Source organism: Lytechinus pictus, chromosome 16, assembly GCF_037042905.1.
Source record: "Lytechinus pictus isolate F3 Inbred chromosome 16, Lp3.0, whole genome shotgun sequence".
Lineage (NCBI taxonomy): Eukaryota > Metazoa > Echinodermata > Echinoidea > Temnopleuroida > Toxopneustidae > Lytechinus > Lytechinus pictus.
Genome location: NC_087260.1, coordinates 7322316 through 7394404, shown reverse-complemented (window position 1 = coordinate 7394404; position 72089 = coordinate 7322316). Strand labels below are relative to the sequence as shown.

The following is a 72089-nucleotide window of genomic DNA, read 5'->3' as shown; positions in this document are numbered from 1 at the left end:
TAGCCCAATCATCTACAAGCTGGCTTTCGTTGGGGCCCTTCGTAAACAAACACAAATATAAAACATGGTGACATATTCAAATATAAACAAAAATAGAGCATAGATACTAATATTGAAAAAATTAAATAATGAAATAATCATTCAATTCAATTCTTTATTCCATATAATCATAATTAACTATGGAAAATCATAATTAACTATGGAAGATCATAATTAACTATGGAAAATAACAAAATGAATAAACTATGATACTGTACAATTGTTACCTACAAGTAAACGAAAATTATATATATATAAATGAAAAGAGATAAGATATGTACAAAATGAGGAGAAAGAATAGAAAAGACATCACCATTAGTACCTATTACATATCAAATGGGTTTTTTTTTCCGATTTTGCCATTTCCCGTTTAAACTGTACTGTAATGTCTTCTATGAATCGGAGGTGTTCGGTGAATTCATTCCAATAAAATGGGCCTGTGACAAAAAAAAACGATTTCTGGTAAAAGGTTGTACGAGCATATGGCACCCTGATTATCATCTTATTTGTGCCCCCATTTTTTCGAGAGGATACTTCTTCTATATAAATAAACTTATCACAAAGCACCTCATATAAGTTATAGTGAATCGAAAGACCCTGCCATTTTGACGCCTAACAGAAAATAATTTCACATTTTATCCTTTTCCCGTTCACTTTCATTTCCAAGTTCAAGTTCAAGTTTATTTTCCATTTCCATTAACAACATTATAAGCAAATACAAATCAAACATACATAGATATAAACAAATACAAATTATCGGTCGTGGATAAGTGTTCCAAGCTCGCCCCCCCCCCCACCGCCGCCATATCTAGGCCAGTGTTTCTGATATACACATTAATCTCCAAGAATAATATAAGACTTTACATTGAAATTTAATATTGCAGCGAGAACTTCTCTCTAAAGTCTGGCTTTAATGTTCAAATAGGAATTTCAAGAAGATTCACTGAAAAAAAATGCATATCAATCAATATTTTGTACATTTGAAGTTAAGAATAAGACTGTATAAATATGATAAAAATTAAAAGAAATAATAATAATAATAATGGCTACTAACATGTAACCCACAAGTCCATCTTTCGGTGCTCATGGCGCTTCAAGAGAAATAAACACACACACACGAACAGTAATAGAAAACGAATAGAAATCATGATCGTATACAGTTAGGCCATTATGTTTTTATGAGGACATATAGAGTGTTGTACAGGCCTAGGACAGATTCGTGCGACAAAATCCGTACAATGACATTCCCGGCTGGATAGGATTCCAACCCGACATTCCCCAATGAAGGATAACATTCTCCATGTTTACAGGGCTCGTAACATAAGGACCAGTCCTAGAGGCAACCAGACACTGACCAAATGACTTAGTAGATGAAGAAAGTAATTCCAAACACAACTGTGATGAGATTGACCTCATTTAACTGAAGATTTCCATTTCCAGTCATTCCCATTCCTGAACCAGTAGTGGGCCTCACATCTCCTGTATTTGTCGAGTCGTTCAATACTTGATGAATGATGCTGTTATCTCTCACCCTTGGATGACACACGACAGACAAGTTGGAATAGTCATCCTGGTCGCCACTGTTGGTGAACTCAATGTGGACGATGATGTCGATGTCGAGAGTATCCTGGTCAGTGACGGCGTGGCATGTTAGTGTAACATCGATCTCTTCGTCATCATTGAAACGTACTGTGTCTAATCTGATACACTCTAATCCATCTACATCTTGTTCAAGAACGGTCGTCAAATAACCCACTGACAGATTAGTATTTATAGATTGGACAACACCAGATATTTCAGTGGACCAGTAGATCTTTGGAAACGGGTAGGATGCGACTGGACACTGCACGAAAACTTCGGAGATGTTCGATATCACACAACTTTCTTCTAGATCCGATAAAACCAATGGGCAAGAAAAATCGTCTTTCAGTAAGTCCGATAATTGTTTGCCAGCATGATTCTCTGGTGCAAAACATGTAGAGTTTGTAAAGCTAAGACTGTCTTCTACGTTGACTAGCCACCGTTGGCGGCAATCACAGACTAGTCTGTTGTCTCCTGCACTAACGGATGTCTTGAAAGCTGGTTGGTCAGATGATGACGTTGGGATTAATCCTTTATCAAGGTACGATAGTCTGTTTTCATCAAATAATAGATATGAAAGATACATCAGGATCGTAAAACCATTTCCGCACTTCCAGGCAGAGAACTGCCAAAGATGGTTACCTTTCAAGTTTAAGATTCTCAGACGGTGCGAAACATCATTGACACCGCAACTTGAGAGAAACCTGATGCGATTGTTGGACAGGTCGAGGACTTCCAAATTGGGATAAAATTGGGTCAAGTCCTTCAGACTAAATTCTTCCAAGAGATTTTCTTGAACACTCAGGTAGACCATCGATGTAGAAAAAAATCTCGGGAGTTTTACGAGACCAGAGTTTTGATAATAAAGTGTTTCCATACGGGTAATGTACAGTCTGTTCTTGTAATTACCGTTTAAATTGTTTAAGATTGAAACGTTTGTAAGTAATCCCATTCGAATGCTTTGAGAGAGTAAAGCTTCTAACCAAGATGTAGTGATCAGGACGTTTTTAATTTGGAATGAAGTCAAGTGTGTTGATAGACAGTTTTCTGGCTCATCCTGAAGAATCCCTCCTCTGATCTCAATATCTTGCAAACGATTGCCGCAAAAGACGCGTCCAGAGACATTCATCAGATATCCACCAGACACAACAAGTGATTGAACGTTCGACAAAGCATCAAGAATCCTAGTAGATAGGATTTCAGTATGCCTTGATCCAAGTGAAATATCCTCTAAAGTAATATCCCTAGTTGTGTTCGTGTCATAGTATGAAATACGGTTTTCATCAAAGAAGAATTGCACTAGGTTATTGAATGTAGTTGTAAGGGTGTCGAGTTCAAAGTTACTTATTTGGTTATTCGACAGATCCAGAGTCTTAAGATTCGGGAAATTATTTGATATATGATAAGGAATGCTTTCAAGGCAGCTCCCACTGAGTAACAGAACCTTGATCAGGGGGAACAATCCATGCACTACTGGAAAATCCCGGAGGTTAGTGTTTTTGAGAGAAAGCCATAAGAGATTGGGAAGGGACTGGAATAGGTTGGGTGAAATAAATTTTAGTGGATTGTTATCCAGAAACAGTGTGGACAAACTTGGAAGAAAAGAAATACCCTCTAATTCGGATATGAGATTCTCACTCAAATTGAGAAAGGAAAGAGATCGCATTCCTCTGAAAGAGTTGACATCGATTGCTGCTATTTCAGTATTCTGAAGTTGAAGAACCACCAGTCCAATGACATATTCAACATCACTGGTTGATCTTAGAGGGTTGTATCCTAAGTTGATGTATTTTAATCCAAGTATGCTAGAAAATGGATGGCCTGAAATAGTGACAATATTGTTCTTCGAGAGATCTATTGAAAGAAGACTTGGACCAAGAAACTGTCCTGATATCGAAACTATTTCATTGCCTTCTAAAGAAATGACTTCCAAACTTGGCAAATTCTTAAAATCTTCAGATGACACTGTAGTAATTTTATTGTTATGCAAATGAGCATTGGTAAGATTACCTAGTCCGGAAATAAGCGGAATAGACGTCATCAGGTTATTGTACGCCAATAGGTAGGTCAGTGTAGATATCATGGTTAAATTGAAGATACGACGTATCGAACAAGAGTTGACGTTTAATACAGAAAGGCTCATGTGTTTTGTCATAGCTACAATGTCCATATTCCCCTCAGGAATCAAAAGATACCGCAAACGCGGTAACTGTGAAAATATCTTTTCCAATCCATCGGCATCATCTTGATGACTTTCTGCTGTCATGGTCAGTAGCGTGAGGCTTTCCAGAAAAGGAAATTCACGCAGTTTAGTGGCTTTGCGCTGATGTGATACATCGAGGATATCTAATGAAGAAATACCACTGATATTACCCAGTTCAGACAAACGATTAGTTCTAAGATGCAGAACTCTAAGAGCATGGTGGAAAGTTTCTTTGGAGATTTCACTGATCCTGTTGTTATTGAGGATGACAGTTTTCAAAGCAGGCAGCACGAAAGAGCCGCTCGATACCTGCGTGATCCAGTTACCTTCTAGATCTATTTTACGCAAATGTAGGAGACCTGCAAGGGAATACTTGTTGATAGATGTTATCCTATTGAAATTCAGATGTAGATATTCGAGCTCCCTTGGAAACTGGTTTTCTTCAATAAATGTGATTTTATTATGACCCAGCTTAAGTGCTTTCAGTTTTGGAGCATTTCTCTTAAGGTTACCACCAATGTTTCGAATATTGTTGGAGACCAGACGGACTTCTAGGAGTGAGGTGTGATTGTGAAACCAGGGGATCTCTGTAAGAAGATTGATGGACAGACGAAGATCCTTTACCCGTCTCAGGATCACAAAAAGTTCATCATCGATCGACTTAAGATCGTTTTCCATCAAACCTAGAAAGACGATCCCTGTTCGGTTCTTGAAAAGATCAGGAACTAGTTTCAAAGTCTGTTGATCAATCCCAAAACCTTGGAGAGTAGCATCGTCAAAATTGTGGTACGGTTGAGGTTTCACTCGGAACACCCCCGGTGAGCACGACACGCTTTGTACAGAACTAACGCATGAGCAATAACTACATATGTCAATTGAAGAAGAAGTAGCAAAGAGTAGCAAGCCGATCAGTGTAAACAAAGCTAAGATTGATCTTCTTGGATGTCCCATCCGTCGTGCTGCCATCTTCAGCTGTCCTGCAAAATACAATCAAACAATAAAAACAGAAAAGGGTGTATAATGATAATTATGGTGGGCATGCAGGGCCCCGTTGCATAAACGTTGCTATTATAGTAACTATGCCATGCGGTGGTCACTTGCAGGAATAAAGTGTGTCCCCTCCTTTCGTACTGATGGGCTAACGCCCGCTCAGGAGTGAGTCCGGGCTTTGGATGTGGTTTGAAGGCGCCTTCACGCCGGCTTCAGCCTTGCAATTTATGTGAATCACCCCTCTAACACTATGCCGTCTGAGATATTAAAGGGATGGTCCGGGCTGAAAATATTCATATCTAAATAAATTGAGTAAAATTCACAAAGCAAAATGCTGAAAATTTTATCAAAATCGGATAACAAATAACAAAGTTATTGAATTTTAAAGTTTATCAATATTTTGTGAAAACAGTTTTCTGCACATCGTCATGAAAATTCATTAGGTGGGCTGATGATGTCACATCTCCACATTCCCTTTTCCTATGTTATGACATGAAATCATAAATGTTTCATTTTTTCGTACATGTGTAAATGATGTGTCTCCATTATGATGAATAAGTTGTGGCAATAAATAACTAATGCACTTAATCAGTTGTCAATCCAATTGTTTTACTTCTTGGTAGAAAAACTTTGAATAAACCTAATTTCATATAATAAAATACAAAGGAACAAGTGGGGATATGGCATCATCAGCCCACCTAATGAATATTCATAAAAACGTGCCTAAAATTGTTTCACCGGAATAATGCAATTCTTTAAAATTCAATAACTTTGTTATTTGTTATCCGATTTTGATCAAATTTTCAGCATTTTGCTCTGTGAATTTTACTCTATTTATTGAGATAGAAATATCTCCAGCCTGGACCATCCCTTTAAGACAGGAGCCAATGTCGCAGAAGTATATGTCGTATCAAGTTTAAGTTCAAGTTCAAGTTTATTTATTTAAAACCAAAAACATCACATCATAATCAAAGTAGATATACATACAACGCAAATGAGGACATAAACAGATTATAGCATAGACGAATTGGTTTAAGGACCCCTTTTTAAAGCAAAGCTTGTGAGTGGGGCCCTGGAATACTTATGATTATTAACATAAAATATAGGATATACTAATCTATAAAAAAAAAGATTTAATATATATATATATATATATATATATATATATATATATATATATATGTTTAAGATGCTAAACTAGAATAGAAAACTATTATAAACACAAATATACACACACTCACAACCACACCCCCATCCACCTACACATGCACATACCAAACATAAATGAGTAGGTCATCAACACTTGAATGCAAAAAAGTACTAAAATACATATTGAAGGAAAATAATAAATATCGCTTGTGTGGATCAGGGGATCTCCTTTATCACTGGGGCCCCGTCTTACAAAGAGTTACGATTGATCCGATCTATCTCAAGTTTATGGAAATCCATCAAAGTCATCATTTTTCTTTTGGAAATTTGCTCAATGTCCTTTGAAAACAAAGAGAAGTATACTGAATTGTCAAGAAAACAGTGAATGTATGAATATTCGTCATTTCTAGACAATATTTTGAACATACATGTATTTCGCGCATACATTCGTAATTCCAAAGCTTCGTTATTCCGAAGGTTCGGATATTCCGAAGGTTCGTTAGTCCGAAGGTTCATATTTCCGAAGGTTCGTATTTCCGACGGTTCGTTAGTCCGAAAACGAAATGAGGTTCGTAATTCCGAAGGTTCGTTAGTCCGAAAACGAAATGATTAACGAACCTTATTTCGTTTTCGGACTAACGAACCTTCGGAACAACGAACCTTATTTCGTTTTCGGATTAACGAACCTTCGGAACAACGAACCTTATTTCGTTTTCGGATTAACGAACCTTCGGAACAACGAACCTTATTTCGTTTTCGGATTATCGAACCTTCGGAATAAAGAACCTTTGGAATAACGCCACAAATGTTCGGATTAACGAACCCTATTACGTTTTCGGATTAACGAACATCGAGGTATAGGCAATTTACGTGTTTCGGAATTACAAACCTTCGGAATAAAGAACCTTCGGAATTACGAAGTGTAACCGTATATTCGTCATTTCTAGACAATATTTTGAACATACATGTATTTCAGATGGTGACGTTGCTGACTTTCTGACTTTCCACGGGTTCAACTGATGGGATCAATCGCAACTCTTTGTAAGACGGGCCCCAGATCATCAAACACTGAGGTGGTGATTATTGGTTCATGAATAATAATAACAACAATAATAATAATAATAATAATAATGATAATAGGAATTTATACAGTACGTGCGTATACAAAAAAAGTTTACACTTTGAAAAAGCCCTGGGAATTAAAAAATATACAAAATATGAGTAATTTTTTTTCACACATAAACTTGGGTTTGGGTCTCATCTATCCAATGAAAGTAAAAGTTTTGACAGAATGTTACACTTGAGTGAGCACTGTCCATTTTTGTAAAGCTCGCAGAAATCTGTTTGCGCAGAAATGCTCGTTTTCACGCTGTGTCAAGGGGAAAGGGCGAAATCAAACTTTCCCTGCGAAACATTTCTCAGATATTTCCCTTGCACTTTTAGTCAACTGAAATAAAACGGATATATTCAAGCATTTTGTAACAATTTTGCCACCCAAATTGAAATTCCAACACTTAGTAAGCACAACCTTTACCATTCTTGTGCCATCTGGATCTGAGGACATAACTGAATCTGAACAAAAGTTTAAATCAGACATCTCCAGCATTTTTCACTAAGTTTTATCATTTAAAGTGGGTTTACATTTCATTTTTCATTTAATACTTGTTTCTCCACACTTTTTCCGAGCTTGACAATGATTAACAAACTGAAAATCAAGCCTCAGCCATTTCATGTAAATCACAGCTCAGTGTAAAGCAATTATCGTCACGATGGCTTCGGTGTGTGGGGGAGTGGGGTGGAGCGCAATGCACTCTTTGAATTGTTCTGGGCAAGGAAACATGTTAAAAAAGGTAAAATATATCTTCAAATAATTTTTACCAGCTAAATTCCACGTGTTCTTCATGATTAAGATCTACTTTTATTTGCATAACTATTTCAAAGTTCTGCGCAAATCATTTTTCACTAACTTTTCAAAAGTAAGTAGTGCTCACTCAAGCGGAAATATTTTTCGACAGTTATATCATTTGCTTAAATGGATATCTGTACCAATGTTAAAAGTGTAAACTTTTTTTTGATACGTACTGCATAGCGCCATCTATCTAGAAACATTCTATTCCGAGGCGCGATAGTGTCATTTTTATTATTAGCCCGGCTTTAGCTCGAGCGCCTTTCAGCGCTCATGCATTCGAGGAATTAATCCTGCCGGGTACCCATTCACCTTACCTGGGTTGAGTGCAGCACAATGTGGATAAATTTCTTGCTGAAGAAAATTACGCCATGGCTGGTATTCGAACCCACGACCCTCTGTTTCAAAGTCAGAAGACCAATCCACTGGGCTACAACGCTTTAATGTGGTTATCGCAGGGCCAAGTTGCATAAAAGTTACCATTATGGTAACTTTGCCATACAATGGTAACTTGCATGGAATCCTTGACTCTGATTGGCTGTTGATCATCGTTACCATGGTAGTTACCATTGGATGGCAAAGTTACCACAATGGTAACTTTTATGCAACGGGGCCCAGGTTAGATAATAATTTTATGAACGGATGAGAAATATTATACTTACCAAATAATTAAACTCTTGGTTCGAACACAGTGTACCTGTTAGGTAGTTAGGAAATGAGCAATTTTCTGCTTTTAATCTGAAATTTCGAATATTTCAAATACCAGGATCTCTATGCGATGAGTTTTTGTGAGGAGACAATGATTACAAGTGTGAGCAATCAATGAAGAAGCGCAGGTTTATTGTGTGATTATCCTCCCGATGGAACTGATGAGATTACAGTCTGAGAGTACATCAAGCAGACGGGGGCTCGGGGAAGGGAGGCGCCACAAGGGGGCAGAGGCAACCACCCCCCTATGATTATCTAAGTAGTGAAATAAACAGGAAAGATGATAAAAGGGAGGGATGAAATATGAAAAAAAAAGAAGGAAGGAGAGTATAAATAGGAGATGCATGGGTGGTGTCACTCTATGATATCCATGTGATTCAATTAATAAATTATGACGTCACATTTAGATCGTCCTGCCCTCGGTGTTATATTATCCTGCCGCCTTCCATGGACTTATAGGGTGTCAATTCCCTTGCGCGCGCACACACACAAAACAAACAATCCCAGCCTGAGTATTAACTCTGCGAAACGAGAATGTATTGTAAGATGATAGGGAATCATGACCAGTGCAAAAAAATAAAAAATATTCCACGCAAAGAAGACAATTAGCACCTACTGATTAAAAAAAACCGTTAAAGTTTGTGCGCTTCGGGGGAACCCACTCTAGTATATCAAGTTATGTCATTATTCTAAGAATCAATCAGTTCTACAGAAAGGCTAGCAAAATGTGTTTCGAAACATTCCATGCATATCATGTAATTTGATTATGGATCAAAATTATTTTAATCAAAACATCTGATATTGTAAGATGGGAATTAATGTATTCAGCAATAGCTCTTTTGCTATATGTTAACATTAATTTTGTGTCCGTGGGTGGCACATTAACAGTATCAAACGATGGGATACTGCCCATATGCCCTTTCAAGATTGGGGGGGGGGGGGGAGAAGGGACAAGAGAACAAGATGATGATAAAGAAGAAACGTAAATGAAAATGGGGGAGGTACAGAGGTGCTTTTTCTTTTGTTTGGTTGTGCACGTACATTGTTAGAAAATTTCTACTTAAAAAAACAAAAATTCCTGCAGTCTCGGGAACACCTGTAATCTTACTGCACGGTGTAATATTACATGCATTTGTGTAAAATTACAGAAAATAGATATTTGGTGTTTGTAACCTTCCAAATTTGTTGTAATACAACTGTTTTCCCCCTTTTTAAAACAGACCTGTTCTGTAAAATTATATAAAAATTGTATAAAATCTTTCCTGTTTTAACAATATACAGAATGATTTGGTTACTTCTTTCTGTAAAATCTGTTTTTTTATTTTTCTTCTGTAAAATCTTCTGTTTTTTCTAACAGTGTATAGCTATGATTATAATTCAATCTCATTGTTTTACCCCCCCCCATTACATGGTCTATAAATGAAAGTAATGATTACCGTCATTAATAATAATAATAATATTCAGTTATTTTATAGCGCATAACACATAGCAACGCATGTCCCTATGCACTTGGATGAAATTAAGGAAAGAAATTAGAAAGTAAGTAAAGAGTGTTGGGCACTGATTTCATTACAAGTTAAACAGATACTATTTTAGGGAAGTCTTAAACTTATCTAAATCATGTATATTTCTCATATAATTAGGAAGTGCATTCCATGAGACGGAAGAGGCATGTGCAAATGAGCGCTCACCATATGTTTTGATAACAATGGGAGGAATAGCAAACAGCCGCTTTGTGCTTGATCTTTAGAGTACGAGGAGTCTGATGTAAAGTTAATAGTTCGATTAAATATGATGGAGCTATCTCATGGAAGCATTATATGCAAAAACTAATAATTTGAAAGAAATACGAGAATGAACAGGAAGCCAATGTAAGTTTCGTAGTACAGGGGTGATTGATTCATATTTTCGAGTTTGAGTAACTAATCTTCCCCCTTCTAGTACTGCGATCGACCAATGCTCGCATCTTTAAGTATCCTATAATAATCGAAACCAATTTGCTAATTTTTAGGAAAAATCTATTAAATAATCAATTCTTAAAATAATGACATTTGATATGCCAGATTTGGTAACTCTTGCCATTGGTACATGGGCGGAAATCCCAGGGGGGACAGGGGGGGGGGGGGGGCGTGTCCCCCTACCAAAAATAGTAGGGGGGACACAATGTCAAAATAATGTCCCCCTACTATTGTTGTCTTTTATGATGGAGAAAAATACATCACTTCACATTCGAAATAATACATGTATTTTGGAATAAAAAAACTTTTTTTTTTTGCTTGTCAAATTTCGTTTGAGTTAAAATTACCTTACATTTACATTTTGGGTGATAACCTTCTTTTTTTTTTTTTTTTTTTTTTGGGGGGGGGGGCTTATCAAATTTTCCAGGCCCTGGGGACCGTTTCATCAACATTTTTGTCCGACAAGTTGTCAGATCTGACATCTTTCCCAGACTCTGATTGGCTGTGAGGCACTGTTACTATGGTAACTGTCGGATAAAATGGTACTTGTCGGATAAAACGTCTGACAAGTCCTTTCATGAAATGCTCCCCTGGTCCCCCCCCCCCCTACCTTTGGTGACAGATTTCCGCCCATGCATTGGTATAATGTACATTGTAGGTCAATGGAGGCCGACCAGTCACAATTATTGAAAGTCGTCAGAACAAGAATTGTGTCATATAATGGTGGGTGCAGGGAGGTGGTTCTCCCGAAAAGCACGAGCTTTATATTCATATATATTCATTTGCAAGGGTTATTTTATCATCTAAACCTCCCTTCTCAGTTCGGTGATCCGGCCCTCACGGAAACAGAGGCGTCGATCCTGTGGGGGGGGGGGGGGGCGATCGCCTCACCAATGAAAATATTGGGGGCAAACATATCGTTTTGCCCCCCCCCCCATTAATTCCGCATGAGTAAAAACAAAATAAGATTGTAATGTTACACAGAAATCAGCAAGCGAGACTGAAATACACAACTCGTTTTTTTAAATTTAAAATCGTGATCAAAATGTCCGCTTTTCAGATTGGAATATGAAAAATTTCAGCCCGCGCTTCGCGCTCGCATCATTTCTGTAGCAAAAACCCATACTTTTCATGATTAAATAGGTGAATAGAATGTCCCGTTTTCAGTTCTAAACCTCAAAAGAACTCCCGCTTCGATTTGCAATAATCTTTTGTTGGATATATATATATTGTTCTTTATTAAAAGTCCATTAAACTGTCAATTTTTTCAGATCGAAATATCAAAATTTTCAGCTCGCGCTTCGCACTCGCATCTATTGTTCTTTTAAATACCCATCTTAATCATTGGTACCAAAAATGCTTAGAATATCAAGCTTTCAGGTCAGAATATAAAGAAATTTCAGCTCGCTCTCGGCATCCTCCTCATGAGTTACTACAAACAGTCCTAAACAGTTACCTTTTTCCTGTTTTCAGGTCAGTATTCTAAAAAATTTCAGCTCGCGCTTCGCGCTCGCATTAATTTGTTGATGAGATATGTGTCTCTTTCTCATGAGTCATATTACACACACACACACACATATATATATATATAGAGAGAGAGAGAGAGAGAGAGAGGCCTATGTGTGTGGGTGACACTAGCGTACCTAGGGGGGGGGCAGACTGCCCCCCTGACGAGTCACAACTGATCCAGGGGACGTTCTCCCCCACCCCCTTTTGAGAAGCGAAATTAATAATTTGTAATGTAAATATGCAAAGAAAACCGACGTGTGCCCCCTCTTTTGAACTTGAAGACGTTTCTTTTTTTTTTTTTGCTTGTCAATTTTTTTTCTGGTACGAAATGTCCTTTATTTGCGGTTGAAGACCTTTTTTTTTGCTTGTCAAATTTTTTTCTGGTACGAAATCTTTTATTTGTGGATGAAGACCTTTTTTTTTTGCTTGTCAAATTTTTTCGCGGACGAAATATCCTCCAAAAAATTTGCCCCCCTTTTGGAAAAACCTGGGTACGCCGCTGGTGGGTGAGTTTGTCTGCAAAATGGATCGACGCCCCTGCACGGAAAGTATTTATAAAAATTATTTATTCCCCCACCCCAAATTTAAAGAAACACCTGAAGTTTTATTTGTTTAATACATAATGTCTGTTTTGTATAACGAAATGAGGTAGGCTCACTGTCAAGACGTGGCGTCATATTCGTTTGTAGCAACCCTAATACGGTGAATATTCCGCTAATCGTCAAATGTCAATGTATCATCAGACAAAATGTCAAATTGCTAAGCTTTAAATAAAACCAGCTGCCAAAGTATAGATACTTTTCAACTAATTTTCTTACACAAGTTCGTAACAATTATTCTAAACAATTATGTTGAACAATTCTAGAATGCATGCACTAAAAAAACTCATCCGGGGTGAGATTGTGAAGGAAACTTTGTTGGTAGCACCATGGACCTATAGAGATGGATATTCAACGCTATCATTTCTTTAATGGGATTTAAAATAATAGACAATCATTCACAGTAATTGTCTCTATCTTGAAATATGTATACATTTTCCCAAATAAAACATGAACTAAGAAATTGTAGAAATTGTCAATGGGCTTACAAGAACAGCACAAGTCCCAGATGTGATAAAATAACAAATAATATTCTTAATCAAGAGAGTTATAAACAGAATTTGCATCCCACTCTGTTCTATCTTCTTGTCACAGGAATCTTCCCAGATCAACTTAAAGTAGCGAAGGTTATACCTGTATTTAAGAATGATATGACAGCTATTGCTCGCAATGAAAAATCAGTTTGGTAGATTAAAAAAGCTATTTCCAGACTTTGAAAAAAAAATTCTGGACTAAGAATTAATAACGACAAAACTAAAATAATATAAACTCAGTTTCATGTCAATATTTGGATTTATGATTTCCCCTTTGGCAAAAATAGTTGATTTTCTTTAAGTTTTGGGGGTATTTTCCACCCTTGATGAACATAAGAAAGAATATCTAAATTATAAAGAAATCTTATACAAAATTAAAACACTCTTGAACTTTTGGAAGCAAAGTGATATAACACTCATGGGAAAGATTCAATTATTGAAAGTGCACATCTATTCTAAAGTCCTTTATCTTGTATCTGTAAGTCTGTAAAGAGATGATATTTTATTTGCTATAATGTATTATATTTTGTATATGAGTTGAAAACGTCATAAAATAAAAACATCTTAATCCAAAAAAATCGTTCGTCACTTGTTTGTCTATGAAAATGTATTTTGATACCCCCGACGAAAAAGAAGAACACGTAAAAGAAAAGATGATACACTATCTATCCGATGATGAACACACACACGTTCTCTTTCTCTCTCTTCCTCTTTTTTTTTCCTTTCCCATCTCTTCCGTGCTAATTTATGGTTAGTCAGAATTCATTGTTTTTATGTTATTTGGCCGCATGTATTTTCAATTTTGGTTTATCATGATGGGGATGAATGTCATAATTTAATACATGCGCCCCAACATGATAAACAACCTTTCTATGTGTTTTGATATTTCTTATGAGGTAGAATTTGTGTAAATTGAATTGTTTTTTGTTTGATGTCATTGTATTTTTATGTAAATGATTGTAAATGGTAATGCAATTCGGCTTTTCAGCCGCTATAGACACCCTTGTTGAATAAATAAAAATATCTCTCTGATTGAGAATTTTGTATCTTATCCCTCTTTCTTTATACAGGCTGAAAGAAATATTTATATTGATCCGCTTTGAATAAACTGGAAATGAAAAGGCACGTAGCTTCTTATGATTCGTAGATTAGTAATAATGTACATAGGATCACATTCCTTAAGCGGTATCACGTTTATTATTCATGAAACAAGAGGCGAGGATCTTTAAAAAAAACATGATCAGGGATTAAAGAATACAACTTGCAAGCACGCATGATAGACATTATTTCGTTATGTGGGATAATGAATGCATACTAGGATATGCTGTAAGTGCCACGAAAGTAATCATTTTCTATGGAATGCATTGATCAATGCAATGAAAATGACTTTCTGCCAAAAAACTCTAGGATCAGCTTTTCGTTCGATGATTCTTTTCGAAAATAATCATCTTATATAGATTTATCAATGTTAGATTGATGTTGCTTTTCAATCTCCATTTCTAAAATCATTTCATTCTAATCCACACCCACTACATTAAAGTTAAGATGGGAATATAAAGTCATGATGAACATAAATTATGTTGTGTGAGAGCAGACAATAAGGAAAAAAAAGAATGGGGCAAGTTTGCAGGTATAAAGTTTGGATATGAGGATAAACTAAGAGCATGCATGTAATGATCAGACTGGAAATTCGGTAGGAATTATATAGACCAACATAGACGGCGCTATTGGAAGGGGGCAGGTGTGCGACCCCCCCTCTCCCCATACACACACATGGTTATTCATGTAGGGAAAGAAGGGAAGGGACAGGGAAAATGAAAAAGGGGAGGAAGAAAACAAAATAGTATCACAGATGATAATAAAGATATGTTTACAGTATATATTGCATAATATATCCATTTTTTTTTGTTTGGGGGGGGGGGGGTGTGAGGCGCTCCTATACAACCCCGGCTTAGATTGGCTACCGGTTGCTCAAAGTTGCTCACAACTTTTTGAGGAATTACTTCCTGCCGGTACCCAATTTACCTCACCTGGGTTGAGTGCAGCACATTGCTGAAGGAAATAACGCAATGGCTGAAATTCGAACCCACGGCCCCGTGTTTCAAAGTCCGCAGACTAACCATTTGGCGACAATTCTCAACACACAAAGAGATTTTTTTTAATTCGTTACCACTCCAGATATTCAATTGACAAATGCTTATGCAGCCTTTACACCGTCTCGCCCAGTCTCCGGAATTTGAAACAGAGGGTCGCGAGTTCGAATCCCAGCCATGGCATAGACTTTTTTTTTCACAGAAAAAAAAAAGAATGTGCTGCACTCAACCAAGGCCAAGTGAGGAAAATGGGTACCTATAAGCAAGTATTATTATTATTTTTATTACTATTATTATTATTATTATCATTATTGAATTATTATTATTATCGAAATACCCTAGCGCTGCCACGACGAACAAGTACCCCATTTCAGGCATATTACAGATATTCACACCTCCCTTAAGAAAATATATTAATCCAAGATAAAATAAATTTAGGTTTTCATTACAGGATCCCGAAATAATAATTAATTTTAGTTTACACTTTCCTCAGTCCCACTGACGTTTTCTAGTTCCGTTTAATATACACGCAAAGGGATCTACGTTGCAGCGACTTATATTTCTCTTGCTATATAAATAGCGTTTAATGGCCTTGTTTGTACGGTGAGATGTTTGATCCAATTCATTACGTTGGTTAACATACGAACTAACCTATGAAATGCTGTTTTAAAGGTCAGATCTACCCTAGCACAAAAACCGCCCCGATTTTGAATAAATATACACAAATTAAACATGCATAACCCCAAATATTCATAAAAATGGGATTATATAGCAACGAAAAGATTAGTAAAGGACATGATTTTATGCACATAAATGCTCAACAAGGGAGATATGGAAATAAGATAGTTGATGATCTCGTACATTCGATTTTTTTTTATGTCATTTTTTTTACTTGGCAGATTTGAAAATAACGAAGCGCGTCATGAAACTGCCATGCCGTTCGATAAAGTTATTCCCTTTAAATTGCCTACTAAAGTTACTCATTGATTTTTGTGTAAAATGAGAGAGATCTCCATGGGGTTAGGAATGGTGGACATGTACATGTATTTTTCATGAAGTTTAGCTATAGGTGTGAATTATTTGACAATTCTTTTTAGATTCAGGAGAGAAGGAAACAATCGATGGTTCAATGGACACAACAGTTATTCTCTATTTTATTTGACAAACCATGTCTCCTACCCTCCATCTATTTCTCCCTCTCTCTCCTTTCTTTCCACTCTTCCACTTCCTTCCTTCCACTTCCTTCCTTCCACCCTTCCTTCCTCCCTCCCTCCCCCTCCCTCCCTTCCTTCCACTTCCTTCCACTCTCCTCTCTTCTCTTTCACCCTCTTCCTCATTTCTTCACTCTCCCTCTCTTCTCTTCAAACCCTCAATCATCTCCCCCTCTCTTGGTTTTTGCTATTCCAATGTCCCTTTGTAGGACCCCGGGCCCAGCAGGCAAGTGACGAACATAGAATGATGGTGACCAAAATACACCGTCATACGAAGAGTTTTGTTCCAAAAGGAGCTAAATCCACTTAAATTGGTATTTTTCTGTAAATCAAGGTTTTTTATTCACCACTTCCCCTTAGCCACTGCTGTTTTATTTTGATATATATGATAGTACTCATCATCTTAGATTAATTAAATCATGATTTCAAAAATCTAGCATTCATTATCGATTTTTAAAGAATTGTTTAAATGTAATTTTTCATGGATTTAGCTCCTTTTGGAACAAAACCTTAGTAAAATGTCAATTTTTGCCAATTTAAACATGTTCGGTATTGGAAATTGAACACGAAACACATAAATATGGCTAGCAGAATACATTTCACATCTTTTTTTATGTTTATCCATTGAAAATTACAGAAAGAAAAAAATGATTTTTTTTTCATCTTTTCTAAGGACGGCAACTTTTTGATATCTAATTCCAAAAGGAGCTAAATCAAAAAATATTCATAAAAATGGTAAAATTCTGTAATTTTCAGCAAAATTTGCACTGATGGTGTAAACTTGTATCCACAAAATTAACCTAAAGAATTTGAATGCATAACTTTATGTAAAATAGGGAAAATAACAAATTTTAAATAAACATATAGTGGATTTAGCTCCTTTTGGAACAAAACTCAAATTTGCAATCAATTTTTACCAACCTTTCCATTTTTTTTCAAATGTGATATGTTGCATTTGATTCCCACATCTAAAATACATATATTTGTATAATAAAAAAAATAAAAAAAATCAATTTTGGTCAAAAGTGGATTTAGCTTCTTTTGGATTCAAGCATTCAAGGGGGAAAGGGGGGGCAGAATGTTAATTCTAGACCAAATTCTTTGATTGGGGTATCGAATTAAGAACCAGATATTAAACTTTTGAAACATGTGATTTTCATTTTTAAATTTAGAAACAGCCCACCAAGTGACTTTTTAATATCATTTCTTGAAATTGTTTTACTCATTCATGCATGACTGATGAATCTTGTAAGTGTTACCAGATCAAAGAGCAGACTCTAAACTTTAAAGTGATACTGATAGGTCATCTGTCTATTGTTTTTGTGGGACACACTGTGTCATTACTTAGATGAGCTAGATAGCTCATCAGTTGAGGCCAGAAGTTTACATACACCAAGGAAATTCAGCTGACACTTGCCAAACATCATGAAATGTACCGTTGCTTATAAAATATATGTGTTATCATGACAAATTTGATATTAAACAAATGAGTATGTCATGCCCCTTCATCACATTGCTTTGTCTCCAGGAGCTGAACAATATTTAGGTGTCATTTTTCCCCCAAAATCTTCATATTTTAGACAAACTAAAAATAAAAATTGGCAAAAACATTTCATATTTGCGCTAGTTACTTCTTGACACAAACATTTCAGATTACACTTTTTTGTTCAGTGGTGACATATGATAGAAAATGTTAAATAAATAATAGATTTGACATTTATATCTTTCTATGAAACGATATTTGAAAATATAATAACAATAGAATACATTTGGCACGAATATATATATTTTTTCTTCAAAATAAATTCCATAAATCTCAACAGCATCCCAATCAAATGAAAGAGGTTAATACGCTCTTTCATTTGATACCAAATTTGTCATGGTAGTATTTATATTTTTGAAGATATAGTAAATTTACAATGTTTGGCAAGTGAACAAATTTCACTGAATTCCATAGGTGTAAGTAAACTTTTGGCCTCAACTGTATATTTGATAATTACTTAGATGAGCTAAATCTAAGTAATGATCAAATATAGTAATGATGTAAGTAAAGATGATTGTGAACCCCTATTTTTCTGTAATCATCATTATGGCTCATTGGCATGTCTCTTTCTCAAACCCTAAGCAGCCAGCCTTTTTAACTTTCCAATATTTCTCTTAACTTCATTCCACATTTGCTTGTTTGTTATGTCATTGCTTCATTTGTTTAATTTTATTGTTAAACAATGAAAAATAAAATTTATCCATCATTTAGGCATTCACACAGCGGAAACAACAAAAACGATAAATTACACAAAAAATGCTATGTTGACCTTTTGACATTTATAATTTTATAAATAAATATGTACAGTCATTTCTGCTTCCTTATATAAAGAACTGAAACGTATAACAAATATCAAAATACATCTGACACAAACCTGCTGCATTTGTAACATATACACCACCATACTACATCTTCAGATTGTTAGAAAAAAAATATGTCTGGATATCTGAAAAGTGCCACATGCCACACGGCCAAGCTGTGAACCAATTTTCAAAAGAATTGCAACGTTTCTTGAAATAGAGTGACATTTGTAATCGAGATATTTCAAATTTCTCCCCCCCCAAAAAAGAAGCAAAACTGGCCTGGAATTCCTGTGACAACAGCCTATTTGTGTGATTGTCTATGTATAGAATAATACAATATTAATTCACAATCTATATACCAACTTAACCTTAAACTAGATATTGACAAATATATGGACATTACTGGAACAATGTGAACTGCCGGTTCCCTTTTAATTCCCCTGGGTGGAGTGCAGCAAAATCAGATGGATGGATGGGGTTCAAACCCACGACCCTATGAATGAAAGGCAAGAGTCGGAACCCCTAAACCACAAATCTCCCATAAAAAACATTGCAACTTCTTTTGATATCAGGACACGTCAGTGTTATATAGAGCAGGCTTCATTTAATATGATTATAATATAATCAATACGCACATAAACAATCTAGTACCAGACATCATAATAATAACTGCCTTTTAAGAATAGTGCTGTTGACATGATAACATCCATGAGTGTAGTTGAATGAAGTAAACAAAAAAATATATGTGCATAATTTAACTTTGCATGGATACATTCAATGAAACCAATCCGACTTGAAAAAAATAATTACAAACATTTTTCTTGTGAATTTTAATGAATGTCAAAAGCGATTTCTACCTAATTACATAATACTGGTGATTCGAACAACTTCAATGCAAAATGGTACAACACAATATTCATCAGTGGTAGAGTTGGAATGATAATTCAGTACAATTTCATGATTTCAAAAAGGAGTCACACCTTTTTCCCGGGGGAGGGGGGGGGGGGTACCTAAAGCTTACTAGAAATTTATAGAGTTGATCGCTTAAAACCTGGATACACAAATGCCCGAGATGTTAAAATTTGAATTAAAAAGAGAATAAAACCCTTAAAACAAGTTAGCTTGTAAGAAAAACATCTATGAATAAGACCAATAAAATACCAAATGGATAAACAATGATAAAGTTATGAGCATTTGAATGTGGATATCATTACTAAGACTAAGGCGATCCTCTCATTGGTAATGTGACGAAGATTTTAATCACAATGGATGGTCCTTTTAGAGCAGGTTGAATGAACCCAAAACACATCACATGGGACCCTGCTTGTCAAAACAATGACATCAAACCAATGAAGTGAATAAATAAACACATTTTTATCCTGTTTGTGCATATAGAACCAACGGAAGAAAACTATAAAAATACCATTTTATCATCGTAAAACCTACTTAAGCAGTACAATGGTTTATAATTTCACTTTAGTGTACATATTCTCATAACGAACAAAAGAAGGTTGCAACATTATGAATATACTGCAACTGATAACTGTTTAATCTTATGTTTCCGAGGCGCATATCATACATCTGTTCACAGAGTAACGTACATGTATGAATATATGAATGAATAGAGTATGAGGTGCTAATATATGACCTCATATACATGTATTGTGTGACATCTGGCATAAAAAGCATGACCTCATTTCAAATATCTATATTCCAGATACAACCCAAAAATATATTTTCTCCGCAAATATATCTTAATGTGAGCATTATTAATCAATATGATTATAGATGCACATTTCACATTTTCAACTCAGTTCATGTAATTAATCATCGTTGAAACAAACTTTTGGCTTACCATATTCCATTTGTTGATAAAATTGTGCATAACTTTGTGAATATCTTTATAAAACCTTCCTGTATGCACAAAATGGAAGGGTGTTTTGTTAAGATGGATGCTAAGAGCATAAAGTCCACTAAAACTGGAGATGTTTTTTTAAAAAGTCTTTTGACTTTTACCAATTTTAGTGGCCCTGGAACAATCTGGGACCCGTTTCATAATACTTGTTATAACAACAAATTTTGCAACAACAGTTTAAAGCTCTTGAAATCCTTCAATTTGAATGGCTAATAGAAATTGTGAATTCATTATCATAACAAGTCTTTATGAAATGGATCCTAATCTGGCAAGGTTTAGAGGGATAAATCATTAACAGGCAAAGCCCCCCCCCCCTCCCCCTTCCAATCTTAGTCTGATCCGGGGCATGTTTCATAAAACCTATGATAATCATATCTTTGCCGTTATGGAAACTACCAATGGAATACTTGATTTTGATTGGCTGTTGAGCCCTGTTATCATGTTAATTGCAACAATATGTCAAAGTTACCATTATTGCAGGTGCTTCATGAAACCAACCACAGAATATTCCGGTGCCACTGGTAATGTTGTAACATAAATAAGGGAGAATGAGTGCTGATTCAAAAATAAACCGAGAGATTTTATGACAATAATAATAATAGCCGATTTTTATAAAGCGCTTTTCCCAGAATGGCTCAATGAAATGACAATTGAATGTATCATTCATGATGTACATTTCATATTAAATAAAAGTTGTTGTTTTAAACAAAATAAAAGGAAACAACAGAACATAAGAACATGTAGGGGTGTTGCGGCTTATTGGATAAGTCTCCGGACTTTGAACTCCAGGGTCCAGGGTTCAAATCCCACCGCAGCACTCGCATACTTTTGCAAGGCATTTATCTACATTTGCCACTCTCCACCCAGGTGTAGTAAAATGGTACCCGGTAGAAGGGAATTCATTGAATGCTTGAGCATCCGATCAGGATAACCGTGCTAAAGCCGGGGTAATAGTATGCAGCGCTTAAAGACAAATGTCATTTGTATTGAGTGCTATATAAACGTCGCATATTATTATAAGAGAGTAGTGACCAGGGGCCCCTTTCACAAAACTTGTAACAATAACAAATTTGCAATAACAGTTTAAAGCTACTGAAATCCTCCCATTTGATTGGCTGATGGCAAATTTGTTTTAAAAAATTTGTATGGTTATTAGAACAAGTCTTTATGAAACGGAGGCCAATTTCATAGAGACTTACAATAACGGTAGCTTGGACATTCTGCAAAATGCCATAGAATCAAAGGTTGTCATATTAATAACAATAATGAAACAAGGTTACCAATATTGTAATTCTTTAAGATACCGGTGGGTGTTTCATAAAGCTGTTCGTAGGTTAAGAGCGACTTTAAGAATGACTGGTGATCTTTCCTTGTTGTAAATGGTATATTCATTGGGGATGGTTTAGCGCATAAGAAAGGATCACCAGGCATTCTTAAAGTTACTCTTAACTTACGAACAGCTTTATGAAACGGCCCCCTGGGCCCCGTCTTACAAAGAGTTGCAATTGATCCGATTAATCGCAACTATGGACGGCCAGCAACATCAACATGTTTTATTCATGTTTGTTCAAAATGTTTTCTAGCTATGATGATTATTCATGCATAAATTATTTTCTTAAAAAATCACTGTGCTTCTCTTTGTTTACAAAGGATATTGTGCGAATTTCCTGTAGAAAAATTTATGACATTGATGGACTTCCATAGAGTTACGATTGATTGGATCAATTGTAAGTCTTTGTAAGATGGGCCCCTGACAAGGCTGGAGGGGACAAATCACCATCAACGAACCATTATTAGGACAGAGGTCTCTTGCATGACGACTTACAATGATGATAACTACCATGGCAAGCTCGATTCTGATTGGCTGCAGAACCCTGTTAGTATTTGTGAAACATGCCCCAGGACTGGGTTGAGAGGCCTTGCTTCTATTGATTCACTCAGAAGAAAAGAAAAAGAAAAAGAAATCTGGGGCCCGTCTTACAAAGACTTGCGATTGATCCGATCAATCGCAACTATGGAAAGCCAGCAAAGTCAACATGTAAAATGCATGTTTACTCAATTTTTTTTCTAGATATGAATGTATATCCATAAATTCATTGATTTCTTGACAGTTTGATGTGTTCTCCTTTGTTTACAAATACATTTTGCACATTTCCTGTAGAAAAAATTATGACACTGATGGATTTCCATAGAGTTACGATTAATTGGATCAATCGTAACTCTTTGTAAGACGGGGCGCTGGCCCTACTTCTAATTCATTTTATAGAAAGCAATACTCTGTGACATGATCTAAAGGCATTATGGTGATAAATGAAATCAAAATGGACGATTTGAATTGTCTTAAGACACTTGCAAATTAAAAAAATGACCCACATGTTTTATACATTCAATACTATATGTGTGAAATCAGTAGAAAACACATCTTCTCTTGAACAAAGAGTTTGACTATAGCTTGCACATATATGTATATCTAAAATCTGTAACCATCAAAATATCTTCCAATAAAATATGTCTTTTTAAAATACATTCAACATCATACATGATCAAACATTTGTGTATAAAATGCAAGGAATGAGACGTGATAAAATTATGACTTTGTAAAACAAAATAAACTACGAAGAAATTGCAGCCAAAATGATTGAAGCATATACATCTATGCCATGAATGCCTTATAAAGCACTATAAAAAGCACAGATATTGTACCAACTTTAAAAACAAACACAAAAAAGAATAAAAATAGAATTGGTAAATGGCATGTTTCCAGCCTGCAAAAACTGCTTCTAAATTCAAATCTTATGAAAATTATCTTCTGATTGAGCTACCTGTCAGCTTAAGAAATAAAGTGTTAAAAAATACCTAAATGCGTAACCACTATTTCTTCTTCGCCATGGAAACCTTCAGAAGTTACACTACCTCAATGCAAAAAAAAAAAAATCAAGCCTATCATGCATGAAGTTGAAATAAACAGAACATTCTCTCTCTTGGACTTGTTTTCCATAAAATATCAAGAAATCATGCATACATTCTTCATGAGTTCTCAATGAATAAACATGGTAAAAAATATTATTTCACATGATGGGTTAGTTATCAAAAAACAGATGAAAACAGTGAACAGTCATCACCATAAACTTGTATCACAATAGGTTCATTATTACAATTTCTTATCATAATTTATACATGATATGTATATTATAAACATGAATTCTCTCTCTCTCTCTATATATATACAGCGATAATACATACTCATTTCTTACATTGTAAGTATGGAACAGTAAACATGAGCTTAAGCGTAATTGGCAAATGATTAAACATTGTGAAATTTATAATACCCATTCAACAATGAGATGATGATGATAACGATGAGGATGATACATTATTATAATAATCACAATTTATTGAAAAAACATAACTCAATCAATGATTGCATATAATAATTCTAAAATATACAAGTGATTGTTGAATAGTAAATACCTGTATGTCAAAATGAATGATTGCAATTAAATAATTAAAAAAAAAAAATACATCAATTTCTACGAATTAATTATTATGCTCAGTCGCCAATTAAATCAGCTAGGACAATAGTTGTGTCTTGTTTTTACTGTTGAAATTCATTATTGTCAGATCTTATTTCAATTGAATGAACGCTAACGTTATCAATTTGCATCTGAAAAATTATTATTAACATTAACCATTAAGTGTGGGATTTCAACCTGTGTCATTGCGTCAGTGCAAACCTAGAGCTCTCAAATGTTGCCTCTACTACTACGCCACTAGCACTTGATGGTAAAATTATATACATGTACCGCCGCTTCGCTCTACAATTTTTAATACAGTATCCTAGTCTGGAATCTTGCCAAATAGAGGTATATTTTAGGTACATTCACTAATATTACATATCCCAAAATGGGAAATATGATTGGCCTACATCAACATTAAATCACAGTGACTGAGGAGGATGGCAAAAATAAAAGATTAAGGATACTGACTGATGATGATGATAATATAGATACCCAAGTTTTCCTTTTTCTAAAATGCTGATTCTTTAGTGTTCCAAATAATATCACATTCTGTGTTCTTAGGTGACATGTACAAAACATAAACACTTGTAAATAGTGAAAATTTCAATGAAAATAAAACTCGCCAAGCACATTTAACACTGTGAAACAGATTGGCTGGGCAGTGTTTTCCAGTGAAACAGTTTATCTCTTTGCATTAAGCTTTGATTTTCACTGTATTTTTCATAGTGCACATTTTTGGGGGGGCCTGAAACAATATCTTTTCTGTGAAATTCTATGTATAGTGCGTTATTTCAAAATTTGTCCGTGACCATATTGCGGAAAGCTGGGATTCTAGAATATTGACAGTGATGAAAATGATGAAGATTTGCTGAGCAGAAAATCACACACACGCACAATTACAAAGATTACACAAATAAAAAAGAGGTGGCAAATTACATTCTATGACATAGTATTTGTTGTGGTGTGGTACAAATGTGAATAATACAAATTAAATAGATAGAATAATAATATGGAATAAAACATATATAGATCGACTAGAGCTAAAGTGGTTTTTTTTTTACGTCTCCCCCTAACCTACCCCCCCCTAAAAAAAAAAAAAACTAAACTAGATTTATTCTTGACAGTACTGTTGAAATGTCTGCCCCTGCCATTTCCAGATATATAACATATAACAACAAGGACCCCGTTCTCACTACGGTTTCTGAAACTAGTTTACTGGAAACCAGTTCAGGAAACCAGTTTGGAAGATCGCTTTGCTAGCGTTCCCATTTGATCACACGAAAGTGGTTTTCAAAATCACTTCAAGGAAAGCGATCTTGTTGCAATGGAAACGCTCTCAGTGGGGTGACACGTTTCGCACGAAATTCGAAACCACAGCGTAGGCATTCTACATACAGTTCGTGGAGTAGCACGCTCAAAATGTGCGAAGAACGGTTGTGTCCTCACTTACGCTAAAACCAGTTTAACAAGGCAGAGCGATGTTGAAAACTACATCGCGAGGTGGTTTTCTGAACCGGTTTGGAAGATCGCCTCCAAGATTGCTTCGACCGATCTCATTACACGTTAAACTAGTTTCCACTAAACTATAGTAGCTTTAGGAAGGCAGCGAGAACGGTGTCAAGCAGAACCTAATCAGATTGTCAATCTCATGTGCATTCATGAACTAAAATAGCTTTCTAATTTACAAGAAAACATCCTGCTGAAAACTGAAGACTGACGTGGGACGAGAGAGACTCATATAACCCATAATGCAACATTCATTCTGAGCAGTGTAGTATTATAATATAAACCCATTTGAATGATAAGACAGTCATTACTAACATAATGTCAACAAGTAACAAAACAAGTACTACATGTATTCCTCTAAAAACATTTAGTTCCTCTTTACAATTCTTTTATAGGTTAATTATTCTCTGTAGGATATTATGAATAGTTCTCGCAAAGGAATATTTCAAGACTGGGTATTAATGACACACCACACTAAGTGTCTGTCAGTGTACTGTCCCTTTAAAGGATGGCCAAAAGGAATAAAGTATGAAATTGACTATGGAAACATGGAATGTCATCTTAAAATAGTACATTTTATTGACCAAAAAAACAAAATCTGTAATAGTACTGACCTTCAGTTTACTAGTATGATATGTAAACACATGGCAAAAGGAACAATAAGTACATGTTTTCAAGCCTCAACTGAAGCAGATTGTATAAGAGTAATTAATTTTGAATTGCCAATTGTATATCTAGCAAAAAGTTGAAAAGGGATGGATGATGTGAATTGCAGCGCTTTTGTAACTGAACGGAAAAAGGCGCTATTTATCAAACGATTGGATTAAAATTTTTACAAAATAATGATAATAATAAAGCTTATAAAAAAACATATGAATAAATAAATACAAATAATACAAATCCGGCAGCAGTAACAGTCACAGTGGTGGTGGTGATAGCCATGATGATGATGATGATGGTAATAAGATGAGATGATAACAATTTTTTGAGCTAATCATATTACTATTATTGCATTCCTAGTAAAAGTACTTATCTTTTTTTTTTTCTTTAAGTACCATATTCTACACAATACTGAAGTCAAGTAGATTACAATGTTCATCCTACATGTATTAATGTGACAATCACATTTTGGAAAGAATAAGGATGATTGACCAAAGTACTAAATGAGTAACTTTCCATTTCTGAAGTACTGGATATTAATTTCATTTAACATAATATATCCACACTGAATTTCAGCTTCTATCCCTCTTTCCCAATATTTCATCTTAAAATACTTTTAATTTACACATCTTAATCCACAGACCTATTTTGAAATCTCAGCCGACTACCATGATTTTATCAATGATTTTATAATACTTTAGTAAGTAAAATGGTTTTGTTTGCTTCAAGTATTCTCATATTTACTTAACATGAATACTTTGCATCCTTAGGCCCGTATTCTGAAGTCAAGTTTAACATAGACCATGGTCTAACTCTGCTAAAATTATGGGAAGCCAAAAGGGTCAAAATTGTTATTGCATTGTATGTTTCTTAAGTTTACTGTGCTCTTTCCTGATTCTTCGATGGTGAAGACAATTATCTTATTCATAGTTCCTAGACAATTGAGAATGATTTGAGAGTCAAATGAGCTGAAATATGATATCTCTGCTGTTAGTGATTTATGTAACAATTGGCTTTCCATACCTAGAACACAACTTTAAACCTGGGTTTAAATTAAACCCGACTTCAGAATATGGGCCTTAGTGTCCAGTGTGACTAATACATGTATATCTGAAGCATCATCTGGTTACTCTTTCAAATCTTCATGCAGAGTGGTGAACAGAGATAATGACTTTAGTAAAAGATGTAAATACCACAGAAATAATTCATGTGAATAATTTTCACTGAAAACCGATTGGAAGTCTGATGCAAAGACAGCGATTTAAAAAAAAAACAGTGACTGCATAATCAGACAATGGCATTAAGCATAGTCGTCATTAAAGGTCAAGTCCACCTCAGAAAAATGTTGATTTGAATCAACAGAGAAAAATCAGACAAGCATAATGCTGAAAATTTCATCAAAATCGGATGTAAAATAAGAAAGTTATGACATTTTAAAGTTTTGCTTATTTTTCACAAAATAGTTATATGCACAATATAGTCACATGCAAATGAGAGAATCGATGATGTCCCTCACTCACTATTTCTTTTGTTTTTTATTGTTTGAATCATACAATATTTCAATTTTTACAGATTTGACAATAACGACTAACTTGACTAAACCATAAAATGTTAAACAATGATAATTCAACATGTTCAGGGCGAAATAAAACTTTGTTTCACAGGACAATGAGGATAAAATTAGAATATTTCATATAATAAAATACAAAATAAATAGTGAGTGTGTGATGTCATCAGTTCCCATATTTGCATACCGACCAGGATGTGAATATAACTATTTTGTGAAATTAAGCGAAACTTAAAAATGCCATAACTTTCTTATTTTCCATCCGATTTTGATGAAATTTTCAGTGTTGTGCTTGTTGGATTTTTCTCTTTTTATTCAAATCCACTTTTGGTTGGGTTGGACTTGTCCTTTAATTGTAAAGATACATTTACTTGACAAGCATTGTCTGCTTGGAACTAACAGATGCCACAGTGCCATACAGCTGATCACATCTAACATACAAACAATACTGACTGATGAAATGATTCACTGATTGTAGGATAGAAATGGATTCTGAGGAGTTTCAGAAAAAACCTCAAGTGTTGGAGGGGTGACCTTGGCCCTTTAAAATAAGCTTGGTGATTAATCGGGGGACTGATTTTTTAGAATTGATTAAATAAAATAATCGATGCGATTGATTGTAGAGTCAGTCTGCGAGCAATTGTTGAGCTTTAGATCAAAGAGCCCAGCAATGAACGTTCTTTTGCTTCTTAAAATACCATGCTCACATTGCTCATTAAATTGTCATGTGGAGTACATTGGAATAAATCCTGACTGCTCAAAATTATCCACCGATGACGACTGAAAAGGAGTAACCTCTACGAGCCTCGGCGAGGAATGGTTGCGAAGAAATCATGTTGCCTGATCAACAACGTAGGCTCTTCTTCCGCAGAAGATGTTGTCAATAGATCTGTTCATTTTTTCAGAGATGACCCTTCAGACATACATGTAGCCCCATCAGGTACAGTGAAAACAATGAGAGGTGTGTCAAAAGATATCCTGATGGTAGCAACCAATAACGAGCCGCAGGCAGAAGTGTAACGCTTGAAGAAACGGTTCATGGGAGGATATTCTTCTTGAAGAAGCCACGAAGCACCGTTCATCAGTGGAAGGTAGTAATGCTGGCATGGTACAAACCAACCAGGCAAAGTCCAAACAATGCCACGACTAGTTGTCATTTGAAGGAATTGTTGAAGTTCTCATCGCCGATTGGTGTTTGCCTGCAAGAAACGATGAAAGAGATAGATGCATGGTCAGTATTCAGTCAGAACTATTGTGACATGAAAACAAAGGCCCAAATTCACAAAAGTGGTTTTGAAAACCCACAGTTGAATCCATGGTTTATGCAGATTTCCTGTATAAATTACGCCTAATTTACCGCGAATCGGGCGCGTGTATAAAACATGTCCAATGCTAATGAGTGCTTTTGTCACAGTGCGCCAAATTGATGCCTGTTTCATGGTTAGATTATTTTATTCATACGCTATTTTATTCATGAGTCCACTGTTTGAAGAGTGGACTCATTATTTAAAACAGTGGACTCATGAATAAAATAGCGTGGATAACCATGGCAACAGGCATCAATTTGGCGCACTGTGACAAAAACGCGCATCAGCATTGGGCATTTTTAATATACGAGGTAAAATAAGCGTAGTTTATACAGGATATCTGCATAAACCATGGACTCAATCGTGGGTTTTCAAAACCACCTTGTGAATTTGGGCCATTGGGTAAGTGATAATGTGGTGATTCCAACTACTTTTCTAGAAAGAAGAATCTGGGTAGACTATCAGGAGATTATTTCATGAGAGAAATAGTCAGTGATTTCTAACCAACTATGTGTTATAAGCAGAGCAGCCAACCTTGTGCAAGCAAAAAAAGGAATCATTATGGCCAAAAAAAGGAATTTCCAACAAAAAAAAGGAATGTGTTAAAACGAACCTTAAAACGACATGCGACAAACATCCAATGCAAAAAGTATGTATGCAGTGAACACTTAAAAAAAAGTTAATCTCTAGGCCTAGTCTGGGCTAAGTAACGGAGCGTTACAAATTGGACCCTTATTTTAATTAAGTCAGTAGCAGGGCTTGAATTAAGAATTGAGAGGGGCAAGGCCATTTTCAAATGGGCACTTTCAGCTTGGGGCAACCGGCAAAGTGGCCTTGGATGCCCCAAAATTTCAAGGGGTATCAAGGCCATTCTAAAGGACATGAAGGCCACTTTTATTCTAGTCAAATGGGCACCTAGGCAAATTTTTCTAAAAATGACAAGTAGGCCTTTCATTTTGTAGTGCAACCTACTCCGGCACTTATCAAAGTGAAGATCTATCGAGAAAAAAATTCTTTCAGGGGCACCAAAATCAGTTCTGGTGAACATTTTTAGGGCCCCATTTTTCTGGGGCTTCCTTTCCACTTCTAAAATAATTAATTGTTTTATGTTGAGTTTCCTGACAAAACTACCAAATTGTAGACTAAGAGAAATATAAAAAAAAAGTTGACATCAATTCAGACTTCTCTTCCCAAGTAACATTGTTTTTGCCAAACAGTACCCTTTAAAATTAAAGTGTCATAAAATGGAAGTGTACATGTAACATTCCACAAATATAGAAAAATTATTCATAAATCAATCTAATCTAAAATTCAAATAGATCTATAGATAAGAAGTTGAAATCATTCCACAAAAGTCCCATCGTAAATCACTTCACGATGTGCACAGCTCAGCCTCAATCACACTGCACGCACACTCAATCATCCCCAGCAGTGACGGCACTATAGAGCAGACATCTAGGCCGCCAGAACCGGGGAAGAAATCTTCCCATTCCTGCTAAACTGAATGCTAAAGTGCCGACTTTTTTAATGAATTCCAAAGGCAGTAGGACATCTCTCTAGTATAAATCATGTGAAACTATCAATAAATGTTGAATATCACCCAGAATTATTACTTCAAGGGACAATGAAGAGCTTTCCAGGTCTTTTCAAAGCCGAATTCATCGTATTTGTTTGATAGGATTACGAGTTGATGAAAATTAACCAGACAGTACCGTTATCCGAAGGGAATTGATATTAATCAATTCAAGAAAATAGCCTCAAAATTTCATTTCTTTATCACAACAATTAATTTTAAAGTATATGAAAAATATCTTTTGATGATTCAATCTTTGATATATATGATGAGTATTTTTGTAAAATTTTGCAAATGGAATAATAATTTCCCTCAAACCTCCAAATCCCCCTCCATTACAAATGGACTCTTCTCTTACTACATTTGGGAATTACCCTACCCAATTCATCGTACTCCTCGCTCTGCGCTGCAAGAACAAACGTTGGCTCGATCACCTGAAGAGTGTTGGCCCGTGCGTAAAGACAACGTATTAGCAGTAACGTTAGATCTAAATTCTGAAATCTGATTTTCGGATCGTTTTTTTGTACATACATGTAAAACATCACTTTATAGGAAAGAAATTACATGCAAATTTAAGATAAAATATATAAAATTCAGAAATATCGTACCTTAGACCGCAGTTACTGTTATTTCCTTTCAAATGATGATCAAAACATAATCATCCTCGATCCTTTCGTTTGTCATCGTAAGTTGCCATCTTGGATGACGTCATCATCCTTACAGACGTATTTACCAGTCGCTATACATTGCGATTCGTACCATGCATGCCGCTCGCATATTCAACTAACGTATATGTACGTGCATGCTATCAAATTATTAAAGTGCGTTGGAAAACCGGCCGGCGGGCGACTACGCACGCGCAAATACCAGGCTCATCTCGGGCTCAACCACTGAACTAGAAATACGTATTTCTAGTTCAGTGGGCTCAACACGCACTCCACATACATACAATTATGTACACACATTATCAAAATTGTCAAAAAACGTAATTTGAAAAGAAAAACCATAATGCCGTAATTTGAATGAAAAACCTAATGATTACGGCAAAAACGTAATGGTTGGCAGCTCTGTATAAGCCACTGAGATCCTTAATTTGATTGGCTCAGTGCAAAATTGACAGTGAAAAATCACTATTTGTTTTCATTAAACATTTCCCAGGTGCTTGTGCTTTCTTTCCTTGTTCTGATTGCTCTTGATTCTTCAAAAACTCAGTCAGGGCTCCCAGCTTTTCAAGAAAACAAAATTCCCTGATTTTTCCCTGATGAATTTTAAAAATTCCCTGATAATTATTTGAGCCCATCCCCAGTTTCGCAGATTCTCTTAAGTTGTTGCAGTGAATTACATGTCTTTTTGGTATAAAAATAATAATGTAAATCTAATTAGTACCACCATTACCAGTCATTCAATGGGTGTTGTTTGGATATGCAACAAAATATAACAGAGTCTGACTACCATGCTTTCAACTTTTGGGTCAATCAACATTCCCAGATTTTTCTCTCATTTTGGGCATTTTCCCCTGATTTAAGGTATTTTAAAAATCAAATTCCCTGATTTTTCCTGACTGGGAAAAAGTAAAATAATTTCCCCTGATGGGCTGGGAACCCTGCTCAGTAGACCCTTGACAGCCTCAAAGCAGAACTTTAAGAAAGCAGAAAAAAAGCGAGGCATCATGCCTTGGTAGACCAAAAGTTATTATCATGTTCTTAATATAATTCTTGTTTGTTTAATACTCATTGACCGTTCCCCCTCCCTTCCCCTCTCCTAATAACATGACACCCTAGAGCCAAGACAAACTTCTTCAATTTGACAGAAGACCCTTGACAGTTCCCACATATTCATGGTAAAGTGATACCTACTTGCTTCCATACTCTCTAGTCTCTTCTCTCCTTGTTCTGTAATTGACATGTGACTCCTCTATTTGCTGTAACTCGTACAGTAGACCTTTGACAGTCTCAAAGCAGCTCTTGGAGTCTTCAACCAGCATAGGAGGTGCTTCCGACCTTGTACCTTGGTAGACGGCTTGTAATGCACATGCATCTGAAGAAACACAATTTGGAAAAAGTTTAGACATTTAATCATACCATGGAAATCATTCATTGGAAGAAGGCTTTATAAAGGGTTACTTCAGGCTGAACACAATACTCTATACATGTAGAGTAAAACAAGGGTTTAAATAATGAGGAAGCCACTGAACGATTCATTTACTACATGTAGTAGTTTTAAGGCATTTTAATTTAAACCTTCACCTTGAACTCACCTTCAAGTTTTTCTAGTTTGGCAATGTTGGCTTTGAATAAGGTATAGATCCTTTCCATTTCTCTGTCTGGGTCTATATCTAATGTGACACTCCACGGAACCACCCTACAGAGTAAAGACAAATACAAACAGAAAACTATAATGCTAATACATCTCTCTTTATTCGGCAACTTTTATTATCAAAGTCAATTTAATGAAAAAAAATTGGAGAACAGGGTTCCCAGCTTTTCAAGAAAACAAATTCCTTGATTTTTCCCTGATAATTATTTAAACCCATTCCCAGTTTTGCATGTTTTCTAAGTTGTTGCAGTGAATTACATGTATTTTCAGTATAAAAACAATAATGTAAAACTAATTAGTACCACCATAACTAGTCATTCAATGGATGTTGTTTTGATATGCAACAAAATATAACAGAGTCTGACTGACTACTGTGCTTTCGACTTTTGGGCTGATCAAATTCCCTGATTTTTCCCTCATTTGAGGCATTTTTCCCTGATTTGAGATATTTTTAAAACAAAGTCCCTGATTTTTCCCTGACTAGAAAAAAGTAAAATAATTTTCCCTGATGGGCTGGGAACCTTGGAGAAGTGCCAGGTTTATGCCAAGTTTACTTTTGGTCTACGATTATCGAAGGGTGATCGCAGGGAGATCATATCCTGCTTTTCGTACAATCTCATTAGGGTGGCACACAAGTTTCATAGGGATGCACTATCATCATAAGGTCTACAATTTTTTTGGGCGTGAAGTTCAAGAACTTTTCAAAATCATAGGACAGAAGCCGTAAAATACATCATAAAATATACAGGCATTATACAATCATCAAAAGTGTATGGTACATGTATATTGAACGGACATCCTATTGTACGATTCGTGCAGGGACATTGTACGGACTCCATAGTGCCTCAGTATGGATTTGTATTTGGCCTCGACAATGCCTAAAACAAGAAATTATGCAATATCCGTAAATCCTGTAACTGCAAAAATCATAGCCCGTAGCCACATATAATGCCACAAAATAAAGTACATAGACTATTACAATGTATGATGATTGTAGCAAATGTGACGTGCCACCCCAAAACCAACGATAAGTCGACCAAAATGAATATTGAGATTTTTAGTGAGCTTGAAAATTCATTTCCTAAGCTTTAAAATGATATATAACATGTTAAAATTGACCAACATTAACCATTACAAGTACTTGTTTGAAAGCAGAGAAAATTCAGCAAGAGCTAAAAAAAAAAAGGTTTGAAGTCTGGGGTTCACTCAAGCATGAGATGTGCATACTGTGTAATCTCAGTGAAACTTCCAAGCAGTCCAAAAAGTAGTGTCCAAGAAACTCTTGTATCTTTCCTTTTATTCGACTTCATGACTTCAAATTTTCACGGTACGCAGGAAGAAGAATATTGCTCTTTCAGATGAACTATTTTTATAATTTTGGGATTTTGAAGACCAATTTACTATTTTGGCTTTTTACAGAGAACCTTATCTGGCGACTTATTGGTGGTGTTGGGGTGGTAGGTCTGCATTGCAGTTGTGGCCTGTGGATATCTTAAACTATTCTATTATTAATTCATTTATTTGTCAGATGTAAAGATCTAATCAGACCTATTACATCTTTTTGTATCCATGTAAGGGTTGCAACAATCATTCATATTTGTTGCAATAATCATTTACTATTTTCTCAAGGAAATTCTATGCATATACATGTATACTTCGAAAATAGGGGTAGATGTGGAAAAACATTTGGTTCTATACATATTTTCTACCAATAAACAATCTGAAAAAAAAGTATCGTGGTGTAGAGGTTCTGACTCCAAACTCTTAGTAAAGAAGGTTTGGGTTCAAATCCTATCCAAGGTGACCTGGCAGAAATTTATTCTTGAAAAGCAGTGTGCGTCACAGTCGCTCTGCTAAAGTCAAGGTAATTATGTTAGGTTACATTGTTGTCAAATGATAAGGTCAATGTAAAGACTATTAACTCTTTAACAGTGCCAACTAGATGTTAGGTTGTTATCTTGGGAAGTCGACATCTTATAAGCAAAAGATAAGGAAAAAAATGTGATCCCAGACCTCATCATCGCGACATCCTTTAGAAGAAATGATAGGAGGCCTAGGTACTTCTCTACTTGTAATGTTATGGTGAAGGAAAACTAGTTGCAAGAGATTCAAAGATCTTATCACGTCTTCTACAGAATGATGATATGACAGATGATTATCTGCACATCTGGGTGGCACTTTTAAGACACCGTTCTCATTATAATTTCGAAAACTGTTTTACTGGAAACCGGCTTCAGGAAACCAGTTTGGAAGATCGCTTTGCTAGCGTTCCCATTTGACAACCCGAAAGTGGTTTTCAAAACCACTTCACGTAAAGCGGTCTTGTTGCTATATGTTTCGCGCAAAATTTGAAACCGCAGCGTAGGCATTCCACATACAGTGTGTGGGGTTGTGCGCTCGAAATGTGCGAAGATCGGTTCACAAAGAACGGTTGCGTCCTCACTTACGCTGAAACCAGTTTAACGTGGCAAAGCAATCTTCAAACAAAACTACACCGCGAGGTGGTTTTCTGAACCGGTTTGGAAGATCGCTTCCTAGACTGCTCCAACCGTTCTCATTACACCTTAAACTAGTTTCCACTACACTAATTTCCAGCAAACTAGTAGTGAGAACGCTGTCTAAGTCCCCATAAACAATTGATAATTATTATTATTGTTTTTTGAATGGTTGTTGACAGTAGAAGTAAAAGAAAGAATCTATAACTCACCCTGTTACTGGTGTGCAGCCTCTGTCTGATTCATTCTGCAGTTTACAGCTGAAAAATAAAAAAAAAGGTACAATTCAAATAAAAGACAGACCCAAAGTTTAAATCCGTTTTTTGTCACCATAATAAGGGGCAGACAGATACATTGAGAACAACCACTCTTATACAAAATATTGTTTATTTGCATTTTAAATTGACAAATAAATGAAAACAAAATATATGGTGAGATCGCACATTCTTTTTTGTGTGTCTGTGTGTTCTGTTGGGGGAGAGGGGTTGCCCAACATTTTAAGAGTGTCCACGCAACATTTAGTTAAAAAAATTATCCAACTCTGGGTAGTTTTCAACCAATACTGTGTAGTTTTCACCCAAAGCACACATTAGTGGTTTAAAACTTCCCAGAATTTGATAATTTTTTAACCAATTGTTGTGTGGTAAACAAGGTATGTTGATTTCACCCTTTTTGTTCAGCTATAATGTACATCATTGGGCCTCTATTATAAAATATAAATTTTCTAGTCTTACTAGGCTTGGAAGCTTTCTTGCAAATTTTTTTTGGAGGGAGCATCGTGGCTCTGGAAAGAAAAAGTGCCGAAGCACCCCTTCCCCACTTTGGTTGGCAAGCTATATAATGTACCTCATTGGGCCTCTATTACCAAATAAATGCATAGGGAGATCTCCCCGGGAGAGTCATATTTAACTTCATTTTAGAAGGGTTCGGGACAGAAATAACCATTTGGAAGTGAAAACGAACTTGTCGGTTTTTTCTAAATAAACCGTCTTAGGCTTTTGTTCCCAAGCCCCTGGGAAGTCTTATTCCTTCCTTCCATGTCATTGCCTTAAAGTGATTGGTTAACATTGGTTTGACTTTTAAAAAATCTGAGCTAGAATGTCACACTTGTCACCTGTGTGTGTGATATGTTACAAAAATGAAGCCCAGAAAAAATTGCGTTCGAAAATAATCATTTAGTGCTTCAAAAATTGAAATATAAAGTGACCGAAAACACCATCTTAATTTCATCCCATACACTTATGTGTACTATTTAGGTGTCTATAAGACGCCTATTTACAAAATCGGGGTTTTGCCTTGTACTTTTAGCTTTTCATTCTCAATAATGGTTGTTTTCAGGGTTTATTAGTTCTAATACATGCACTTGTACACATGTTTCATCTTGGTTTGAGAATTTTTTAAATCGGCTGCTCACAAAGTTAAACAATACCTTTAAGGCGACCGCACACCTTACGATTGGTCTGCGACCCGATTTCAGAATAAAATATAGTAGAATTTGATGCTAATATTGAGAGATGGAATATCTTACTGTGTCATGTTTGAAATCATCGTACGAATGCCTACATTCAAATCTGTGACTATGCTATCATCCTTCTTAGAATAAAAGCGAATTTAATATCTAGTCGTAATGACGTCATAGCAGTCGTACGATTGGCTACGATTTGAAACTAATTTAGCCTTTACTCCAAAATAAAGGCTTGCAATCTTTCAAAATGGTTATATTAGTATTCTTTCAATTAATTTTAACCTCAAATAAAATGGTATGTTCCATTTACATTTTCAGAAAATGAGCAAAATGCGATTTGTTCCGAAATCAAATCGCAAACAGGCGTAAGGTGTGCAGTGGCCTTTATTAACTGCTTCCCTTCCCTTCAGGGAGCGGGGGAGGGGGGTGAGGGGGGGGGGTGATGGGAGCGAGTGAATGAGGGAGAGGGGGAGTGAGGGATAACAAGAGGGAGTAAAGGAATATGGATGGACAGAGTGAAGGATACAGTGAGGGAGAATGAGGGGGGAGGATATAGGGAACATGGGCGGAAGAGAGGAGGAGGAGATGAAGATATAGGCTCAGGGGGAGGAGAAAGGGAGAGAGATCAATAGACAAAGTGTAGCTAGGAATTCGGGTGGGTGATGCAAAACTGTACTTTTTAAAGAATTATGTACCAAGTTGTATTTGCAGTAACTTAAGATCTCTTTATCGACTTTGTTTACATTTACATTTGTTGTTGTTTGTATGTATACAAATATCCAAAGAAACTGTTGCTGCCATGTGCGCTCAATAAGATATCACAATCATTATTATTATTATCAAAATGACAGTGAATTGTTTTTAATTCCTTCAAACACTCACCACATCCAATTACCATTGACAAAGGCAGCGGGATGATAATAGCTTAATCTATGACGATTGCTCTTGCATATATTGGAAAGAATGTCGATCCTAAGAGGTAGAAACAGACAGAATAATTCATTTAAGCACTTTGTGAAAAGTCAGAATCGCACGTTTCCAGTAGGAATCCTGGGGGGTCACAAAGATTGAAGTACATGTATGACTTAGAGTCACACTTAAATGTCGACGCGTACATGATTTGCAACGCATAATCTTAACGATATCAATCGCCTCCTCTTCGCATGATCTGACCAATGCGGTCATGCCTTTTATCTTTTATACCGTACGCAGCCAGGCAGTTTGTGCGACCTAAGTCATACTTAAATCTTTGTGAAAAACCCCCCTGGTGGGTGTTTCATAAAGCTGTTTGTAAGGTTACGCACGACTGGAACATGTTCTTAGGTCATGTATGAATTACACAGGGATATCACATACAGCACAAGAAAGGATCACCAGTCATGTGTAAAGTCATTCGTATCTTACAAACAGCTTTATGAAACACCCACCAGCTAACAGCTGCTTTTCATTACCCATCTCCATATTTCATCATAGAAAAAACAATGGGTGATTTCAAGTTCAGTGTTGATCTATTGGTGTTCGTGTTTGGTCAATTTTAACACGAGTTTAACACCAAACATGAAATGAAGATGGTCCTGATAAGTCACCTACTAGTTGTTGAGGTGGCAATAATGTGATCTGGATCACTTCTACAAAGTCAGAATAGGTTTTGGAGCTAGGGGAAGCAATCCAAATTCCAACACTAACACCAAGACCAACACCAGACTTGAAATCACCCAATGGAGAATGTGAGAAAGCCACTATTAAAGCACCTTTATAGCAAGACACCAACTACTAGATGAGGCACTGAACTTTGACAAATTGCCTCATACAACATGTATCTTTCGGCGTGTTTCTACAGAGAATCGTTAAACGGTATTACCCGAGTAAGTATCCAGAATTCCGGAAAACTTCGCTGTAGAAACAGACGCGAGCGCAAAATACGGTTTCTCATAACCACCTCTGGGAGGTGATGATTGCCGTGTTAATCCGTTTGACTTTTCAGTAGAATGTGAGTTAATCGGATTATTCGCTCTGTAGAAACAGGTTGGTTTAAGGGCAATACGTTTTTTTCGATTCCGGAAAAGCTAAACCGTTAACGATTCTCTATAGAAACACGCAGTACATGTTCAAATACTCAATAATCTAGCCTCTTTATCCTCTTATTACCTCAAAATATTCTTTCTATTTTAATGCTGAATTTAGTGTAATCATTAACAAAGTTTTTTTTCTTTGAGATATTCCGAAAAGTAATGAAAGATTGCTACAAACTAATTGTGATGGAACAAAGGTGTTAAATCTCTGTAATAAGATAATAGACATAAATGGAACGACAGGATGTACAGTATGCAGTGAGACAAATCGATTTAATTATTTAGAGAGAATACTTGTCTTTCAACTCAGCAAAAAGTATAAAAGTATATTTTTATTTTTATAATAAGAAAATTCAGATGAAAAGAATAAGTTGGAAAGGATTTTCTTACCAGGCTTTCTCTTCTACACAGTTGCTGGCTTGGACATATAGTGCTCTCTTTGGTTGAACTACTTGGAACATCTATCAATGAACGATGAATAAGGGTACATGTTATGTGTTTAGGCCTACATTAATATCATTGTATTATATTATAATTGACATAACCATTTACATTACAAACTTCCCTAATTTGACGTGGATTGGATTCCCAGCCGTGGCGTGTTCTCCTCCAGCAAGAAATTTACCCGCATTGTGCTGCACTCAACCCAGGTGAGGTAAATGGCTACCGGCAGGAAGTAATTCCTCTAAAAGATGTGAGCACCAGAATTGGTAGACTAGCTTTTAATAGCCAAGGAAACATAGAAGCACCTTGAGCACGTAACAAGGTAAATATGTGCGCTAAATAAATCCTATATTATCAATGTTATAAACTAAAGCAGAAAATAAACCAGAATTTACAAAGTGAGGGATGACTCGTCAACCAGTCAAATATGAAGGAATCCATTGAAAAAAAGATGGATTCTGGACTAGCTTCAGTCAAAATTTTGAAGTTTGAAGTTGATACATGTTACAGTCCTTTAGTCATCACCAGAATGAAAACAAGACAGAAAGATGACCTGTAACCACCTAGTGTGAAAGGAGGATTTAAAAAATATGAAAAATAATTGAATTCATCTGAAAACTTACAAATTTCATTTGGAATGATTCTTCTTCTAGCTTTTCCACAGCTAAGACATCTGAGATGGGTATCGTACACAGCGGAAAACAGTCTGGAGAGAGAGAGAGAGAGAGAGAGAGGGAAATGGAGAGAGAAAAAGAGAAAAAAAAATATTAACAAGTGGAATGCCTCTGGCGGTCTCACCTGCATCACGCGATTCAATATAGCAGCAGTGCTGACTTTGAAAACTACTATAAAATAATTATTCACAACAAAAAAAAACAGTCATTTAATTTAATTGATATTTGACCTTGATCATGTGACCTAAAACTTGTCAATGATACATGATTACCCCTATATCCACATATTATACACTATATCTATAGACTTTAAAAGTTATGACAGCAATCTAATAATTACCTCTAAAATGGCCGAAGTTCAATGACCTTAAATGACCTTTGACTTTCGTCATGTGACATGAAACTCGCATGAGATGTTCAGTGATACTTGATGACTCTTATGTCCAAGTTTTATGAACTAGACCAATATACTTACAGAGTTATGATGGTAATTCAACAAATACCCCCAATATGGCCAAAGTCCATTGACCTTTGACCTTGGTCACGTGACCTGAAACTCGCACAAGATGTTTAGTGATACTTGGTTACTCTTATGTCCACGTTTTATGAACTAGACCAATACAATTACACGGATATGATGGTAATTCAACAAATACCCCCAACATGGCCAAAGTTCATTGACCTTAAATGACCTTTGACCTTGATCATGTGAACTGAAACTCGGACGGGATGTTCAAAGATACTTGATTAACCTTATAGCCAAGTTTCATGAGCTAGGTCCATATACTTTCTAAGTTATGCTGTCATTAAAAAAACTTAACCTTCGGTTAAGACTTGGTGTTGACGCCGCCGCCGTCGGAAAAGCGGCGCCTATAGTCTCACTCTGCTTCGCAGGTGAGACAAAAATGTTATGTATTATGGCCCTGTCACATCGTTACGTGCAAGCCTTGCGGGTGAATGCCTGCAACTTGCCCTCAACAAAGTTTTGAGCATGTTCAAAACTTTTCTGCGTGCAAATTAAACTTGCGTACGCTTCTGCGGGCAACCGTGTGTGAGATGTGTGTGAGATACCGTCAATGCGGGCAACCTACGAGTGGCAAAAACAGTCACCCACAACTCACATGCAAGGCTTGCCCGGAACAATGTGACAAGGCCTTTAGAAAAACTGTCTGTAATTTCAAAATAGATTTTTTTAAATACTTAATTATTCTGATTCTATTGAAATGACATAAATGAACAATGAATTTTAATGGTTAACAAAAAAATAAAGATCTACATCTGTATCATGTGTATGAACCTGTGCAGAAGATACCTTGATGAAGTGTATTATTTATATACTGATATTTTTCATGAACTAGTCCCCAGTACATCCCCCCCAAAAAAAAACCCATAATAATAATAATAATAATGATAATAATAAATGAAAAATAAAATAGAAAAAATAAAAAATAAATAACAAAATAACAAAAAATAAATAAATAGATAAAAGGAATAAATCAATAAATCAATCAATCAATAATAAATAAATAAATGAACAATTAAATGAATACGTAAATATATAAATAAATAAATAAATAAATAAAAGTTACAATTGTTGAGACTTACCATCACTCTTAGATAGATAGATAGATAGAAATATAGATAGATAGATAGATAGAAATATAGATATATAGATAAATAGATAGATAGATAGATAAATAGATAGATAGAAATATAGATAGATAAATAGATAGATAAATAGATAGATAGATAAATAGATAGATAAATAGATAGATAGAAATATAGATAGATAAATAAATAGATAGATAAATAGATAGATAGAAATATAGATAGATAGATAGAAATATAGATAGATAAATAGATAGATAGATAAATAGATAGATAGATAGATATATAGATAGATAGAAATATAGATAGATAAATAGATAGATAGATAGATAAATAAATGTGATAGTTGTTGAGACTCACCATCACTCTTAGAATATGTAAGCTCTCTGTTTGTAAGCCTGAACCACCTCCTTTTGAAGTTCTTCATACCGATACCTAATCTCTTCCTACCCTGCGCTCTCTTTATCATGTACCTAGAAACAAATTTATGAAGAACAAATTTAACTCTTGGGGCAAAGGCTCGTGCCTCTCAAGTTCCATCTCTCTGGAATGCTCTTCCAATGAAGAAGTGATCAGCAGAATTGCTTGAAGCATTTCAAAGGTATCAAATATTTTGTTTCAATCTTACTTTTGTTACATATTGTTAGCTAATTTCATGTATTAAGGAAACATATTACATTCCATTAATTACTACACGCTGCGTTTGTTATTACTTTTATGCTCATAGAAGACTAGAAAAGTAAATCGAGACATTGTCATTATGCGCCTTAAAAAACTTACTATCATGCTGTCTTTACCATGAAAGTAATTAATATGAAATCCTTGATTTTGATTGGCTGATGATCCATCTATCAACCTTATTCTTAACTTTTTTTTAAGTAGTCATTTCGTATATAAAAACCTATAGATGATAAACAGCAGCCAGAAACAAAATACAGATCAAAGTTGGGCTCCTTCAGATTCAAAGTCTCTAGATGAAGATCGCCATTTTCGTGGGGTTAGTTCAAAATTATGACATCAGTGAAAAACTACACCTCTAATACATTTGCCTAACTGAGATTCTATTTTACCGATAATAAATCAAATAAACACACAATACTCATAAAATGTTGTTCCAAATGTGTTTGATATTATATCATAGTTTCAAAATACGATTCGATGAATTCTAATCATAAATTTTACAACCTTATAATAATTTTGAACCACTGATCTACAGATCAGTGATTTGAATTTACTCCGCAAAAATGGCAACCTCTATCCAGAGACCTCACACCTGAAGAAGCCCAACTTTGAAGAGGTGGTGCCCCATACCGGGAAATCGGATCGGATTAATTTTGATTATCCTGTATTTTTCAATGATATTATGTGGTGTTAGATTTTTGGTTTCATCTTCCTTCAAGATTATTAAAGTGATTAGATGATTGTTTGATGCAACTGTGACTGGCAAAGGGTTATCAGGCCTATGCATTCTAGTAAACGACATGAAATGAAGTTCTATTGCAATTGTGTGGTTAACAACACAAAAAGGAAAAAGTCAGATTTAAATAAAAATTACAATAATGGGCAATTTAACCAAATATATACTTCCCACCCCCTATCTGTGGGAACTCGCTGAAATGATTCTTATTCTAATGAAAATTTGTAATGATCTGAAATATTGATCATGGGGAGTTCATAAAGTGAAGTAAGAATACAGAAACTTGGAGTTGGACGGACAAAAAGGTTGATTATTTCATGAAAATGCCCATGATCAATCTTCACTCATCATCATACTACAATTATGTAATAATTGTAATCCATCCAATCTAATGGGGCATTGCACGAAACTTGCGATCAATTGCAAGTCTATTTTCGTTCCCGAAATCTAGCATATGCCGTGCAATGAATTGCAAATTTTCGATTGATTGCTAATCTGCTCCATGAAACAAGGAGTGTAATCTGATTTGCTAAAGTTTAAAGTGATCGATCAACTGTAAAATTGCAACAGAATATTTGCGATTGATTGCAAATATTTTCTTGCAACACCCCCTAAGGCAGGTTAATTGGTTAAAAATAATTTACAAAATAAGGATAAAATTCAAACAAATGGAAACTAAACTAACAGTCAAAATTTACAAAGGTGGTTTTGAAAACCGTCGGCTGAACCCATGGTTTAAGCAGATTTCCTGTATAAATTACGCTTATTAACTGTGTGTATAACAAAATGTCCATCACATTATGCCAAATTGATGCCGTAGTTGAGCACGCTATTCCATTCAGGATACCACTGTTTTGAATTCATGAATCCACCATTCAAAACAAAGAACTCATGAATGAAATAGCATGCTCAACTGTGGCAACAGGCATCAATTTGCACTTTGACAAAAGCTATTATCTATCAGCAGTGGACGCTTTTTATATACATGTACACTGTAAATTACCGGTAAGCATAATTTATACAACAAATCTGCATAACCCATGGGTTCAACCAAAGGTTTTCAAAACCACCTTTGTGAATTCAGGCCAATGTGTTCAGATCATCACATCAAACAAGAATGCTTACTCTAGACACCTATCAATGTAAATAGCATGCAGAATGAACACAAATAAAAAAAAAATAGTATATAAAAAAAATAAGTGAAACTGATACAATGCAATCTACATGTGTCTATAAATGAAGTAAATGTCCATGAAATGAATTGTAAAAAAAATCAAATGATATGGCATTCAGTTCAGTATATTGGACACTTCCAGAGAAAAGTGGATCTAAACCTATTAGAAAGCAAATTGTGAAACACAAATGAAATCATGTTCCATAACAACAAATATCAAATGACAAAGTCCATTAAATCTTTGTGTTTCATGACTGCAAAACGAAGTCAATAATTAATCAGGAACACTGTTTTCCATATCTATCAAATACAGCTTGAGTTAACGAGAATCATAACCTTTTGTATTCAAAGGAAAAGAGAAAGGAAATTGCCCTAAAAAACTAAGCCAAGATTTATAAGACATGAAATATTTTATATCATTATTTAGATGTAGGGTTTTAGAGGCGCAGATATTTTTTGACGTCTTGCGAGGTTGTTTCCAGGAGACAAAATATTTAAATTGATATTTATTGTGCATGCCTATGAAAACCATCCAATATTGAAAATATTTGACGAAATGAATATTTTGCCCCGCCCACAAGATTATCATTGGGTAATAAATTATTGTGCGCATTAAGCTATTGTTACGTCACAATGAAATTGCATTGCGTATTAGTTGCCAGGAGGAGTGGTAAAGGAACGTCAATTTATTGAATTCAAATGCGCTTGTACTATACGCTAGCGCATCTTTGCTTTATTACAGAGATTTCTTTTTTTTAAATGACAATACTCAGGCGCCATGCTCATGATTTACAGGATTGCCATAAATAATGATGGTTACTAAAAACTATTTTTGTTGTTCTTCATTACTTTATGTTAAGCTTTGTGGGGGTATCTAAATGATAATAATGATGATTAAATTGGATGACCAATTTTCGTGGGATGCGTCGAAATATTGTTACTCGCTGAAGAACAATATTGGATTTGTCTCCGACTCATCCAATATTGTTCTTCAGCTCGTACAATATTTTTACGCATCCCACTCAAGGCCATCCAATATTCTCTAAATACTGCACACATCTCCATCTTGTTTCATCAGCACTCACTGGCCTGATTGGCTTTCTGTTGGAGGCTGGTACCCTTATTTGCTAGAGCTCCTGTGAGTAGTGAGCTGACCGTGCTGGTCCTTTACACTGTGGAAGAATAAAGCAACTAGCAGGGGGGTACCAGACCCCATCAAAAAGCAGTTAGGAATTCCAGGGAATGATGCAAAACTGCATACTAGCCAATGTTTGGAAATTTCGCATCACATATTTTAGATGAATTAAGATAGATTTTGTTAAAGGTCAAGCCCACCCCAGAGAAATGTTGATTTGCATAAATCAACTTGCATAACAAAAAAATCAAACTTGCATAACACTGACAATTTCATCAAAATCAGATGAAAATTAAGTTATGACAATTTAAAATTTGTTTATTTTTAACAAAACAGTGATATGCACAACTCAGTGACAGGCAAATGAGACAGACGATGATGTCCCTAACTCCCTATTTATTTTGTTTTTTATCGTTTAAATTATTCAATATTTCGTTTTTTTACAGATTTGACAATAAGGACCAACTTAACTGAACCATACAGTATTAAACAATGCTAATTCCACATGTTGAGGGAGGAATTAATCATTGTTTCACTTGACAATGTGGAGAAAATTAGAATATTTCATATACATGTAACAAAATACAAAAAATAGTGAGTGGATGACGTAATCAGTGCATATAACTGTTTTGTGAAATTAAGCAAAACTTTAAAATGTCATTACTTTCTTATTTTAAAACCGATTTTGATTAAATTTCAGTGTTTTTCTTGTTGGATTTTTCTCTTTTTATTCAAATCAATTTTTCGACGGGTGGACTTGTCCTTTAATATGTGTAGCTTGTTTTATACAATAGAACTGTTCCTGGGCTAGTGCCAGGACCGTCTTGTGAACTGTGTATGTGCTCTAAAAATCCACATCATTGTTATCATTAATAAATGGATATCATCTTACCCTTCTTTTAATACCACCGGGGCCTCCATGGACTTGGTCTTGGATTTACTTGACGATACTTTCTCCAGAAACTGAAGGAAAATAAACAATAATTTCAACATGATTCCTAAAAAAATAACAGGATTCATGGAGAAGAAGCAATTCATCCCTTTGCAGTTTCTTTTATTGATATAAAGTTTAATGTTGACCATATGAAGTTGACCAATTAGAAGGTTTTTTTTAGCTATCAAGATAACACAATGACCTCTGTGATGCATGACCCTTGACCTTATAACCCTAAAATATTGTCAGAACATCATCTCTCCTACAAGTACACTCTGACCAAGTTTGAAGATGAACCCTCAAATGGTTCTTTAGTTTAAAGGAGAATACACCTTGTATAACTCTTGGAGCAAGTTAGCTTTTGTAAAAGCAGAAAAATCAAAGAATAAGATCAACAAAAGTTTGAGTAAAATAGGACTAGCAATAGAAGAGTTATGAGCATTTGAATGTCGAAATCACTAATGCTATGGAGATCCTCCTATTGGCAATGCGACCAAGATCTATGATGTCACAGATGAACAACTCTCCCCTTTTGGACACTGAATATATACCCCAAAACATCTCTTTTTGCTCATTCTAATCATATGACAAACGATTCATCAATGATATAATGTTGTGAAACCTCTGTACTTGTCCTCTCATAAAGAGAACACCTCACCTTGTGATAGACTCTATAAAAGTGAGAATATAAGTGAAATAAGTACTAAAGTAATGAGGGAGTTGTACGTGTGTGACATCACAGATCTTGGTCGCATTGCCAATGGGAGGATCTACATGGCATTAGTGATCTCAATATTCAAATGCTCATAACTTTCTTATTATTCATTCAATCTTCCTCAAACTTTCAACAATATGTTTCTTTGATTTTTCTCTTTGATATGGATTCAGCTGGTTTCAAGGGTTTCATTCTCCTTTAATGAGAGAACAATAAAGAGACAGACAGATGGATATATGGCCCCACATAGAAATAAACACATGGGGCAAACGTAGGACTGACAATATGTCAACAGATCTTTCGGATTCCTTGTATATGTTCTTTATGTCTTGATAGAATTAAACAAAGGAGCGAAACTTTGGATCAACATAATGTGAACAGACCTTTTAAATTTCCTGTACATAATCCCCTATGATTCAATAGATTTAAACACATAGCGAAATGTTGGATCAACTCAATGTGAACAGACCTTTTCGATTTCCCCAGAACATATTCCCCTATATTTCAATAGATTTAAACACATAGAGAAATGTTGGTTCAACCCAATGTGAATAGACCTTTCAAATTCCCTGTACATATTCCCCTATGATTCAATAGATTTAAACACATAGCGAAATGTTGGATCAACTCAATGTGAACAGACCTTTCAATTTCCCTGTACATATTCCCCTATGTTGCAATAGATTTAAACACATAGAGAAATGTTGGTTCAACAAAATGTGAACAGACCTTTCAAATTCTCTGTACATATTCCCCTATGATTCAATAGATTTAAACACATAGAGAAATGTTGGTTCAACCCAATGTGAACAGACCTTTCAAATTCCCTGTACATATTCCCCTATGATTCAACAGATTTAAACAGATAGCGAAACGTTGGATCAACTCAATGTGAACAGACCTTTCAAATTTCCTGTACATATTCCCCTATGATTCAATAGCTTTAAACAAATAGCGAAATGTTGGATCAACTCAATGTGAACATACCTTTCTGATTCCTTGTACATGTTCTCTATCCAGTATGTTTGAGTAGAGTGGTGTCATGTACTCCTCTTTCATATTGACAGAACTCTGAAAGAAATCAAAACACAAGAATGAGTGATAAGAATATAGATTGAGAAAGTGGTCTGGTGGTCTAAGAGTTATGTTGTCAAAATTTGTAAACCAAATGTGGAAATGTTGTTTTGATTTGTAAGTATCTCTAAGGGTGTGTTCAATGTCTGTTTCCAAATTTAAACGGCAACATGGATCATGATTGAAAACGTGATTACAAAACGTGGATATAATGAGAAACAAAGAGTGTGTTCAATGTCTTCTATTCCTGGTCGTAAAAGTAAACGTTGTAAATTTAAACGGTGAAAAAGATGTGGTTGTAAACGTGATCAGCTCAAATTTTACGACCTTGAGCATCGCGAATGCGACATCAAACACTATTGAGTTTTGAAACGTCTTCAAATTTACTCTCGCAGTGGAAGCCCACACAAACAGGTGCCAGAAGTGACCTTTCTTGTGATGGGTCAAACTGCGCGCTAAAGCTGCGCTAACAAAAGCGGGAAATTTAAAGAAGATCAAAATGCCTGTCAACATGTAAACGGCTTTATATTTTTGACACTGCACAGTGCACCGCTGATCGTGTTTGTGTTCGGTGTTTTGTAATTGAGTTTTCAATCATGATTCATGTTGCTGTTTAAATTTGAAAAATTCAACATTGAACACACCCTTAGTTGAACAATGCTTCTCTAGGACTGTCACTTCTTGTCACCAAAATTTAGGATTTCCTTGCTTCCATTTAACATCTCTTCTGCTGTCATACCATACATCAGTCTAAGAAATGATTTTATAATTACCAATGTCCTCTTAATTTTTGTATAAATCTTAATTGCACCGATTATGTCATTTATTTGCAATCGAGAAATGCTAAATCATTTGGGATAAAGTTTGGTGTAGTTTGGTTCATTTATTGTTTTCAATTCTGATATAAAGACAAAATTATACATAAATATCAAATATATCATATAAAATTCAAACAAATATATCATGTAAGTAAACAAAAAATATGAGAAATTTTGAATGGAGAGCATCAAGTTTTTTCACTTTCCACCAAATTGGCTGATTTAATAGTTTTTTTTATGATGATAAAGTATAGGAATATCCTACTTTTTATGTTCCTCTTAAATACACATGTTGATGACAAATCTTTTCCTACATAGAAGAATACTTGACTGACATGCCAGTTATAAATATTCACTATCAAATTTTACATTACCTCCATACCAAGGAACTTGCAAGTTCATACATAATCATATCATTTATTAATGTTTCGCTGGAAAATAATCTAAAAGGAAAATAATGATTCAAAGGCTGTTTAATATTTTGTTTAACTATTAAGATATCGTTTACAGATAGAAGAAAATGTGAAATCCAGAAAACCATGTATTTCCCTCCAGAAATGGAGGCAAATGTTAGCACTGTGAATATATTTTGTTTGATGAATAAAGAAGACAAGCAATGGTTATTTTACAAAAAAAAATATATATAATTTAAAAGTTGAGCAAAAAATATGGATTACACGAACATACCAGTTTATCTGGGTTGACATGGTTACCAAGTGTTTGTATCGCCTTGGAAACCATCTTAAGTGTTCTGCTGACTAACTCATCCTATGAAGAAAAAAAAAATCAAAATTATTAGTGTTGATTACATTGCCCCATATTCTCACATCCAGTTTAACCTTGGCCATGGTACTCTGTACCTAAATTATGGGAAGCTGGCAATGTCAAATTTTGTTGACATAATATGTTGCTTTAATATGTTTGCTCTGTTATTTCCCCATGCTCTGACAAAGAAAACTATTTGATTAATCATTCCCCGACATTTATGAATGATTTGAGAGTTAACTTAGCTGATTAACAGAACCTATATCGTTGGAGATTTGTGTCACAATTGGCTTTCCATAGTTAAATCACAACCTGAGGTCAAGGTTTACATTAAACCCAGGTTCGGGATACAAGCCATTGGCCCGCATTCCGAAGTCAGGTTTAACTTAGACCACGGTCGAAATCAGTGCTAAAATTATGAGGAGCCAAAAATTCTGTTTATATTGTATGTCTCTTATGTTTACTATTTTGTTTCCTGATGCTTTCATAATGAAGAAAAATACTTCACTTATCACTCCCAGAAAATCATGAACAATTTGAGTGTCAAATGAGTTAATAAAATAGATGTGTACTCTTAGGGATTTGTGCCCTAACTGGCTCCATAGTTCTCCATAGTTAAACTAGAACTTTAAACCAGGGTTTAATTTAAACCTGAGTTCAGAATACAGGCCATTGAGTCTAACGCCACCATCTAAAATGCATGTTTGTTCAAATGTTTACTAAATATGATGTACTGTATATTCATAAATTCCTTGTTTTCTTGACGATTCAGTGTGCTCCCCTCTGTTTACAAAGGACATTTTGCAGAATTCTTGTATAAAAAATTATGACACTGATGGATTTCCATAGAGTTACGATTGATCGGATCAATCTTGACTCTTTGTAAGACGGGGCCCGATTGCCAAACCTAGCACCAAACCCTAGTGTGAGCTAAGAAAACTGATTGAAATCAAATTAAGAATAATCCAGCAAGGAGTGAGGTTAATCCCAGGATCAGCAAACCATTAAAATCTTGTTAAAGGGAAAGTTCACCCTGACAAAAAGTTTATTGTAAAAATAGTAGAAAAATAAAAAAAAATACTGCTGAAGGTTTCAGAAAAATTCATCAAAGAATTAAAAAGTTATTAGAATTTCAATTACTTGATTTGTGACGTCATATGCGAGCCGTATTCCTACATAGCGAATGGTAAAAAATCAATGAAATGTCATTTTCTCAGAAAATTGAAAATGGTTTTCACTTTACCTTTTGTATATCAATAGACAAATCATTTCACACCCGATCATGAATAGAAAACAAAATTAAGTCATCAGGAACCATACAAAATTTGAAATTCATGCATTTTATATTACATAACATATGGGGCAGCTGCTCGTTTATGACATCACAAATACAAAACTTTGAACTCTAATAACTTTCTTAATCTTTAACGGATTTTCCTCTAACCTTCACCAATATTTTTATTATTTTTTCCACTATTTTTACAACAAAGTTTTCTTCAGGGTGAACTTCCCCTTTAAGTTCATGAAGTGTTTTCATACTTACAGGGTTTTCTTTCTTGAGGTGGAATAACCTTGGAGAGAGGATGGCAGGAGCAAAGAATCGAAGGAAGACAAAACCGCTCACAGCGGAGTATTTGGCATCAGGGTCGTCTTATAAGGAAACAAACAAAAATAATAATGTTGCAATTAAGTGTATACAGGAATCCAACCATTGCAACTAAATCTGTCACTGATAGGCCAAATAAAAGCTTTAGTCAGTAGATTGAAAAATTTCTTGTTGTATTTGGCCAGCCGAGAAGATTCGCCGGCAATCTGCTCGAAGATGTCGTTGACGAAGCTGTTCATGATCGTCACGGCCCAGCCAGAGATTCCGTTATCAGGGCGAACCTGCTTGAGGACTTTGTAGATGTAGATTGCGTAGCTCTCCTTCATTTCCCAGTGCCTCTTCTTGCCACTGCTGGGCTGGGGGGCTGCTTGGCTGCTTTCTTGGAACCTTTCTTGGCAACTTGACCTCTTGGAGCCATGATGAATGAAGTACGCTGCTCTGAGAAGAATGTAACGAAGCGTGTGCACCGATCAGATATTCGACTGCTAATCGACAGAACACCTGTACGGTATCCTCTTTTTCCTCAAAAGAACATCCAATATTTTCTTCTTTGAGCTATCTTTTATTAAAGGATACCCTTTCTGCTAATATACTCTTCTCTCTATTCCTTCTCCTCTTTCTCTATCCTTGCATGTTCTTCCTTTCAGACCTTCATCACTTACCAGGAAATGGACTAGCGATTGCTTTGTTTATTGCGTTCTTTCTCTTTACTATACTTTCTTATCTTTTCCATCCTTGCATCATCTACCTTTCCCACTAATATACTCTTCTCCCTATTCCTTCCCCTCTCTCTCTATCCTTACACCTTCTACCGTTCAGACCTTCTATCTATCACTTACCTGGAAACTGTCTTGAGGCGGCTTCCTTGAGGTAATAAAACACTTCACACATTGAAGTTGGGCATGTTGCTGCCGAGCCGACGATGGCTTGAAACGCTTTTTCAATATAATGCTGTAAATTGGCCTGTAAGACAAACGATAACAACAATGTGATTGATAGCGCCTTTCCAGAGAGCACACAGTGTTGTTTGAGGCAAACATAGTTGTGTTTCGTAGAGATTTGCGGGAGTTTGTTCCAAAGACGTAGGCCCACAATACCTGCCTATGATACCTCCACTCCTACACTCCTCTTCTCTCCATTCATGTTTCTTTGCATTTTCGCATCATTTATATTAAATCTCATTGTTTACAATATTCATTATTTTACACCTAGTTTATGATTACATTAAGTTAATAACATGACAATGGTGGTGGTAGTGGTGATGATGATGATGATAATGATGGATGATGATGACGATAACGATACTGATGATGATGATGGGGATGATGATGATGCTGAGGGTGATGATGATAATGATGGTGATGATGATGACGATGATAGTGATGATGATGGTGATGATGATGATGATGGTGATGATGATGATGATGATGGTGATGATAATGATGGTGGTGATGATGATGATCATGATGATGATCATGATGATGATAGTGATGATGGTATGATGATGATGATGATAACAATGATGGTGATGATAACGATGATGATGATGATAATGATGGTGATAATGATTATGGTGATGATGATGATGGTGATGATAATGATGATGGTGATAATGATGATGATGATGATAATGACAAAGATTTCAATATTAGTAATGCTCCATTCAGTGGGCTGTTAAAAGGAATTGAGGACATAAAAAAAGAGATTTTAGAATTATAGCAACGATGGTAACTTCATCATGTCTAGAAAACAGTCTCAATATTGCTGTAGCAATCTCTTTCTAGGCCAAAGAAGTTTCCCAACTTGTCACCTGACAATAAGCTATATGTAATTTTAAGATGTCTGCTATTATCATGTTTGTGACTAACCACCCCAAAACCAACAATAATACCCCTTTCATAAACCCATCCTCCAATTATCCGCCTAAGAGTAGTGCGGATAATTCAATAAAAATTGCATTCACAAACACCGAAAATAATCCGCACTATTTTTTACGAGCGCCCGACCTGAAAAAGGCGGATAATTGTCATGGCAACTGCACACACCCCCTCCGATGGGGTTGTGTTGGAAAAGGGTGACCTTGTGACCGCACCATGGCAATTATCCGCATTACTTTGGACATGCGTTCATAAAGTCAAAATCTGGTCCCGATGCCGCTATTATGCGGATAATTGCAGCATCGAAATAATGCGGATAACTCTGGTCCCGCTCCGATTTTACGACCAAATTATGCGGATATTATCCGCATAATTGGGTTTATGAAAGGGGTATGAGTGGCCCAAAATGAACTATTAATATTTTTATTGAGTTTGAAAAAGCATATCCTTAGCGTTGAAATTATATACATGCCAAAATTGTAAAAAGAAAAATAACCCACACAAATACTTGACTGAATGCAGAATAAACTAAGGGAGCTTAAAAAAAAAAATAAGTAGAAAATATGTAAAGATAGGGGTTCACACTCAAGTATGAGATATGCACACTGTGCAATCTCAATGAAACTTCCATACAGTCCACAAAATCTTTTGTCAAAGAAGCTTCAATTTTTACATTCTAAAGAAAAATTATCTTTCAGATAAGTTATTTTTCAAATTTGTTGCTTTTTGAAGACCAAATTATTATTATTATTATTAATTTCTTATCTTATCTTATCTTTTATTTATTATTATTATTTTTTTTTTGGGGGGGGGGGGTTACAGGGAACCCTCCTTGGTGACTTATAGTTTGGGGTTGACTTATAGTTTTGGGTTAGCTGATCACATTTCTTGTTAGAACTTGATTCACAACGATTTTGTTCTCAATATTACCTGGGCATAGTGCATGAATAATGATATAATTGTGCTTTACAAAGACAATGATCTGTATTATCTGTATCAAAGGATCTCAAATGCTGGCAATCTATCAAATCCAATAACATTGAAAAACAATTCCAAGAAAAACAAATAATCATCAATGGATTGAGTGGATGCGTCTTAAAAGGGACGTTCATCCCTTAGAATCAGAATAAGCTAAAGAATAACAGAGTACTAAATTTTCAGACTTTTTGATTTTGTGACATCATAAACAACTAGCTCCTCCATAAAGTACATTTTTATAATGGAACATGATTTTTCTTAATAAAAGGGGGTATAAAATGATGTGTCTCATGTTACATGTATATCCACTGCAAAAATGAAATCACTTTCAATTTTTTGAGACAATAGCATTTAAAAATATTTAATATATACAAAATATCACATGACATATGGAGGAGCTGTTTGTCTGGGATGTCACAAAGTCAAAATTTTGAGAAAAAAATTCATTACTCGATAATTTTTGACAGAATCTCATTAAACCTTCAAGTTTTTCTCAATTTTTTCTGCTTCTACATGTATTAAATCCAAATGATTATCATGGTGAACTTCCCCTTTGAACATCAATATGCACTACAGATGATGACATTATTTCAAATTGTCTTTCATAGACATGATGCTCCATTAATCCTAAAGATTATAGATCAGCAAGTAAAGGTGGGATTGAAAACAGAAAGAAGAAAACTAAGTGAAACGTTCTAGATTATATTATAGAATCTGGCAGAATTAATTGTTTCACACAAATTAAATGCTACTGTTACAACACATTAAAATCATGTATACTTACTGGCTAGAAAAAGAGCCAAACATATGTGAGTAGAAGAAAAATAATACAAAGCAAGAGATGTACATGTAAAAGGAGTGCTAGATGATATAAAAAAGCAGAGGAAGAAGAAGAAGCAACGTAAGGAATAAAAATAAGGAGAAGGAATGGGATGATAATGAGATGGTGATGGTGGAAAAGAAGATGAGGAAAGATGAGAGAGAGAAGAAGAAGAGACAGAAGGGGAAAGATAGAATAAGAAGAATGGGAACTAAAAGAATACGAAAAACGGAAAATGAGATAGAGGAGGAAGGTAAAGAGAAGAAAAAAGAAGAAGAGACAGAAGAAAATAAACAGAAAGAATTTGAACTATAAGAATATGAAGAGGAAAATGAGATGGAGGAGGAAGAGGAGAAGTAAAAGAAACGGGGAAAAGTAGAAGAAGAGGAGGATGAAAAATAATAAGAGGAAGAAGAAGAAGATAAACAAGAATGGGATCTAAAAGAATAAGAGAAAAGTGAGATGGAGGAAGAGGAGAAATAAAAGAGAAAGGGAAAAGAAGAAGAGATAGAAGAAGCAGAAGAAGAAAAAGAAGGGCGAGGAGAAGAAGAAGAAGAAGAGGAGGAAGAATAATAATAATATTATAATAATAAGAAGATAAACAAGAATGGGAACTAAAAGAATAAGAGAAAAAGCAATGGAGGAAGAGAAGGAGAAGCAAAAGAGAAAGGGAAAGAAAGAGGAAAGTGAAAAGAATGGCAACTAAAAGAATTAGACGATGAAAATGAGATGGAAGAAGTAAAGGGAAAATAAAAAGGGAAAAGAAGAAGAGGAAGGATGAACGATGCTTACAAGATTAGCTTCCAAGTTTTCTCCATCTTTAAACTTGGTAGTGTCTATCTCACATTGTTTCCTTTCTTCATAGATGTCATCCACCACACTCTTCAGTACATCGTGTAGGTAATGAAGACCCTGTAACCTCATGAACTCATCAATGCACTTTGACGCCAACGAGTTGCCACGGAATATCGTATGCGGATCCCTAGAAAGAGAGAAACATAGAAATTGAATCCTTAAAAGCCTGTCTGTAAAGGGGAATCCAGCCTTGGCCATAAAATGTTGTGTTGGGATGGAGAAAAATAAATAAAACAGAATGGCGGAAGATTGAAAGAGATCGGACAAGCAATAAGAAAGTTATAGCTGCTTTAAAATTGAGATCACTCATAGTATGTAGATTTCAAATTGGCAACTGGGTAAGTAAATTATGACAAGGGGCAAGGACAACTTTCCCATGTACTTTATTATCAGGGATTTGTGGTTTTCTCCTAAGTACCCATTACCCTGGGGCAGTAATCTTAATATAATCCAGGTAGTATATTGTTTTATGTCCTCATGAAAGAAAAATGTAATTTGAAATAAAACTTCTGGAAAAAATGACATTTTAGCCATAATATGTATTGGAGTACATTGAAGAGTAGTCCTTGCCTTACATCACTATGACATCCCGTATACGGCCAATTTGAAGTCTCCATGGGTATAGTGATTACCGATATTGACAACTTTTAAAAATTCATAACTTTCTTGTTGTTTGTCCAATATTGTTCAAACTTTCACCTATCAACTTGTCTGATTTTTCTTTTTCTTATAAAAACAAGTTTTTATTTGGGTTGGATTCCCCTTTAACTATGGTAAATTGGTAATCCCCCCAGTCCAATTCATAACTCGATTATATGAATGTCCTAAAACAGTCACGATATGTAGAATATGAAAGGAAAATGCGTTTACATGTCAACATCTGTGTAAAGGCACCGCTCCACCAAGATAAATTATAATTTCAAGGAGATCTGTTACTGATATGAACTTAAAAGAAAACCAAGAAACGCAACTCGTTTGTAAATAGAGGAAAGATGAATGGAGAAGCAGTCAGCAGATCGTAATTGTAATGATTTCTGCTCCTTTCCCTCTATATTGTGACGGATGTATTCCTTGAAACGATTAACATTTCCGTCTCCTTTTCCCAGGGGAATTGTCCATTAGCAGAAATCGATACAAATAGTCCAAGGTTGATTCTCTTAGAATGCATCTCTCATTTTCATCAGCATACAGGAGTGTATTTTTATTTCCTTTGTTCCGTCTCTTCCCCTGTCTCTCTCTCTTTCTCTTCCATTTATCATTTATTTGTGTCAAAACTGAAACATATAGGCCCGAATTCACAAAGGTAGTTTTGAAAACCCACGGTTGAGTGCATGGTTTATGCAGATTACCTGTATAAATTACGCTTAATTTAGCGCGTATCGGGCGCTTGTATAAAAAATTCCAATGCTGATGCGCGCTTTTGTCACAGTGCGCCAAATTGACGGCTGTTACCATGGTTAGATACACTATTTTATTCATGAGTCCACTGTTTGAAGAGTGGACTCATCATTCAAAACAGTAGAGTCATGAATGAAATAGCGTGGATAACCACGGCAACAGGCATCAATATGGCGCACTCTGACAAAAGCGCGCATCAGCATTGGAAATTTTTTAAAGGACAAGTCCACCCCAACAAAAAGTTAATTTGAATAAAAAGAGAAAAATCCAACAAACATAACACTGAAAATTTCATCAAAATCGGATGTAAAATAAGAAAGTTATGACATTTTAAAGTTTCACTTAATTTCACAAAACAGTTATATGCACATCCTGGTCTGTATGCAAATGAGGAGACTGATGACATCATCCACTTACTATTTCTTTTGTATTTTATTATATGAAATATGAAATATAATAATTTTCTCCTCATTGCCAAGTGAAACAACGATTAATTCCTCCCTGAACATGTGGAATAAGCATTGTTTAATACAATATGGTTTAGTCAAGTTGGTCCTTATTGTCAAATTTGTAAAAAATAAAATATTGTATAATTCAAACAATAAAAAACAAAAGAAATAGTGAGTGAGGGACATCATCGAATATCTCATTTGCATGTCACTAAGTTGTGCACATCACTGTTTTGTGAAAAATAATCGAAACTTAAAAATGCCATAACTTTCTTATTTTACATCCGATTTTGATGAAATTTTCAGTGTTCTGCCAGTTTGATTTTTCTCTTTTTATTCAATTCAACATTTTTCTGGGGTGGACTTGACCTTTAATATACGCGGTAAAATAAACGTAATTTATACAGGAAATCTACATAAACCATGGACTCAACCATGGGTTTTCAAAACCACCTTTGTGAATTCGGGCCAGTCTTAGGTTAACTCTTTAAGAATTTATCTCTCATTTCCCTTTGTCCTTTTCTCCTCTTATTTTCTCTATCCCGATCTTTCTCCTCTCTCTCTCTTTCTGGCCCCTTAAAAATCTTTATCAATTCTTCTTTCTCTCTTATCTTTTGAAATTGATACATACAGGTCAACTTCCCAAGTATTGTCTCTTCTTCTATATCTCTTCATTTTCCCCTCATTCTTTTTTATCTCCCACTTGCCCTATCTACATGTACTCCGCCCCCTCTTTCTTTCTTTCCCTCCCTCCCTTTCTTTCTTTCTTTCTTTCTCTATCTATCATTATATATCTCTGTCTCTCCCTCTCGCGCATTCCTTCAGCTTTCAACAACCTTACGAAAGGGGGAAAAAATACCTGAAAAACTTCAGAATTAAATAATTGATTTGTTAAAGCAACAGTAAATACAACTGTTTTCTTCACACTTTTAAGAATATCACGTAGGAGAAGCACATAAAAACTAAATCATCCACTGCTCACTCCTTGACTTTAATATACTTCTCTCACTGGATACGGTCACCATATCTACAGGGAAAAATGTACTTGAGAAGATCGTATCTATAAAGAAAGAAATACGAAATACATGCACCCTTCCAAGAAGTTAAATTCCTGAAGACTACAAATTTCCTGAAGATAGCTTTTCTAAAGATGACAGAAGAAAAGGGTAAACACTGAACCCACGTATCTCCCTCTCAAGTTTCTGACCTAATTTTCTTCTTTTCTTCGGTAGAACTGAAAACAAATACGATGGAAGGAGCTTGGCAGGAAGGAAATGAAATTGTGGGGAATAAATAATTCGCCACCCAACACCGGGACAAAGAGATGAGGTGGTTTCTCCAAACGAATGAAGTCTCTACCACTATCTGATGGCCGCCCACGCCCAGTGCGTTGCCATGGCGATAAGTTTCATCAATACGCCCGGTTTCCGTATTGATTCTACAGCTCCCATTTCTCTCCTTTCCTTGCTAAACAAATCTTTTCACAGTTTTAACCAACTGAACACTTTGGTTAGCCTTAATATTAGTGATTGAACTAAAAGCAAAGAAATTGCTATAAAAAATTATTTTATTTCTAATGCAGTACCATATTCATTCTAACATTCACAAAGTACTGCAAATATGAGTGTTTAATTGCTAAATTGGTCTCTTCTGTAATGTTTTCAGTTCTTCTCACTGGATGTGAGTGGCCAACAAGGATAATTATCTAATGGAACAAGTTGTGTTGTGCAGTGGATTTCAAAGAAGGGGCTCTATACCAAATAGTTATAAATTGACATTTTCATGACTTTGTTAGCAATTTTGAAATAGTGCAGCAGCTATGCAAGACTCTGCACAGGAAGAGAATACTGTGTATTCAATCCTCATTCCGTGCTATCCATTTAAAGGGATGGTCCGGGCTGAAAGTATTTATAGCTTAATAAATAGAGTAGAATTCACTGAGCAAAATGCCGAAAATTTCATCGAAATCGGATAATAAATAATAAAGTTATTGAAGTTTAAAGTTTAGCAATATTTTGTGAAAACAGTCATCATGAATATTCATTAGGTGGGCTGATGATGTCACATCCCCACTTTCCGTTTTCTTATGTTATTACATAAAATCATAATTTTGTCATTATTTCATACCTGTGTGAATAATATGTCTCCCTTATAATGAAATAAGTTGCAGCAATAAATATCTAATGCACTAAATCAGTTGTCAATCCAATTTTTCTAGTTCTTGGAGGAAAACAATTTAATAAACCTAATTTCATATAATAAAATAAAAAAGAACAAGTGGGCATGTGACATCATCAGCCCACCTAATGAATATTCATGACGACTGTTTTCACAAAATATTGCTAAACTTTAAAATTCAATAACTGTGTTATTTGTTATCCGATTTTGATAAAATTTTCAGCATTTTGCTCAGTGAATTCTACTCTATTTATTTAGCTATTAATACTTTCAGCCCGGACCATCCCTTTAAGCCATCTACACTCCAGTTTATTCCTTCTTCAATCAACCTTTAAACGTGAGCTACTGTACTCATCCATTTTTTGTGATTTTATAGACGATTGTATTTATGGCTCAAAGCTGTTTATCGTATTGAATATACTCTATTCACCTGGTGGGTGTTTCATAAAGCTGTTCGTAAGTTAAGAGCAACTTTAAGAACGACTGGTGATCCTTTCTTGTGGTAAATGGTATATACATTGGCGATGGTTTAGCGCGTAAGAAAGGATCACCAGTCGTTCTTAAAGTCGCTCTTAACTTACGAACAGCTTTATGAAACGGCCTCCTGGGGGGCGTTTCATGATAGGACTTGTCGGAAGTTTTATCCGACAAGTCCCATTTTATCCGACAGTTACCTTAGCAACAGTGCCTCTCAGCCAATCAAAATCATGGAAAGATGTCAGATCTGACAACTTGTCGGATGAAAATATTGATGAAACGCTCCCCTGGTGTTTATGTTGGATGAAATGAAACAAACTGAAATGAAATGATTCTACCTGCTTTCCTCAAGTATCCCCTCTATCTTCATCATTCCTTTCCATCCATTGAAAACTTCTTCTGTCGACCCTCAACATAAGCTACTGCACTCACATCTACTTCTCACACTCCACCTATTATTTCTTCTCTTCTTCTTCCCTCAATCTTAACAGGCTACCGTTCTGACGTCAGTCCACAGACGGTATCTAATGAGTCTTAAACAGTCATTGACAGTACCCTTACTACTGAACGGAAGTCTTTGACTTGCATTTTGTTGGAAATGAAATGAATTGAAATTAAATCTATATTCTACCTCTTCTTTTAAAGTTTCATTCCTGTTTCATTTCTTGTCATCCATTTCATTCATATACTCCATTTATTCCTTTTTTTCCTCCTTTCTTCCCCTCAATCGTAAACGCAAGCTACCTTACTGACGTCATTCTACAGACGGTACCTAACGACCCTTAAACAGTCAATGAGGTACCCCCTACAACTGAACAGACTCACATCCAAACAATACGTCCCTGAATAAATGAAGTAATTACAGTCTAGATCGATCTTTGCATGATGCTTTCAGCTATACCCCCCCCGGCTCAGAAGCATCTACTTTTCACCCTGATTGCTATACTGTGGAGCCATGTTCAAACATGAACTCATTTAGTAATATACAAATAGCGAATTGGCATGAGTGCGATATTTCGCATGAGGTGAAAGATGCTCTATTCAATTAGGCATAAGCCGAGTTCAATAGAGCGTCTCTTTCTTTCACCAAATGCGAAATCTCGCACCATTGCACGAATATGAATATTCGCTATTTGTGTTGTACAACGTCTAGGAATCTAGCGAAAATATGAAGAAAAAAAAACAAGAGTTTTTCTCTGCAGTAATCTATGAAAAGGGAGCAAAAATATCGAACGCGAAAAGCAAAATCCCACAAGCGCACGTGACCTTGGGCAGCATTGAGCATTTAGCCAGCAGGCTCTACGCATATTGCACCTTCATTTTTACTGAGCGCAATGATTTAAATCGTATTGTGACGTCACCTCCGAAAGGCGTGCAACGGTACATTTTGGATGGTACGTCGTGTGTGCAATGGTACGAATGTTTGACATTCAGCCTCCCATTTGCTCGCATACAACAAGCTAAGTAGGCATTGTACAATACATTCTAATTCCTATAAAGTTTAAACAGGGGATGATCATTGTGGTGTAGCAGTTGACTCTTGTCTTATAAGCAGAAGGTTGTGTGTTCAAATCCTACAATGCCCAAATGCCCCCTTTTTCAGGGCATCATTTCACATTTTGCCACTCCCAACCCAGGATGCGAAAGTCTAATAGTATTCCTAACAATTCAGTTAGAAAACTACTATTGGAATGCTCCCCAGGGTTTGGAGAGAGTACATTGCATGCAGGCAGGCAGGCAGGCCAAGTACAATGTATCAATGCACATGACATGTGAACGGTCTTTGCATTTAATTTAAATTTAGAGAAATAGAAGCAGTATAGGGATATAAAGCTGATTGCTAATGTTCAACTTGTATCGTCTAATATCCAAGAACTACAAGGCGATGAAACCTACTTTTGGGCTGAAAAAAGGCTCTAAAAATTTGTATATTTAGGTAAAATCACCTTTTAACTCTACAAATAATGGTTAAAAAGTACTAATTTCAGGAAAAAACAAATTGCCTGCCCCCCCAAACATATGAATAGACATCGAAACCAGAAAAGAGACCACCAAAAAAAGAAGTTGTGGCTAAATATGTGATGGGAGGGGGGGGGGGGGGCGTTTGATGGCCATTTTGGATTTTGGCCCGGTACACTTTTTTCCCGGACCCAAGACAAAAAATATTGTAATTTCATGTTGAGATAAAGGTAAAAGGAACATTAAAAACTGTTGCCACGGTAAAACCAAAAATCAACCATTTATAGCCCATTCCTAATTCAAATCTGACTTTCAATGAGGGTAGGGGTTTCAAATATAACCATTAATTGAAAATATCAAAACAGACAATTTACAGCTAGAATGATGGAACATAAAATGAAGCATGATTATATGAATCATGTGACAACACTAAAAATACTAGATTCTTTTCAAACTACAAAATCAATATTCATATCCATAATCAATATTCATCAGGGTTTTAAATGATGCTTACTAGAATCCACTGGTTGATCCAGAAACCACATAATGTAATATAAATCCTATTTAGGTGCAATAGAATTACCATTTCATGGAAGTCTATAAACGGCTATATCCATAACCAGTGGCAGGGATTGCGGTTTTGTAATGAGGGGAAACCACATACTGTTAGAACTGCACAGATCTTTGCATCACTGTCACTGCAAACCACATTAGGACTATTAGGGACATTCATAGGGATACAAATTAAAATGCAAACACGATCTATTTCAAAGACAAGATAAAACCTGGAGGTTTTAGCAATCTGCGTTCTGGGAAATGATGAAATAGCCTGAAAGCATTATTGAATATTTATGGATCTATCATACTCAATTCTCTTAGCAGATGTCATTTAGAAATAGAGGAAAGTAATGCAGCAAACAATTATTTCATTAGAAAATCTTTAAAATCATGGTTAATTGTCATGATATCGTGATAGATACAGATCTTCATTTACTACTACACTGTATGATGGTGGGCCCCAAGTCTGCGCACCTAACAATTTGAGTTAAGATTTAACATGAATTTCTTATTTCACAAAATCTTTCAGTTAATAATGTTCCTTATATTATTAAAAGTGTACCAAATTTCTCATTAAAAAATGAAAGAAAATATAGGATTTTCTTGAAAAAACCTTGGGCAGTCATTTTCAGATTGAAAAAAAAATGATACCCCATGTCTGCCCACGCATTCACTTTGCACACGATTCGGGGATTTTGATGAAAAAGGCTGCATTTTGAGGCCGTCACATGAAATGCCCTAAATTCATTATTTTCCCACCATTTTGAGTCGGATTTTTTTATGAATACATGTACCTGCCTATGTATTGCACGTAAAAAGTTTGTGCTCTTTGCGTATCTTCTTTTACTAGAATCGCGCAGATACGCCTGTGCGCACACAAGGGGGACTGCGCAGACTTGGGGGAACTTGCCATACATGTAGATCTAGATCTTGTTGAATTACATAAACCTGTGTGAAATCATGACATCTAAGCTGAACAAGAGGAGTGCCTCTGGCAGTCTCGCCTGCATTGCACGATTCAATATAGCAGCAGTGCTGACTTTGAAAATGACCAAAGAATAATTATGCACAAAAAACACCATTCACATGACAATAAAATACTATGTTTATTGACCCTAAATGACATTTGACCTTGATCAAGTTACCCAAGACTTGTGCAGTGTGAAAGCAAATTACACAATTTTTCTCAACTGGGCGAGCTGTTGGGCGCTACTGCCGTGACCTCACCTGCTTATCAGACCATAACTTTGAGAACTTTACCCCCCCCAGCCACCTTTAAAGGTTAAAAGTGAAACCATTCTCTAAACAGAATGATCACATGGGATATGGTCTGTTAAGAGGCTTTGTATTAGTCTTTATAAATAGGCATACAGTATATCTCTCTCTGTAGCAATTGAAAAATAAACTGTATATTGAAGAATGGATTGCGACAGATAATTCTATGAATGTAAGTGCCTGAATAGAAGGGAATATATACTCACGTTGTGGTTGAGATCTCATGCTCCGCTAGTACCCTAATGATTGGAAGTATTTGACCATAGTGATGGAATAATCTGACCAGCGGTCTAGCGGCTGTGATCTTCTCCTTCACAAACTCCCCAAGGATATAAACAGCACTGGACGTTGTTGGCTGAATGGTCAAGATACAAAAAAAGAATCAAACCAAAGATTAATAGAAATAAAGGATTACAAATGTCACCAACCATAGGGAAATTGGGTCTTACAGAATTTGCAAAAAAGCATATACATGTATATTGACTTGCATATTATTTGTGTAATCTGCCCATCATACAAGCCCACTGGACTAATGTGATAAAACAATTTAGACAGTGAAAATACAACTGAACTCAGGATCATCATTTACTTCAGATTCTTGAATTTTTAAAAACTTTTATCAGGTGTTATAACTGTTACACCTACAGAAACATCTGTATAATGCTTAGGGAGAGTGGGGTAAATAACCCCCCTTTTCATAATTCTAATCATATCTTTTTAATGCAAAGCAGTAGAAACATAATTATATGTAAAATACGACATTTACAGTAGACCTTCATTATCCAATAGAAATGTTAAATCTAATTTGCATATCAATGAGCATTAAATATTACTGTCATGGTGTCTCATTTACCTCATCGAAAGGGGGGAAATGACGCCCCCTGACTAAAAACAATTTGTTTTTGCTGTATTCAAAGTAAAAATAGTTCAGTTGGTTTGATACAATCACTGAACATTTACTAGTAACAAACACTCTATTAGTGTTAAGTTATTTACCAAAAGGCTCCCATTCTGGGATTAATTCATTCGACATATCCAATATTATGAAAGAAATGATTCTCAGATTGCATTTTCTGTGTTCTATACATCAATTTCCATGCTCAATACTGCAAACAGGTTTAAACAGATACACTATGTGGACATTTGAATGCCTTTGTAACTTCAACTGCATCTTCTAATTATAATTAATCACTCTCAAACCAGTAGCTCTGTGATATCTTTGACACATCCATCTTAGATTTATCATCAATTTTATTTTTAATGCAAGATCTTAAAGATTGTATCAATCAAATTACAAGAAGGAGTAATCAAAAGTTGCATGGTAAGTACTGTACCCAGAAGTGCATGATTAAATTGGTTTTAATAGGTGGAGAGGTGAATTTTATGGAGCATATAAAAATATATAAACATGTAATTTGTCTTTGCTAAGGGTGTGTTCAACGTTGATTGTCAAATCTAAACAGTAACATGAATCATGATTGAAAACTCAATTACAAATCATCAAACATCAAACACAAACACGATCAGCGGTGCACTGTTCAGTGTCAAAAATATAAAGCTGATTATTTGTCGATCGTCTTTAAATTTCCCACTTTCGTTAGCGCAGCTTTAGTGCACAGTTTGACCCATCACAAGAAAGGTCAATTCTGGCACCTTCTTGTGTAGGCTTCAACTGCGATAGCAAATTTAAAGACGTCTCAAAACTTAATCGTGTTCAGTGTTGCATTCGCGGTGCTGAAGGTCATAAAATCTAGGCTGATCACGTTTACAAGTGCATCTTTTTCGATGTTGAAATTTTCCCCCGAAACAGCATTTGAAAGACGTTTACTTTTAAAACTAGGAATGGAGGACATTGAACACACTCGTTTCTCATTATGTTCGCATTTTTTATATCACGTTTTCAATCATGATCCATGCTGCCTGTTCATTTTGGAAACCGACATTGAACCCACCCTAAGAATATCATCATGATCAATATCAACTCGATCTGTAGCCTATAAAAAAATTCCCTGAAAGCGTTTTTGTCCGTTGACCCATTCTCCAGGGCACTCAGAAACGTGATGCAAGTTGCCCTTATCAACATCATCAAAAATAGGAACAAAATATTGACCAATTATTCCCTTTCCCGGCCAGCCAGTTTGCAAATGAAGCATAAACTCCGCTTCTTGGGAAGATGGGGAGGGGGGGGGGGGTTAGAAATGAAAAAGACAAATGCATTGCAGGTAGAAGAAATGCCTGGAGGTGTTTGACATTTACACATCATCTAGAATTCACATTGTGAAATGCCAAGTTGATTTGGTATTGAAATAGGTCTCCCGACAAAAATAATCAGAAAATGTCTTTTTGAGTTTTGTCATATTTGTATTCTGAATGACAAAAATCATACAGAGACATACTTTGAAAAATTTACTTGTTTTGTAAATTGAAATTTGTCTATTTTTTTTACAAATGTTAAGATGGGTTTGTTTTTTTAATCATCAATGGATTTCATTTTTATGATTACTGTATGAAACAAGGTGGTTTGTGAACCACGAGCCTCATCTGATTTTGCGATCCAGAAAATATGCAATATGATCTTTTGACTACTAGATGACCTTCGACCTTATCCCCATGAACACATATACATGTATGGTATTACCCGAATATTATTTGTACCAAGTGTAAACACAATGCAGAAATATAGAAATGGGAGCAAGTTGAAAAAAAGCTTGACCTTTTGACCCCTAGATGACCTTTGACCCCATCATCCTCAACAACAAACATTTGGCATTACCCAAGGATCATTTTAACCAAGTGTGATAAAAATTGAAGCAGAAACAAAGAAATGAGTGCAAGTTGAACATAAAAAAAAGGATGGACATGACCTCATATCATATGACCTTTTGACCCCTAGATGACCTTTGACCCCATCATCCTCAACAACAAACATTTGGCATTACCCAAGGATCATTTTAACCAAGTGTTATAAAAATTGAAGCAGAAACAAAGAAATGAGTGCAAGTTGAACATAAAAAAAAGGATGGACATGACCTCATATCATATGACCTTTTGACCCCTAGATGACCTTTGACCCCATAATCCTCTTTCAAGTTCAAGTTTTATTTAAACCAATCAAACAAGAGACATATTACACAGTTTAACAAAAAATAAGAAGACCTGATAGGTTTGGGACCCCATAGAAGCAGAGCTTGTGAGAGGGGCCCTTATATAGAACATTACAACAATAATATGATGAAAAATATATACAATGATAATCTAGAGAGTAAATAAGTAAAATACATAGAAAAGTCCACACACATGCATGGAAATACATATGGTATTACCCAAGAATCGTACATGTAACATAATTGATGCAGAAATAAATAAATAAATGAGAGCCAGATGAACAAAAGATATTAACATTTTTGTAACAAACTAATGGACCAACTGAATAACGGACCAAAAGACTACTAGGAAAAGTGATCACTAGCACTCTGCCAAACTTTGTTAAGGCAAAAAAAAAGACCTATCTCTCTCAGACAAAAGAACACTCTGTAGAAGAGCAAGTACCACATCATCATCCTCTTCATTATATACATGTATAACCATCACTGCTATCATTGTTATCACTACCACCACCCTCAACAATAATAATCATCATCCCCATCATCATCATCATCATCATCATCATCATCATCATTATCATCATCATCATCATCACCATCAGAATCATCATCACCATCACCACCATCATCATCATCATCATCATAACCACCACCACCATCATCATCGTCATCATCATCACAATTTTCATTATCATCATCATCATCATCACCACCATCATCGTCATCACTATCATCATCATCATCATCATCATCATCATCATCATCATCACCATCACCATCACCACCATCATCATCATCATCATAACCACCACCACCATCAGCATCATCATCATCGTCATCCTCATCACAATTATCATTATCATCATCATCATCATCACCACCATCATCATCATCATCACTTTCATCCCCATCATCATCGTCATCATCATACTCATCATCATCATCATCACACCCATCATTGTAATTGTCACCTTGGACATGATTTATTTTTGTTCAGGACTATTGAAGACATTTATTTTGTCCTAATCTTACTCCTTTGTTGCATATACATGTAATGTTTAACCAGCTGCTTACATTCCTCAGGTGCTGTAGGATAGGGAGCTATTACCTAACAATGCAGCGACCTCATTTTGTGTCAGCTCTGTGCAGTGTAGCAGAAAGGAGAAGAATTAAGCAAAAAAAGAATAGTGTGCAAGCTCCCTACCCTTCAGCACCTGAGGGATGTAAGCAGCTGGTTAAACATTATATGCAGCAAAGGAGTAAGATTAGGACAAAATAAATGTCTTAAATAGTCCTGAACAAAAATAAATCATGTCCAAGGTGACAGTAATAATCACTTTTATCATCTCCATTATCATTACCAACATCATCATCATCACCACAACCACCACCACCATCACCACCATCACCAATACCATGATTATCATCATCATGGTCATCATCATCACCAGCATCGTCATCATTTCCAAAGTTATCATCCTCGACATAACAATGTCATCAACATCAATCACTAGTGCCACCGTCATCACAAATAACATCAATATCATCTGTACATAAAGACCACCTAACTACATGTATATTTGCCTCATCTTGGAATAGCATTATAAAGTCTTCCCCGGACATCTTTAGAAAAGCATCTCTTAACACAATTTCCAAGATTTCTCAGAAAAACAAGCATATTTTGCCACAATTACAGCAGGTGATTGATCGATGTGATGCAATTTGTGCAAACAAGGACTGGGGAGAGATGAGCGGCTCTGCACTAGCATGAAGGCCATTTCACGGGAAATTCCTTATTCAAATGTGGGTCAAAGAAATGGAAGAGAAAAAAACACAGTTTTTCTCAGATTCTAATGAATAATATTTAACTTAAGGTTCACTTTAAAGTTAGAGGATAAACATACTTCATTCTCATTTTGACAGTATTCATGTATTTTGTGCAATACTCATCAAAGTCTCTATCTCTACTAATTTTTCTCTATCCCATTTTCTCTTCCTCATTATGTCACTCTCATTTTCTTTCACTCACTTATACCCCTTTCATACTGCCCTCTTCATTTTTCACGGACTTTTCCGCCTCACATTCCTCACTTCCCCGGCGAAGAAAAAAATGTACCCTTTCGCACTGACATTTCTTCCCCGGTGAAAGTCAACAGGCGATTGCAGAACAAACGAAAGAAAATTGTAAACGTTACTTCTTACCTATATTACAAAGGTATAAAAACAATTAATTACAACATATTTTGGAAGTATTACGAGAGAAAAAAACAATATCACCTTGTTTATATATTTTAGCGCATTTTATACATGTAAAATTGCTTTTTAATAATATTGTTAGTAAAAAAAAAAAAAAATTATGTTCGAGGGTATCTACTTGGCCATAGCATTCAGCTGAGCTTGCAACTATCGTGCGCGGAATCTCGGTACAGGGGACTTTGGGAGAGAAAAAATTGACCTCTGACGTCATTAAAGAGAAGAAGTTCTCCGGTTTGCTTTCATACTGGCCTTTTCACCAGCGAACTTCGCCGGTGAAACAGTTTCGCCGGCGAAGTTCTCCACCTCTAGAGGTGGAGAAGTTGGCCGGCGAACTTCACCGGTGAAGTTCTCCTGTGTACCTGTCATACTGGACACTTTCCCCTTCGCTGGCGAACTTCGCCGGTGAAAAGCGCAATATGAAAGGGGTATTACATGCACAATTCATTCTGATTGAAAATTGCAATGTTCAAGCTCAAACATTTTTTTTTTTTTTGGATACCTGGGCCTGTAACATAAAGCTATTAAATCAATCGATCTTAGGGCTGGTTTTATGATTGATCACACACAATAGTCGATGCAATCAATCATAGAAATGAACCCTCTGTTCGATCGTAAGTTTTATGTAACTGAGCCCTTGAAAGATCAGGGCCATAGAAAAATATATATGTCAATGTGTAGATTTGTCTCTTTTCAAGTTCATGAACGATTGCCAATCCCCCTGAAGCAACCAGCAAAGCAACCAACCAACCCTGATAGCTTCGGAAGGACCATGGATTCCTCGTCTCTTCCATATTTTTCAATCGTACCCATGCACCAGGCATCACTGTACAGCATCTTTAACTTTGATTCATATCTGAGCCTCGCATTTAGAGCCGTAATTGACTCCGACGGGGGTACTTGATCAAATTTCTTCGTTCCATCTCCATCCTGATTTGATAATGCAATATTAGCAGAGGCGATAAAGCGAAATCCGAGCCGACGAGTCCCCCATGGTATGAATACATTCTGGGAGAGCCATTCCGCCGATGAAAGGGGGCCGGCTTCGAAGGCGCAACTGGTTCATGGGTTTAATTTGGAAGCAGGAATTCAGCAAAGGCCTGGTTTATGCAGCTCATTTGACGGGTGAATGTATTTTGATTGCTTCGTGCCCCTTTTGCACCATGTTTATGAACAATTGTCATATAACAATTATCAAACAAAGTGTTTTTAGAATCACAGTTTCTGATGGTATTTTTTCAATGTTCGTACAAAGTTTGGTTTAAACAAAAATCAGGTTTAGATGTTGAAATAAATGTCTAGAGTCAGTAAAAATTGGGCAAAGTTGATCACTCTTCAATGTTGATAAAACTTTTCTAGAGAACATTCATTTAGCTGATTTCACTGGACAAAATACTGATATTGAATTATAATACAATAATGATAATTCACAATAATGCATATTTTTATAGCACCCTTTCCAACGTGGTAAAAATGCTGTAGGCATTATTAAACAAAGAAGACAGGGAAAAGGAAAGAGAGAGAAAGAGCAATAAGTTCCTAAACAAATAACATGTTCCCCCTACATATTTGTCTTCGAAAAATTCCTTGAAATAGCTTTTCAAGAAAACAAAATTTCCTGATTTTTCCCTGATGGAGTTTGAAAATTCCCTGATAATTATTGAAACAAATTCCCAGTTTTGCATGTTTTATAAGTTGTTGCAGTGAATCACATGTATTTTCAGTAAAAAATCTGTACTGCAGTCAAAGACGCTACACTAAAACACCACCACAACCAGTCTTTCAATGGATGTTGTTTGGATATGCAACAAAATATAACAGAGTCTGACTGACTACCGCGCTTTCTTCTATTGAGCCAATCAAAATTCCCTGATTTTTCTCTCATTTGGGGCACTTTTTCCCTGATTTGAGGTATTTTTAAAATCAAATTCCCTGATTTTTCCCCGACTGGAAAGGAGTAAAATAATTTTCCCTAATTTCCCTGATGGGATGGGTACCCTGTTTGTGTGGGCGCGTCGTGGTCTAGTGGTTCTGACTCTCGCCTTTCAAACAGAGGGTCGTGGGTTCGAATCCTAGCCATGGCGTGTTTTCCTTCAGCAAGAAATTTATCCACACTGTGCTGCACTCGACCCAGGTGAGGTAAATGGGTACCGGCAGGAAGTAATTCCTCAAAAAGCTGTGCGCACCAGAATCGGTAGACTAGCTTACCCGGGGTAATATAGGAGCGCCTTAAGCACCTAGCAAGGTGGATACGTGCGCTATACAAATCCTATATTATTATTATTTTATTATTTATTATATTATTTTGCTCAAGAATCATGGAAG

At 35.6% G+C, this 72089-nt stretch overlaps 1 protein-coding gene and 1 long non-coding RNA gene across 4 annotated transcripts; both read right to left on the bottom strand.

Moving 5' to 3' along the window:
• Positions 1–18786: 18786 nt before the first annotated feature.
• LOC135156931 (uncharacterized) lies at positions 18787–24282 on the bottom strand. The gene is made up of 2 exons (XR_010295987.1): positions 22496–24282; positions 18787–22228 (listed from the first exon to the last, which is right to left on the bottom strand). It is a non-coding gene; the product is annotated as an uncharacterized LOC135156931 (long non-coding RNA).
• Positions 24283–25837: 1555 nt separating this feature from the next.
• On the bottom strand, positions 25838–64758 carry LOC129279249 (ras GTPase-activating protein 3-like). 3 transcript variants are annotated; one of them, XR_010295985.1, is made up of 16 exons: positions 64614–64758; positions 56051–56240; positions 52423–52546; positions 51521–51627; positions 49900–49980; positions 48308–48391; positions 46564–46634; positions 42306–42418; positions 40287–40369; positions 39610–39680; positions 38030–38119; positions 35895–35942; positions 33129–33232; positions 32728–32908; positions 28401–29190; positions 25838–27757 (listed from the first exon to the last, which is right to left on the bottom strand). XR_010295985.1 is itself a non-coding variant. In XM_064110881.1 (15 exons), exons 2-15 carry the CDS (start codon positions 56180–56182, stop codon positions 29145–29147), a joined length of 1335 nt encoding a protein of 444 aa, XP_063966951.1. In that variant the 5' UTR covers positions 56183–56240; positions 64614–64758; the 3' UTR covers positions 26752–29144. The 3 variants fall into 3 exon arrangements, 1 of the variants encoding a protein (XP_063966951.1); XR_010295986.1 differs by having other exon boundaries at positions 27503–27757; positions 28357–29190; XM_064110881.1 differs by having other exon boundaries at positions 26752–29190.
• Between the last annotated feature and the right edge of the window lie 7331 nt (positions 64759–72089).

Excerpts from the sequence above, each read along its gene's own strand:
- LOC129279249 (XM_064110881.1), bottom strand. The coding sequence starts at position 56,182 with ATGAGGTTACAGGGTCTTCATTACCTACACGATGTACTGAAGAGTGTG. Across the intron at positions 48,392-49,899 it reads ATGTCAACCCAGATAAACTG|AGTTCTGTCAATATGAAAGA; the intron begins GTATGTTCGTGT and ends GATTTCTTTCAG. Across the intron at positions 33,233-35,894 it reads GGCTGCACACCAGTAACAGG|GGTGGTTCCGTGGAGTGTCA; the intron begins GTGAGTTATAGA and ends TTTACTCTGTAG.